The sequence below is a fragment of the Halyomorpha halys genome, unplaced genomic scaffold (assembly GCF_000696795.3).
Source record: "Halyomorpha halys isolate HHAL.00 unplaced genomic scaffold, Hhal_1.1 Scaffold442.1, whole genome shotgun sequence".
In the NCBI taxonomy this organism is placed as follows: domain Eukaryota; kingdom Metazoa; phylum Arthropoda; class Insecta; order Hemiptera; family Pentatomidae; genus Halyomorpha; species Halyomorpha halys.
In genome coordinates this window covers 773566-835602 of record NW_027108469.1, presented here as the reverse complement: position 1 = coordinate 835602, position 62037 = coordinate 773566, and the positions used below count along the sequence as shown (strand labels likewise).

At 27.6% G+C, this 62037-nt stretch overlaps 3 protein-coding genes and 1 long non-coding RNA gene across 8 annotated transcripts in view; 2 read left to right on the top strand and 2 right to left on the bottom strand.

Annotated features, from left to right (window-relative positions):
* The window catches only part of LOC106682814 (lachesin), a gene marked incomplete at its 5' end in the record, with an annotated part of 178588 nt that extends 172849 nt beyond the window's left edge, over window positions 1-5739 (top strand). For all 3 annotated transcript variants that reach the window (XM_067046820.1, XM_067046821.1, XM_067046819.1), the window contains 1 exon segment: window positions 2148-5739. In XM_067046820.1, the coding sequence (XP_066902921.1) occupies window positions 2148-2251 (104 nt within the window).
* Window positions 5740-18543: 12804 nt separating this feature from the next.
* Window positions 18544-42707, top strand: TBC1D23 (TBC1 domain family member 23). Of its 2 annotated transcripts, XM_014423868.2 has the most exons (14): window positions 18544-18702; window positions 18796-19001; window positions 20153-20254; window positions 22020-22237; window positions 22311-22435; window positions 23717-23867; window positions 26649-26791; window positions 29634-29715; window positions 29988-30201; window positions 31504-31666; window positions 32325-32491; window positions 34284-34428; window positions 42150-42338; window positions 42450-42707. In XM_014423868.2, exons 1-14 carry the CDS (start codon window positions 18674-18676, stop codon window positions 42550-42552), a joined length of 2037 nt encoding a protein of 678 aa, XP_014279354.1. In that variant the 5' UTR covers window positions 18544-18673; the 3' UTR covers window positions 42553-42707. The 2 variants fall into 2 exon arrangements, with proteins under 2 accessions (XP_014279354.1, XP_014279355.1); XM_014423869.3 differs by lacking the exons at window positions 42150-42338; window positions 42450-42707 and adding an exon at window positions 35870-36099.
* Window positions 42708-47151: 4444 nt separating this feature from the next.
* LOC136795627 (uncharacterized) lies at window positions 47152-52631 on the bottom strand. The gene is made up of 3 exons (XR_010843261.1): window positions 52461-52631; window positions 51628-51814; window positions 47152-47180 (listed from the first exon to the last, which is right to left on the bottom strand). It is a non-coding gene; the product is annotated as an uncharacterized lncRNA (long non-coding RNA).
* A 2017-nt stretch (window positions 52632-54648) lies between these two features.
* The window catches only part of LOC106682804 (NFX1-type zinc finger-containing protein 1), a 33718-nt gene continuing 26329 nt past the window's right edge, over window positions 54649-62037 (bottom strand). For both annotated transcript variants that reach the window (XM_014423862.2, XM_067046818.1), the window contains exons 11-17: window positions 61457-61694; window positions 60312-60471; window positions 59216-59327; window positions 57413-57600; window positions 56470-56598; window positions 55906-56042; window positions 54649-55432 (exon numbers count right to left, since the gene is read on the bottom strand). In XM_014423862.2, the coding sequence (XP_014279348.1) occupies window positions 54798-55432; window positions 55906-56042; window positions 56470-56598; window positions 57413-57600; window positions 59216-59327; window positions 60312-60471; window positions 61457-61694 (1599 nt within the window). In that variant the 3' untranslated portion in view covers window positions 54649-54797. The remainder of the gene's footprint in view (window positions 55433-55905; window positions 56043-56469; window positions 56599-57412; window positions 57601-59215; window positions 59328-60311; window positions 60472-61456; window positions 61695-62037) is intronic.

Here is a 62037-nt window from a genome sequence, read left to right as displayed (position 1 = left end):
GTTATTGATTAATATTATAAACAGTAGTAAAGCCAATATACCTATGTAATTTCATTATACTATCTGAAAATTTGTAAACGCTCGCCAGATAAAAATCTCACTATTTGAACCTTTTAATTATTCTTAGGGGACATATGTCCCAGAATAAAGTTATTTTTTCATTTCATTTCATTTCATTTCATTAAAAAGATGAGACGTCGAATAAAATATTAAATTTTCAATTTTAATATCTAGTTTATATGCCAATAGAAAGGTTCCAACTGACAAGAGAGACTTTAATATTACCTAAATATATATTTGAGGCGGGCCTTATACATATGTAACCTGTCTGTTGGTATTATTTGCTGGTCTCCGACACCTTTAATATTGGAGGCAAAAAGGTCCGTATGAAAAATGTATGAGGCACTTATTTCTACTGTAGATCCTTACAAGCCGTAACAATACCAAAGCCTCGAGCCACCTTTCAACTCCGCCATCTAATAACTTATCAAAGACCCTCTAAGAGTTAATATATAGTATATATAATTATACCTTTAAAAATATATAGCAAAATTATTGTACATTTTCAGTATCATACAAGTCATTTTAATTAACTGATGTAGGTATTAAATTTCGATATCAAAGAGGAGTTAAATGAAAGATTTCTAAAAGTGGACAATTAGTCGTAAGTTTTAACTAACTCTTTAATTTATTACAAATATTAATATTCTTACTTGATTAACGAATCAACGTTAATATTCCCATACTCAACAGGGACAATGTTGTAGGCATAGTTTAGCCTACTAAATTCTTAATAGAGTTCATCTTTCTTCGGGCCAAATATTCTGAGTGATATTTTACTTTCTAAAACGTTAACAGAAGAAGGCCGAAAGAGGAGTCCATCTTTCAAAAGATGGGGTTTGTTTTAAGTTTTACATGAAACAAACTAGTTTCTAAATGGATGGAGAATTATAAATTCTCCACAAGAACATTCTGGAGAGATGCGGAAACTTCACCTTCCTCACATTCAATTCGCCTGACAAACAACTGAACTCTGAATGATACGTTTGTTTCATTTCGGCGTTATAGTGAAACTTTGCTGCAAACATTTCGATTGATAATGAAGATCAATAAATAAGTAGGAATTTTTAAATTTTAGAGAAAAAAAAATACGTAAGATTTATTTATTTACCTACTTCTCATCAAGACATTATTTACAACTCTAAGCCTGTATCCGCGACTCTGCTGTCCGGTTTTGGATGCACAGAATGGACCGAGCCAAACTTGCTGAGCGCTTGCCAGCCCATCGTACCCAAGTTCTCTGACTCGATTCCGTTCGTCTGTTATCTTCCTCAGGACTTGGTCTTCGGCCATTCTCGCCAGATGTCCCGCTCACCGTTTGGACTTATTTTAAAAACGGTGACAATGTCGGCAGCTTTGTCAAAGACCATCCTATGAAGGTTTCAGCATTTAAACTAAGCAAGAGCCAGTTCCTGACTTCTAGGAAGTCTCCAGCATTCCGCACCGAAGGTCAGTATGTGTCTAATACACACTAAGATGGACACAAGGTTCCCCTGGTGTCCATCGTATCACCTATATACAGCTATTATCCGACGATGGATTCCAGAATTAATGTTGTTTCTGAAGTTTTCCTGAGTTCCAAGATAGATAAAGTCTTCACCTCCTTTTTCATGTGAACGAGGCATACAGGTTTCAGCGGAATCCCTAATTTTAGCATTCCTACAGTAGAGTTCCTCTCTTGAAACGCTGTCGTAAGCAACCTTAAAAGCTACAAATGAGTGGTGAGTGCTAATCCCGCCCTCAACAATAAATTTCTAAGAGATAACATTTAAGCGGTGGTAGACTTCCCTTGCATAAATTCTGTTTGATAGCAGCCTATTTCCTTTTGGGAAAGGGTAAAAGTCTGGAGCAGTATCCTTGAGAAGATCTTGTAGGCGGTTGAAAGCAGTGAAATCCCATGGTAGTTAAAACATTTCAGGAGAAAAGTTGTTTCGAATCTAAGTATAATCAATTCATTCAAATGTGTGTGATCACTCTGGTTAATTTTTCTTGAATATAATTGGTATCGGTGTACCCTTTGATCAAATCAACTTGTTTTAATATCTTTGATTAAGATAATGATTACATTATTTTTACTATTGTTCCAGAACTGAAGCAAGGTCGGTACGATGAGGACTTGGACAGCGGCACTTCACAGTTCAGGTGGTCCAGTACCTTCTTGGTACTTGCTACAGTACTCGCCCTCCTATGAACTGTACTTCCAGGCAGGGTCCCAGCTACAGCTTCTGTCTCCTCAAAACTTATCTGCTACTTAAATGTGTACTTAACGGGAGTACTTCAGCAGGCTTCATGTCCATTGCTTCTGAAGTTGATATAGAAGAGCGTAATAGACCTCAGAGTACGATATGTCCTGGAAGATAAGCTAGGCTATAATCTGGGTGCTGGTCTCCATGTTCCTATAATATAGATTACTCCAGAAGGTTACACCCTATCTTATTCTCCAGTGTTACGATAGTACAACATGACCTTAGTGTGATAATTTCAAGTGGAAACAAGTTAGAGTTTTCTTCAAGAGCAAGGTGTTAACATCAATTGAGGCGTGGATATGCAAAAGAAGATAAATTTAAGTTTGATAATATTTTAGGAATTTCAAAAATACACATAATTCAGGGCTTTATCCTTTTCTAAAGCTTAAACCAAACTTTTAACGTAAAATTAGATTGAATTTAGTACGTTTTGAGGGCTTAAGTTTCACTTCCAAAAAGAGTTAAATCTCTAAATTAAGTATATTTTCTGATTTCTTCAAAAATTTCCAAATATTGATTTATTCCCGATTGCATCTCCATGAATCATATCTCTTCTATGTTCATATGTTTAGTTCATCGACATTATTTTTGTCAGAATAATTAAAACGAATTGACTTTTTAAAAAAAAAAGAACATTAGAAGCTGGACAAATAAGATATGCTTATATTGAATCATATTGATTAAATATTTTATGAAAATGATTCGATTTTTTCCCCGAATTATTTTAAAGAAATCAGGAATCCATTTGCATTATAAAATTACTGTCTATGATAAAATAAAGACTAGTTTTTATTTCATTATTGCTGATGATATCCGTCATATATAGTATCACAAACTTAAAATTTAATTTTTCTTTTTTAAATATTTTTTCTATTATAAAATATATAAGTTTATTGTTGAATAGTAAACGTTTTCAATGAATATTTAAAATAATTTAAAGGTCTCTCTCTGCATAGAGGTATTTTTGTGATAAAATAATGTAAGAAATAGAACAAAGTATATCCATTATATTAAACGAAATTGACATTAAATTTACTAACATTTCGTTTTTAAATAATTAACAAACAGAATGAAAAAAAAATCATCTAAACTGCAGACAATCTTTACTCTATCCAATGCTACTTTTCGATTTTTTTATATTTTTCAAATTTAAAAATGATGTTGCACTTGAATCTTGCAGGTGCATTAGATATATATTGGTGCATTACTAACAATCCTTCAATCAATTACATGGTACAGGCTATGTTTCTGTAGATCTTAGGTTATCACAATAATCAATGAAATCATCGTAACACAATCATACTTTGGGTCGATTATGCTCTATATTATGTTATATTTTGTCCAAATATTTAGTTGGAAAATTATGTTATTCATTGTGAGGGTTCTCGGGATTAACAGTTAATGGAATTTCATCTTTTAAATATATTATCTACTGTAAAGATTAAAGTTTGAAATGTTTCTTTCATAATAAAAATAAAATACATTAAACATTTTTATTTTTTTTTTTTTATAGGACCTGTTGTAAATTTGAACAAAAAAATGTAAAATAAAAAAAAATATCAACAGGAATATTTAAAATAGCTGAAAGAATACATTTTTGTATATTAATTTCTTTAAATAATTAACAATACGGACATGTAGTGGTTTGAATTTTTTTTTCTTGGTCAAAAATGTTGTAATAATTTACATACATAAGGCTCTAACGTGACAACCCTCATTCTGAACATTTACGATCGTGAATAAAGTTAACAGAAGCCCAACTGCTGCCCGGGATATTCAAATGATGAACTCTTTACCCACTTTTAGGGTTTGGCAAAATAATACAAACCCTTGTCGTAAATTTCCCGCTCCTTGCTTGTTCCGGAGCATAAAGTGTGTTTTTGTCCAAAAAAAAAAAAATAAATAAAAACTAATAAAAAGAAAACATATTAAATAATCTCTTATATTTTGCTATTGTCATAAGATAATCCTAAAACAAAAAAAAAATTACAATAAAATAAATGATAATAAGTATGTATATATATCAAAAAAATGTAATTCTAGTCATTAAGTTTTATTATATGTAATGTGCTAAGTTATATGTGGACTGTTGCCGCTAGGGCAATCCTTCGTTACCTCAAGGTGACAAACAATATACTTATTTTAGATCAATAAAAGTAGTAAAATATTACTATTTTGCAGAACATTTATTTCTTTATTTGTAAATGTAAACATTTGTTCGTATTTTATGGGTATGATTATAATTGATTGTAATAAGCGAAAATATCTCCAATGTTGTAATAATAAATTTATTTGAAAACAAAAAATCTTAATAAAATAATAGACGGAATGTAGGTGTAAAAAAAAGTATTTGGAAAACATTTCTTGCATATATAAAATATTTAGTCATCCATAAAAACAATATTTTACCAATTTTATTCCATAATTTATGTGATATAACACATAAATTATCGAAAGAAATAGTCAACATCTTTCGTTTTTTTTTTTTCCTTTTTAAAAACTAAATTTATTGAATACCCAGTTTTATCATTTCTAACGCAACAGAAAAATCATGTCCAAAATTTTAGTTTATTAATAATATTGTCAATTTTTGGGTTGTATTTAACTTTTACAATATAGTTCCTCCTTTTTTGAGGATTTAAAATTGTATGACCTATATTTTCCTATTTAACATAATTTTTAACCGTATAATGAGAATAAATTAAAACATTATATAATCAATTAACTTTATTTTGTTTCAAAAAAATATTAAAAATGAATAAACAAGTATTTTTAAATATTAGTTTTTTAACTCCAAGGGGGAAGGCAATATTATCCCTTACTCCCGATCTCTCCAATTTAAATGATTCTTTCTCAGAAGCTTTATAATTGGAAATCTTCAAGGATATAAGGTTCCAAGAAAAGAAAAAAAAACAACGAAAGAAAGAACAAAAAAGGAGGAAAGGCCTTTCTAATAAAAATTAAAAACAGAAACTGGAGATATTTTCATTTAATTTTGAAATAAAGTAACTTCCTAAAATGCGAATTTGAAAAGATGTTTTGTATTTATTTGTATATTTAATTACAAAGGACGCTAATATTTTGTATAAAGAAGTCGAAACGGCTTTTTGTCTATTTACCTATGAGGTGATATTGTGATTTTTGTTAAAGCTTGAGCAATGCCATGATTGCGGAAAGCAATTTGTTTTTAATAGTATAATTAATTATTTTAATCAAAAAAAATTTTTTGTTCCTATATTTATTATTTCGAATACATTCCATCGATCTCCATTTCTGTCTTGTTATAAAATTGTTATAGCATAATTTTAAAATAATTTGTAAGTGTACGGCAGGCGAAATTCCTTTTATATTATGCCGCCTGTCTTCTAACTTATTCTTTAGACTGCAACACTTGTATGAAAGTTTTTGTCAGAACACTTTTGTTAATAAAATGTATTGTAAATTTGGGTTTATTTATTTTCTAACTGTTATAATTTCCCATCATCATTGTATAATGTTTATCACGGCATTAAGTACAATAATAAAAAAAAAAAAAAAGTTTTTAAATTAGTGCCCAATGCGTGAATTGACCAAAACATAAATTTTCAGTAACAAAAACAACTGATTGAAAGTCAACAACAGAGTCTATTATAGACAAAACTAGTCAATATTGCAATGGATGAATAAATATAAATTACAACATTTGATGATATTGACAGATTTTTTTTTTCTTTTGTATGAAATATATTTGAATAATGTTTATAGGTTAAATGAAAGATGTTAACAATTATCTTTTAGTTATAAACTTATCAATTACAATCTAGTACTAAAATATTGAAGCTAGAATATGTTAATTTGGTAAAATTTAACTTAGTTAAAACCTCTAAATAGTTAAAGAATTCTATGAAAAAAAAGTATTCTGAAAAAAATTTATCCTCATTTTTTGTCCTGTTCCATTTTTGTTGATTTTTTTATTTAAATTTTAATTTGAAGATAGTGAAATTATTTATGTTTTATTATTTGTTTATTGTTCTCTTTAATTTATTTTTATTGTGCTATTATTTCATTTATTTATATATGTTTTAAATATGTGTTAATGAACTCCCTTACCAAATACTCAACCCAAAATCCTACATGGTATATAATTAAACTAATATCACAGTATTGCATGTAATTTTTGATTAATTTATCTAATAAACTTTTTATAAACAATTTAATCAACGTAGAGTGTTATAACAATAGCAGGTACAACAACTAGCATTTGAGACAAGAACTATCATCTGACTAGTTCCTGAAATGTAACACAGGCAGTAGAAACTTTGGCCTGCATGTCTTAGCCTAAAAAGCTTAGAATGATTCTTATTCTATTTGAATGATAAATATTTTCAGCTTTATTTATACTAAATGTTATTATTAGTTAATTATTTGACTTTACAGCCATGGATGCTTAATAGTATTGGAAACTCTGAATTAGGAGATTCTATTCTCTTCTATAGGACCTATAATAGGTATAGTGAAATCAGAAAAATTGGACTTGATCTTCAGAACAATTATTTAGCTTATTAAAAGGCTCTAATTAGGGAGCTCTCAGTAATTATGCACAACGGGCTACATTGCAAAGAGCCACTAGCAGATAATGTTGACAGATAAATTCATTTTCCATTATGTTGTAAGTTATTACTTAGGTTCGTTTTTTGTTTCTTATTATACCAGTAACCACATTTTAAAAATAAACAAGAATTAAATAAATAATTTAAAAAATTAATATTAGTTTTTATTACAATTCTATGCTTTTTGTATTTCTATATTAGATATTAATAATGAAATTGAAGAGAGTGCAGCTGGATGTTCTACACAGTAAATAGAAACTTCCTGATCAACATAATACAAGGATCTGTGATGAGTTTCCATGGTCATATAGAAGGAAAACTAAGGAGATATTGAAACCGTAATATAACTATTAGATCAAACTTTGGTGTCAAATTGGGAAAAAAAAGCTTGTTGAAGAAAACTGTCCAAGTTGATTCAGAATTTTTTAAAGAATGAGTAACCATTGTCTTGCGAGGATGGCATATGAAGTTATGGTTTAATAATTTCAAATATTTAATATTCATTTAAGTTAATTATTTAAATTATATAACTTTATAATTAATTTGTGTTGCAGCTAGAAAGTTATATTTGTGAGTATAATGAACCTTTTTTAAGTTGCACCTTAGGATTAGAAAAAATACTCACACATATATATTAATTTATTTTAATAAATATGATACTATATATATTTTTTTATTATTAGTAACCTGTTGGAGTTTTGAGTTCTGACAATAACACAGAGAAAATTTCTTTGCTTCCAATGTATTCATATATATTTCATATATAAATTTTAGAAAAAGACTGAATAATACAAAATAAAACGTATAATTCAGCAATTAATTATGCCCTCATCAAACTTTAAAATGCATATTGTTGCTTTAGCTGTAATTCCCCATACTTCAAAAAATCAAAAATGCAATTTTTTTTATTTAAAAAAAAACTTGTCTTAATGATCATTTTGTAAGATACCTTTTGTTCTATTCTTAAACAAACAACATTTATGTATCTTTAAAGACAATGTATCCTTAAGTTGGTTGTTTAGAGATGGTAATGGAGAAAAGTGTGAATAATTAGAATTAGAATCTGACTACTAAAATAACCAGGTGAAGAACTAGGGAGTTTTAAAAGCAGCAGAATATTCATTTGTAAACCTAGGACTTATACAAATACTTTAATACAAACAAACAACAATATAATTAAATTTGATTGGCAAAGACAATTGGCCTGCTCTGAGCAGAGGAGGGATGGCGTACAATTGGCCCTCTGTGGCCGTGGTGCACTTTGTTGGCAGAAAAAAAATTAATAAATAAATTTCACTATCGAAATCCTATACACAACCATCCAACTGAGAAAATCAGATCTATTTAATCAAAAAGATAAATGTATAATAAATTATTTATGAAAAACTAGTAGAAGGGATTCACAAATAGGAAGAATGAGCCTGTTTATCTGCTAATTATATTTCCTAATTTTAACTTTTACTAAATGGAATTTGGTAATCTTGAGGGTAATATATCTATAAATAAATAATTACATGGTATGTGACCCAAATAAGGTCCACCTTAATTTAATTGTTTTTTTTTTTATAACCACTTATTATTTTACTATTTATGTTCATATTTTAAAGAATTTTATGGTTTACTGTTATGCTACATTAGTTTAACTTTCCATTTCTAAAGCTTTATGGGTTTTTAAAAATATTTATAAAAATTCATGGTGCAGGCCTTGTTAGTTACAGTATTTTTAAGTAAGCTTCATCTTTTACACACACACATATATACCCTTTGATTGAAGCTCATTATAGAATAAATTAAAATTATATTGACATTTTAAACACAAAACCATTTCCTATAGTGACTTTTAATTTTTAGTCTAACTCAAAGATTTTTTTTCAATTTATAGCTTGATCAGAATTCTAAATTAAATTATCAATTATCCAAACTAATTTTTACACCTTTCAAACTTTACTAATTTAAAGAGCCATGAATAGAACAACTAGTTTGTTATTTATGATATAAAAAAAGCGGTAAGATAGTATACATAGGGGAAAATTACAAAATATATAACTTAATCTAGACATTACATGCCTGCAGAGCCCATGAAATACATTTACCTATCACAATCCTTTGGACAGTAATAAATAAATTCATAACTACTGAAAATATTAAAATTAAAACATTTGAAAACACTAAGCAACTCAATATCAGCATTGCAAAATTGTACCCAAATGTAATTAATTTCAGATATTGTCTCTTTATTCTAATAGAATTCTGATCATAATTTATAATCACAAACATGTACAATAAGAATTAAAAATTACTGATGGGTTTTATAAGGAACCAGGTCTTATTTAGGGCACTTAACAATCATTATATAACCACGCCAAGAAAATTAAGAATAAGTATATATATGTAATTTTTGGCATATCCGATGTACTGTACATTCTCTGACCTGCTTGCATTACCATTTCAAGCAGAAGCACTTACAGCACTGTAAAGTATGAAGACTTGTCTGCTGCACTTATGAAATAAACATTCTAAATTATAATTACATCATATTTAGTTATTTACAACACAATAAACTTTTGTTGTACATAAATCATTCTTATAATTACTAAGCAACACATGAGGAAATCATAATAAATCAGCCTCCTATGTTAATGCCAATTTTCAAGTGAGTATATGTTCCCCAGTATTGTAAAAATATATTGGACAGTTCGGAGCAGGTTACCTGGTTTGTGTGATTTATTACAGGCCCATCACCATTTAATACAATGATTTTTCAGAAGCAGAAAATTTGATCTACTATATGGCTAAGATAATTTATTTTTGAAGAAAGACAGGTTTAAAGGAATCAGGTTACATTTAACAAACATTAAGAGTTAATTATTTAACAGAAGTTATATTATTTAATTAATAAATGATATTTTGGAAATGAAACATTCAAAAATACACCCAGTCAGGTATTTTTAGGGTATATGGCATGCATTTTCATTGTAATTAATAAAAATTAAATTAATTTGTTAAATTTATAAATAAAATAAAAACTTTTTATGTTAAATTATTCAACATTGGTCAAGCTAATTGTGTTCAGTTGATATTAGAATAAACTAATTTAGCATGCTAGATTTAGCAAAAGGCAAGATTTATCGGAATTACAAAAGTATCTACATTTATATATAAAATAGAGATATAGTTTTTTGTTAAATGTTTTGTATATAATCTTTCTACTATTCACCTCAAAAATAGCTGAGGATGTTTAGCTATTTCACTTATTTTCCACTGTAATTTATGTAAAGAGAAAATAAAACCTGAATAAGTTCTATAAAATTAACTAATATCTAAAATAAAAAAATTCTCTTGATAGGAAATAGATCAATTTAATACCTTACCTGCAGAAGAATTCATGAGAAATTACCTTTTAAAAGCAATGATTTTTTGTTGTTTTTTTTTTTTTTTTTAATTTGAATCTGAAAACATTGGTAAACTGGCATGGTAAAAATATTAATATTGGTAAATGTTTCCCTCATTTAAATAATTAAAATCCAAATTCAAACTAACACATCATTTTATTATATGTAGAAAGACTAATATATACAGATATATACATTATTTTTAATCTTTAATTTAAACCACACTTGTACCTATTGTTATTATCAGTAGATATGATAACCTACAAAATGTGCTTAAAAGCCATGATAAAGGATTATTTCCCAGTAGGAATTCCACTGAGTATGAATTTATGGGAACCAATTGAGCTTTTTTTTTTTAATGTGTAAAGTAAAACGTATCAGTTATTAGAAACTAGTTATGATAAGTTTAGTCTTAACTAGCAAAATTAAACACATCCTTCATTAAAGTTTTTAAACACTCTAAAATTGTATTTTTTGTTAATAATTCAACTAATTTTGAGGATTTATAATTATTTTGTCTCATAAAAATCTCTCATTAGAACTTAAAATCTTTCAAAACATTTTAAAAGTACCTAGCAAATTTCTTAGTGTTCCCATACTGACTTGTGTAGTATTTTTTACCATATCAAACATATAATATATTTAACACTAGAAAACATAGCTAAATTATAAACTTATTATAATTATTACCTTCAAATATACTATGTAATTTAACCAATGTTTTTAAGTGGTAGTAGATTAAAGATCCTAAAATATATTACAGCAATGATCTACAAAAAAAATATTTTAATGATCAGTCTATGAGACAGCTCTGATTTATCACCAGCTTTTTGAATAGGACTGATTTACATATTTGATGATTTTAACCTTAGGATGTCGCTGTTAGAGTATTTAAATACGTAACCAAAAAAACAATAATTTGGATATTTATTCAAGGATGAATTTTTTAAGCTATTTTTGGCTTTGTATGGAAAATAACCTGCATAAATCAAAGTTATCGTATTACATTAAATTATTTACTATCTAAATTACCTTTTTTTCAGCAACTAATAATGGTTTGAATTTTTATGGACATATTGTTTGTTTGAATGATAGGCAAATTTTATGACATTCTATTAACCAGTGGAAATTTATTGATGATCTCAGCATCGTAATATCTTCTAATTATTTGAGTAATCTTAAAATATGAAATGTTGAGATCAGCTGTTAGTTAAATTCACTGTGTACATTGAATTGTTAATGATTATGGGAAATTATATTTTAAAGAGATAATTTTAAATGTTGATTTATGTAGGATTTGGGTTGTAATTGTTATTCTTATTGTAATTTTATTCGTAGATGCAAATAATAATTCCTTCGAAAATAAATTATATTTTTTTAGAAAATATTTTTAATTGTTAGCTAAAATTTTCAAAAAATAAATAAATTAGATTAATGACCAACATACTCAGTCAAAATATAAAACCTTGTGATGTATTTACTTTTGATAATTCCTGGAAATGTCACAAGTATGAATTAAAGTAATCTGAGAAAAAAAATTATTGTAAGACTGCAAAAAAAACAACAATATTTTCATCAGCCCTGTAGGCTTGAAAAACATGCAGATACACAATTAGTTTTTTCACACTTTGACATCTATAATACGAGTGTATTCATAATAGTAAAACAAAATAAATAAAAATCATTTCACTATCTCTTAAGTTATCTATGTGACTATGTTATATCTTATAAGAAAATTCTACCTCATACAGTTGTCTAAATGTTGTCACTGAATAATCCTTGGTTTTCTAGTTATTATGGAAAAACTGAAATAACAAACTCCATCATTAATAATGGAAATATATAAATTTTCGTTCATAGTAAAACATATCATTTTTGAAGGTGGTTATTTCGACTTGCTTCTCCATTAGATTTAAAGTAAAAAAAATACTCAAGTAACAAGCAATACTTGTACTAAAACTAATATTAACTTTTAAAACCTATAAAAAACATTCTTACAAGAAGTTATGAACTCTTTTTATTTTTGCATCTCTCATATATATATTATTATTATTTTTATGAGCGTTTTTAGAGCTTTATTAACAGTACTGAATAGGTTTAAAGCATGTCAAACATACGAAATAAAATTTTAAATAATATGAAAATATTTACTAATGATTTTCTAACACTTAATTTCAGTTAATTAAGGATTTCAGTTAGTTTCATCCATGTAGATTACAGAAATTACCGAGCCAGACTAGAGCCAGTGGCCGAGATAGGAATAATTAAGCTCGCATTATGTATCATTTAACTGAATTTTAATTGTTAGTTTCGTAATAGTTTTTTTCCTTAAATTATAGCTCCCGAACTGGGTGCCACAGCACACTAGAGTGCCGGAAGCGTATGCCAGGAATAATATTCAATTTTCAAAATGGTTTTGCAGTTTATAAGTAGAATCAATTTACATAAAACTTTTTTTCTTTTTAGAGTACTACTTTTAACTCACTTTTGTTTTAACATTGATACGAAAATATTTTAGACCTACAAGGATACCGCGAAAATGTTTTAACCCAACAAGAGTACCAACGCACCATAGAGGCAAAAACAACACACCTATTTTACAATTTTTTATAATTTACATTCAAATGGAGCGGAAAATTGAAAAAAATCGTTTGAGAATACGATCATTCACCTAAAGCTTACCCATTTAATGGATATAAGAAAAATTATGGTAAATAAATTATTTTATTTTTTTTTCATATCGGTGCCCAAGAAATATATTTTTAGACGTTCTACTCCTAATTAGAAATTCAACTGTACTAATATTTAATAAGTTAAGAAACGATAATGATGACTAATGTATAATCATTAGTATTTGAAGGTAACAAATATCGGTTCGAATTAAATTTTGCTCGGTAAAAGAAAATTTAGAAAAAAAATAAGTCTAGGAATTCCTTCGAGCTACTTTGCATGACATATACATGACATGACCCTGTATACAAATGTTTGTGAAGATCGGCTCTTTTTTAAAATTTATAAAGAAGCCTATTTTCTTCATATGAAATCAAATATCAACAAATGACAAAGTAATGAAGATAGTTTATTGACAAAAGCAATGGTGTAGAGAGTATGCAAACCTGAAGTCATCAGATCGCCTGAAGCAAAACCCAAAAACTTTTAGTAAAAGAGCCCAAGAGGAGATAAAAGGCAGTTATCTCACCTCAATTTTTGATTACTTTAATGAAAACTATGTATACTTAATAGTCAAAATTGATGAGTCTGCCAAGTATAGGTAGGGGGAATAAAAAAAGGCGGCTGTTTCAATCCGATAAAAAAAACTAATTTTTCATTATTAATCTATATCTCAAAAAGTAAGAACAACACAAGAAAACCTAAGAGAACGTCATTTAAAGAAGAGCATTTTGGTAAAATATAAGCCCTAATAGAGTTATTTACGTTAAATGGTTTTCGATATAGCTTTTAAAAGAGCAACATTTCATAAAAATGTTGTATGGGACGTACTGAAAGATCAGTAGTTAGAGAATTTATTTTGAAAAATTTATATATCAAAAACCATTTGACGTACAGATGTCTATTAGCACTCAAATTAAAGCTAGTTTAATGAGCTATAAAGTATTTTATGATGTTTATGTTATCTTTGTATGAGTAATAGTTTACATAAAATTTGCTAAAATAAATTTATTCATAGTTGTTCGAACAAACTTTCATTTGCCAAATTTATATTCATATGTGAATATCATAAAAACCACTACTTCTACGAAGATAAGTGTCATAAACTACTTTATAGAAAGTTAAATTTCCTTTATTTTAAGTGTTGGCAGGCATATGTGCGTCTTATGGATCTAGAGATATATTTTCTAAAAATCCAATATTTTATACGATCAACTATTAATTAACATTTTGTGAGTTTATTTTGTCAAATATCATAAAAACTACTTCTCCTACAAAGATAAACATAATTAACTCTTTTGTAGTAAATTTAACTAGCTTTAATTTAAGCACTGGCAAACATCTGTACATCCGATGGTTTCTGAAATGAAGTTTTTCATAAATTAAAGTTATGGATCTAGAGATATATTTTTTCAAAAATCCAACATTTTATACGTACAACTAGAAATTAACATTTTGTGAAATATCATAAACACTACTACTCTTACAAAGATAAACACTATTAATTATTTTATAGTATATTTAACTAGCTTTAATTTGAGTGCTGGCTGATATCTGTACGTTCAATAGTTTCTGAAATAAGTTTTTCATAAATCTAACTTATTATCCGAACAACTATAAATCAATTTATTTTAGCAAATATCATGAAAACTACTATTCCTACGATGGTAAAGGTCATAAATTTATTTATAGTCCATTAAACTAGTTTTAATTTGAGTGCTAATAGACATCTGTACGTATCAGAGTTCCTGAGATATAGATTTCTCAAAATAAATTAGCTAAGTACTATGCTTTCAGAAGATTTTTAAAAACTTTTGCTTTTTAAAAAGCTATATCTCGAAAACTATTGGACGTAAATAGTTCTTTTAGGGATAATACTTCAGCAAATTTACTCTTCTTTAAATAATGTTCTCTTAGATTTTCTAGTGTTGTTAGTAGTTTTTAAGATATAGAGCTCCGAATGAAAAATTAATGTTCTTTTAAGGTTTTGAAACAGCCGCGATTTTGTTTTTCCATATCTATACATGGCACTCATCAATTTGAGTAGTGAAAATTGGGCTTTTTCTCTTCCTGGCTCTTGTACTATTTGATGGTGTCGTGACGTACATATTTAAAATAAAATTCTAAGAAAGGAAGAGTACAGATTTCACACTCCATTAATGAAAATTAAATTTTTCCTAAAATTTGAAGCATATTAATTAAATATTGAGTGTGAGGAGACCTGCTGTATTATCACTCAGGTCAGCTGATTGTGGCCCAACTTAAAAGTCCCTATCCTTCGACTTTTAAATAGAACATATTTTCATACACAACAGTGGCGTAGCGTAATGAGTGTAGAGTGGAGGGGGGGGGGGGAGAGTGAGCGGCACGCCCTGGGTGGAACTTTTATGGATCTATAAAATTTCACAATATATAATATCTTGTTAAAATGCGAACCATTTCATTGCTTGACTTTCGTATTTGTAACTTGTAAAATATACGATAAATGTGATTATTTCTCTAAATGTTCTTTCCAATTGCTCTATATTTTAGTCTGAAATACATATATTTTTATATGTAGTATATATTGTATATGTAGTATATATAGTATTTATGTAGTATATATGTATATAGTCGAGCGTGATTCTGACCAAATCACCTCCTTGCACAACCGTTGGTCAAATAACAGTACTTCTTTACAAAGTACTGAACCCCTGACCCTTCATGGATTGTAGCGGTACAGATTTAAATATGTATATAGTATATTTTAAACTGATATACATAAAAAAGAGGGCGGCGAAATTTTCTTCCGCTGACACCCATGTTACGCCACTGATGCACATAACCAGTTCAGCTCAACAATAAAGGCCATCATCATATTGCGTAACTCTAACGTGTTAGGATCTTGTTAAAGATGTTTAAATCTTGTTAAGGATGTTTAAATTTTGCTCCAAGTGGGGACTGCTTCAGAGGATTCATGGCACAAACTGAAAATTAGAGATTTAGGTATAGGGCGTGGAACGTAAGAAGTTTGAATTCTACTGTCAGGTTAAAATCGGTTGCAAACGAGCTTAACGTTTATAATTTAAATATCGAAGTGCTGCAAGAAGTTCGCTGACCAGGGGAGGACTCGTTAAAGGAAGGAAAATACACTGCTTGCTACGGAGGGGGGGGGGGCAGTAATTATTTGTTAGGTATTGGGTTTTTTATTAGGAATAAATTGCTTTGCGCAGGATTAGGATATCGGTGACAATATTTCAGGGAGGTTGGTTTAAAATCGCTCTGATAAACATTTATTCTCCGACTGAGGACAGTTATGAAGATTTTAAATGCGAATTCTTTGATAAATTAGTGGGAATTTACGATAAATTACCGCGAAGCTGTATGAAAATAATATTAGGAAATACAAATGCAAAGATTGGAAGAGAAAAAGTATATTATCCAACGGACGGCAAATAAAGTTTGCTTGAATATAGTAACGATAATGGAGTACGACTAATAAACTTTGCCATACCGAAAAACCTAATAATCAAAAGTACTGCGTTTAAACGTAAGGCAATTCACAAATATTCTTGGATGTCACCGGATTCGCAAACGCGTAATCAAATCGATTATGTCTAATGTTAATAAACACTGAACCAGCGGGTAGTAGGAGGAGTGCGTTAAAACTGATTTGGTAGATTTGAGTTTGGGGGGCGCCACTGGAAGGATGTATGTAGAGAACGATTGGTGACATCGGCATCGATTTTCGGGTTTGTTAGGCCTTTATTATTATATTGAAATTTTGAATACATGTTATAAATTCTTTACACTTTGTCATTAATATCTTCATCGTATTCATTTATCTCTTTCTTTCTTAATATGTAATACACTATAAATTAAATGTGTAGTATTTAGTAATATCATAGATTTATTATATGATTTCACATCTTATTTAAACTGATACTTTTATAAGATTTGTGGCCTGGTCCATTTAATTTCATTAACTTTATATTTTTAGAAGATGTAAAGTCCTGTTTAATAACTGTTTCTTCAAAAAGTATCAGCAAAGTGTTTTGATAAAGTAAATAATGTGTTATTGAGCGATGTTTTGAACTAGATACAGCAGACTCATGACTGAACTAGATACATTCTGTTCTTTGTTAGTAGTTAAATCAGCTAAAAGTTTCGAGTTGCTAAGTTTGGCACACCAGAGATAGTGAAAGAGACGAAATAAATAGAATGGGAAAAGTACACCTTACGAATGGAAGGTGCAAAGTTCAGCTAAAAAATAATACTAGGTTTTTATGTTTTTTTTCTTTCTCCTCCTGATATTCTCTATTCAACAACATTTTTCAATCTTTTCGAAGTAAAAAAGTATTATTATAAAGTTGTTAAAACTCTATTTGTGGGCAAGAAGCAAATATCAGTTTTAATTATTATTATTATTATGTTTTACTTAATCGAAAATTTGAAGGCGGATAACTTTGTGCAGGAAATCGGGGATACTTTGCTTCCACAAACCTGTCCTAAAAGAGTGGATGCATGTGGCAGATATCTGTCGTGCAAGTTCCTCACGTATAGGCAGTAGTAGATAGTGCTTGGAGCTACTGAGCAAATCCTTATAGTACGACACAAATGTCAGTTTATGCCTGCGACTCTGTTGTCACTTTCATCAGGACCGTGGAATCTTTGCTTTAGTTTCCCGATGTTTACGTTTATCATCTAATAGTTTATAAGTCTCAACATCTTTTAACTCATCAGTAATTAATGATTTTATTTTTTTTTAATTTCGGTCGCGAGGTAGTAAAATATATTTATAATTTCGAATTATTTTATTCTAAATTATTATTGAATAATAACTTCTATATTCGTATATTTTTTACTCTATTCTTGTTTCAAAAGAAAGAGTATATCGAGTTTTAAAGAAGAAACATCGGTCTTCTTCAAACTTAAGTAAACTTTTTTCACTCGAATATGTTTTTTTGTGACAATTTACTTCGATGATGACAGTGTTAAATTGCAATCAACTCTCAATTAATTATAATGAGCCTACGTACCCATATAGGCTTTGTTCCAATTAAAAAAAATTAAAAACACAGATATCAAAATTTGTGTACTAGTTAGTGTTTTTTCATTAATTTATATTCTAAGGAAGCAGAGGAATAAATTTCGGACTTTTCTGTCTCTTTTAATTGGATAAAAAAACTCAGAATATTAAAAAAAGTTCAAAATCTGTCCTAAGTTATAGATATCCTATACTTTTACTGCAGATTAAATGTAAATGGCGCATCATTTATTTCTTTAGCAGATATTAATATTTTTATAATTTTTGAAAATACCCATTACAGTGAAGAAAACGTCATTAGAGTCAATTTACTACACTACTTATCATTTTGGTAAACATGGATTATGTACATAGATATTGAGGCGCGTCAATTTTTAGATAAGACTGGAAAAATTTCGAAAATTTAAAATTTTTGAAGAATATTTTTTTGTATCCGACTTTTTGGAACGTTATTAACTGGTCTTTACATAATAAAAGTTTCATATTTTTAAAAAACAAACATATTTTACCAGTGATAAGAAACAATCAGCTAGCGCTCCTTTGGGAAGAATGAGTAAACTATGTTGATAATCAAATCAGATCAGAGGTGTGTACAATAAACCTGCAACGTCAGATGTTTGTAGAGAATATGTCGTATTTTCTTATGTTATCTACCTTGGAGGATTTTAGTTTTTAATCCAAAAATGGAAAATGGCAGACAATTGCAATGATCAATCCTGGTAAGCTTCTCCTTTATTATATATTTTAATTAAGTGTTAAAATTCCCTATTGATTTTATGAGTTTAGTGTCTATTTTTGATTTTATTTTTTAGGATTGCAGAGCTTGAATCTGCTCTGAAAGAAGATGGAAGTGTTGATATAGATGGTGTAAATGAAGATCCTTTTATACCAGATGCTCTTCGCCCTGAAATATGGAAATCCTGTTTATTTTTCAACCACCATAAACCTCCTTATTTTGATGAGATATTTGATCTCCCAGAGCAGAAAATAATTAGAGAAGATTGCCAAAATTTTGTTGGTGAGCATAATTCCACAAATATACCAGTATTAATATTAGTAGTAACAAACGCCATCTATCACCCTTCTAATCTATACTCACTTGTGCTGTATAAATCAGTTCCATGATTGGTATTTTTAACTCTATAAATGCATAGTAATTTCAGAATCCTGCTGCTAAGATTATATTTTGTAATCCTGTGATTCGATTAAGACTTAATCCTATAATAATACTATTATAGTCTCAGTATTGATTCTTAAATTATCTAGTTTTTGTTTATCTATATTCCTTTTGACATTAATTGTATCCTAATTTAAGGTGATGTATGTATGTTAAAAAATTCATCAAGGTTTATGTAATCATAATACTGTATGGCTTGAGATCTTGAGGTCATAAAATAAAAATGCTGTTATTCCTATTGGTAGTATTTTGTCTTTGTTATTGTTTGTTTGTTTCTTGTTAAAGCTGGCCTTATTCACTTTTTCAAATTTTATTTGAAAAGTTACATATTTTTAAAAATATATATTTGTATGATAGTTCATTGTAATTTAATGAATTTTTCTTATGTTTTTATTTTTAATATCGGTAAACGTATAAGTGTTACTTTATCTTATTTACTGATATGATGGTTTAGAATTTAACCTTCTACTTGTTTGGTTTTCCTTTTATGAATTGAAACTTTATTATATTTATAAACAACTTTTATCAAGGATGAATAAGAGTAACCTCAGAGGTTTTACATTTTCATAATAATAACGTTATCCTCAAATTATTATTGTTTTGATTCTCAGTGTTTGGCTATCGTGGTTGTCCTGCAAGTAATTTTTATCATACAATTCTACATTCAATAAAGTAAACATATCTCTATTATATCACATTATTTCTTATTCTTTTAAATTTACGTTGAATTTAGTAGTTAAAGATGATGATTATTTCTTCAAGGTTTTTAGGTTGATTCACCTCTTAAACATTATTTATTCGCATTAATTTTACTTGATAATCTAATTATAAATTTATTAGGTGGTTATGTAACTTGATTTTTTATGTATATTATAAATTATTAATTTGGTTTGATCAGAAATATAAAGAAACTCATCATCAACTGTTATAAAATTGAGACCACATTGTTTATTAGTTATGGCCCTCTGAGAATTATTGTTTTTGTTTTTCAGACAAACTTGGTAATGCCGAAGAAGAGAAACTGTGTGTGATTTCTGATGTCGAATGCCTGGTTTCAACTTATTGTCGAAATTCAGGAATATCATATACTCGAGGTAAGCCAATTTGTTCATTATTTTTTAACTAAAGTTGAAGAAATTTTCAAGTTGTTTATTGAATATAAATTGTATTTCGTTAATATTCATGGCACTTATAAGATATATTTTATTGCACATTTATTTTTTTGAATAGTGTTGATTTACAGTGATTAAGTAATTAAAATTTTTGAATGACTTTTAAAATCATTCCTTAATTTCAAAAGTAATGAATTATAAATTTTAGAAAATGATTATACTTTAGAATGACTCCTTATCCTTTTTACACCTTTTCTTGGCAGAATAATTTGGTCCAGATTTATTCTGTTTGTTGTATTAGTACAAAACATATTTTGAGGTTTGAAATCATAAGCCCTTTTATTTTTTCTTTTATTTTATTTTATGCTTACAGTATTCCAGAGGGATACTCAAACACACACACCGCTATGGTTCCAAAATATTATCCTTTTTCATTTTTTATCACATATCAATGTTTAATTGTATGTGATATGTTATGTATATTACCATAACCATGAATGATGCCATATTTCACCCCAATTTATATGTTTTTTTAGTTAAATACAATTCTGAGAAATGACTTGTGCTGAAAATTTAGAAAGTCTCTTTATAAAAAATTTAAATTCAGAGAAACTATTAGATATTGTTTTCCTGTAAGATTTTGGTATTTAAGATAGCTGCAAGTTTCAATCTATAGTGCCTTTATCAGTCTAATTTGGAAATTAGACTATGTAATATCCTTCCAGGTCGTGCAGCGAGGAAGACAAACAGGAATCCAGTTTGAGTAATTAGGAAAAAATGCTCTTAAAAGATTATTTCTATAATATTAGACAAAATTATAAACTGTTTGTTTAAATTCATTTGATGAAAATTTTTTTTGTTTACACGAACTTGTTTGTTCATATGAATTTGCAAAAAAAAACTAATTGTGCTGAAGTTTTCTGACTAAGCATGCATGATTGGTTTTGATTTAATGAAGTTAATTCAAAGTGTTTTAATGGAATGTGCTATGCATCTCTGTCCTTAAATATTTCTTTTTTTTAATGATTCAGAACTAGCCTTTATTTACCAAAAAGGATTTATCAAGAACCATTCTTTTAATTAGAACTAGAACTAGAGGTTGACAATAATGAGAACAGAAAAATCATGTTTTATTTATAAACATTTCATTTTAATAGAAATTATTATATAAATCCACAAAATACACATTGTCTTTATCTACCTTTGATCCACCTCTCACTATTAAGATGGTATGTTTTAAATAATTTAATTTCGTCCAATTTTTTTTAAGAACTTTCGTTTTTGAAAAATGAAAGCATTTTACAGATGGGTATTTAAGAATATTGCCCCATTGAAAGAATTTTATTTTTTTGTACCGTCTTATTCACAGAGGGCAAGTAAATTTGTTGCAAATATTGAAGCCATGAATACAGAATGGTAATTTGTATGGAGTTATGAGGGCTATGAATAAACAAATTATAAAAGCAATTTAATGAAAGATTTTTTTGCAAAGGAATCTCCAAGGTATGAACTGTTGAGGATTTCGATTTTTACCTTAACCCTCTTCTTAGCAACCAGTTATCAAACTAAATCAATTTTGTCCTGTTATTTTTATCCTTATTCCAGGTAAAAGAAATAGTATTATTTTAGACTAATTTTTATAGATTTTATTGATAGCCATTCCCTCTTGTGAAGTTCTAAACTATAACTATAATGCTTTATTTGTTTTTAATAGCAATTATTAAATTTTGGTGTATTTTAAACTTAGGCAATGGTTGGTTGGACCTCCTCGCACCCCTCCTTGCCTTAGGGCTTCACACAGAAGATACATATTCCCTCTTTGAGGGTTTAAGATCTCGCTATGTGCCTAGAAGTTATGGAGAGTTATGGGCACTGTTCAGGCTCCTCCTCTTATACCATGATCCAAACCTTTGCTCATTCCTCGATACCAAGAAGATAAGTCCTGAAGGCTATTCGGCATCATGGGTATTTTTACAGCTATATGATGTATTTAGTTCTTGTATTCCGATGCAACCATGGTATATAAGATTTTGTTTAGTTTCAGACACTGTTTGCTGCACCGTGTTCGTTACCTGTTGTCACAAAGATATGGGATCTTTATTTTCAACAAGCAGATCCATTCTTCATGCTTTTCCTTGGTCTTGTCATCATTATTAATGCAAAGTACTTTTCATTTTTATATGTTATTTTTTTGTTTTATTTACTTTTTTGTTCTTTGAGTATATTTAATACTTTTTATTATGTTAGTTATTTGGTTGTATGGATGTAGTTAAAATTATTTGCTTGCTATGTTTTTATTATTAGTTTATTAAGATGAATTTAATTTTTAATGATATCTTCCATTTTTCTGTACCTATAATACCACTTAAATAATTTTTTTGATAAATTAATTGATATAGGAACAAACCATTTTCATTCAATCTGTTGAGTAAAGGATTTTTTTCACTATTTATTACTTAATTAATTTTCTAACTAATTGTGGATTGGAAGATTTAAATACTGAAAAGAAAAACAAGAGGCCTGAAAGTAAAAATAATTCATCAATTGTAATATGCCTCTTTCGTCAAATCCTTTGTTGCTAGGAAGGCAAGGAAGGGAAAAGAGAAAAAAAAAACAGTTGATGAATAATATTCATCATTCAATGAACTTTGCTTTTTGTAATATGAAGATTTTAAAAGTGCAGCTAATGTTTTCCAAACTATGGAAAAGTCGTGCCAGCACAAGCATGTAGATGGTTTACTGGAATACATCATTGTGTTGATGAATAATTTTGGGTTGTAAATTTAAATATTTCAATATTAGAATAATTTTGTTAAGAGACCATTACAGTGCAGCCCAAATAGATCAAACACTACTCACCCTGTACTTATAATTGACAATATATTAAGGCTGTGAAAACTGTTATTTTACATCTACAATGTGGATTAAGTTTTTGAATGCTTAAAAATAATCAGTAATTATTTTTTAACATATAAAACAGTAAGTGACTATTATTAAAAAAAAAAAGACTTTTATTATTTTTAATTATAAGAGATAGTTGACCGTGGATGACATACGAGGAGAAGATGGTTTGGGGGTGCGGTCAAAGAGAAACACAAATAAGTTGGCACAACCCACTTTATTGTGCCAACATGCCCACTTAATTGTACCAACGCCATTAGGCGTTTGATTTTCAAGCTAACAGCCCTGAAGAAGGCTAGAAACTCTAGCCGAAATGTTTTCACAATAAAGTGGGTTGCGTCAACTTATTTGTGTTTCTCTTTGACCGCACCCCCAACCATCTTCCCCTTTTATTTTTATTTTAACTGATAATAGTAACTATAATACATAAATAAAATTAATAAAAGAAAAAGTACATTACAATATATCAAATACAATAAATTTGTAAAATATTTTCTATATATTTTGCTTTTTTAATTACAGTTTTTTTTATAAATATTACAGAGATCACTTATTGTCCTTAAAAGAGTCATCTAAAGAGGCAGTATGCGAAGCAGTAGCTTCTATTCCTTCTGGGCTCCAAGAGTCTGATATTGAGGATCTTTTTGCTTTGGCCCAAGAATATGCTAGCAGAACTCCTGGTTCATTTAGGCAGGTATGATTTATATATTAGTTTTAAGATTTGGTTACAATTATTAAGATAATAATAATAAGTTATTTTTATTGTATTTGGCTTTTTAATTATTAAAAAAAAAAGATACAAATTATTATGAATTCAAATGCTTTCTCTGAGTTGTGGTAAATAGTTAGTACCATTGCTTATGAACTGGAAGATTATAGGTTCACTTCCTAGCATTATTTTAGATTTGTCTATTCAGCTTCGTCTCTAATACATCTACTCAGCCTGATTAGGTTAAATAAGGATCTATTTTAATGGAAAAAAGACATCAAGAGTCAGCAGTAATCTAAAAAGAGTATAATATCAATGAAGGAAGGACACTCTTTGTTTGGATCGCCGGTAGAGATTTAGCCTTTAGTGGTGAAAGGATTAACCAAATTATTTTGATACTGTTACCACAAAGTAGTTAATAGAGATCTTCTCAATTCTCTCTAATCCAAATTATCATTTTCATCACCCTTTTGTTGCAACATATAATAAAAAAATCATGGTCATTTAAATTTATCTTATCATTTCTTCTACATTTTTTTCCCCCTTTTGTAAATGGGCACTATATTTTGTTCTGTATTTGTTTATGCTTTAAAAATTTATATAATGCTCTGTAAAGTGCTGAAAAAAAAAAATATATATGGATTCTGGGTCACCTAACAGAGATGTCTGAAATTATTACTACATTTTTTTATTTTGTCTTGCAATCTCTTATTGATAGATATAAGTTACACGCTATTCAAATGCTCTATTGATAAGAGATAACCTAATTCCTTTGTCATCAGCTCTCCTCCCCACTCTAATAAGGAAAAGGAAATCTAAATGATGAAAGAAAGGCTCTGACCTTATTACTCTGTGTAATATTCAGTAAGAATAGGGAGTTCTCTTGATACTTGTGGTGCCTTAATAATTTAGTTAAAACTGAGAATTTTTCTTCCTGTTAACTTGAAATAATTCGAAGCGTTTACTTTTTTACAATCATTATCCATTCCACTACTAAGCTTATTGTTAACAAAATGAGGTACTGCATGTAGTACTTTAAGTACTATAGTATTGAATATATTCAATAAGCTGTTAAATATGGTCTGGCTCTGGGACCAATTTCCTCTTTAAAAGTTGAATCTATTGTTTTGAAATCTCATGCTGCTGATTCATAGAAAATTGTGTTTAAGCTGTTTGTAGGATTTTTGCATTAATCATGAAATTTCCCACCGAACAGTGAATAAATTAAAAACTGAATTTTATTCATTCATATTCAAAAAATGTGACAAACTATGGATTTCTCATAAATATTATTCTGTTTCATTTTTTTCTTTCTTTCTAATTTGAAGTGTTAAGATTTTCTGTTAAACAAATGTACTTTTTTCTTTTTCTATCCCCTACCTAACCCTGAGGATTGGCTTTAGATCTTTCTAATCTATTCTACCTAGATGGGAAAGATCGAATTTCATTCCATGGATCCGCCATGAAATAAATTTCAAACCGTCATCGCTTCTGACTCGAGGTTGGTGAGGTGATTCTCTAACACTCTCGGCCACCATAACCATAAAAAAAATGTACTATGATAATTTACATTACCTGTATGTATTTTTGAATAGAAACTTGTTGATAGAGTAATTCGGTATAAAACGCAGCAGAGTAAATTTGCTTCAAATGTGAAAAACATCTTCTCAATAACTAAAATAATATAAAATATTGCTTAAATAAGATAAGTAATAAAAGATATATTTTATTTAAATAAGAGAGATTTCCCTCAATCTAATTCCAATTAATAAATCTGAAATAATACAATTTTTAACGAATGCTAGAACTGTAGAAGTTTCACTTTTAACACTAAGATTCTTATTTACATGTATTTTTAAAATTAAAACCAGGATTTCTCCCTTATTTAGGACAGGTAGGAGTTTAAATTATTGAATGGTTCGGAATTAGCCAGTTTGCATTATGTTTCGATTAGAGTTTCACTTAGGCATTCTTTTTTTTAACTGTGCCCCTCCCCCTCCATTAATCTCGATAAGATAACCAAATAACAAACTAGAAACTTAATTAATTAATTATGAACAACTTTATTATTGTAGTTTCTTTTTTTAGTAGGCTTCATTTTTAAAATTATTAATTATCAATGAGAATGATTGAGGAAAAATATTCTTAGGACCTCATTAAACCCATATTGTAAAAATTAAAACTATATAAAGATAACATTTTTATAAATTTATTTGCAACAAAATCATTTTATATGTATGTCTATTCTATAAATTTTGTTAATTACCAAAAAATCTAAAATATATGTATGAAGTATAATTATTTGTAAATAAAATAATTAAAAAATGTTATTGTTATATTGTTTTATTTTTAAAAATGTAGGTTTAATGAAGTTTTTAGAATATTTTTCTTCAATCATTCTCATTAATAATTAATAATTTTAATTAAGTAAGCTTGAGAAATTAATGTGATTTACATCTTTTAACTGACATTATATATCTCTTTGTACCACATGGCAAAAGATGATTTGATAGCTTTAGGCTCTTATTATTATTATTTTTTTTTTTTTTTTAAATTTTATTATTTTTATTATCTATCTAAGGAATTACACCTTGGCTTAGGGTTTATTATTGATAATTTAACTTTTTTTTTTTAATTTAAAATTTTATTAATCTATAAAATTATAAACTAAAAAAAAATCAACTTTGATGTTCATATTGCTATTATATTTTTTTGTTTAATATGTTCAAAAGAAATATTTATATTATCAGACTATTTATGTTTTAGGATTTAGAGAGGTGTGTATTCGAAGATGATGAAATAGCCGAAGGTACAGAAAAAATCAGCCAGGCACTGTGTTTGCCCGTTTCAGTTTCTGAGTTGGTAGAGAATATTCATTTGCCTCCAGCCATAGGTGAAGATTCACTCAGGTATTGCTCTACATTATCTATTAAGGATATGAGTATTAAAAATAAATATTAATATATTTTTTAATTATATTGACACATTTTAACATATTTAAACTAATTAATCAGCATTTAAAAAAATGTGAAATTTTTGTGCTTCAAATAGCTGTTTATTTATCACTCTTATTCATTTATTTTTGAAACTAGGGTATTTAGGGTGAATAATTGATAAATATTATTATTTTTCTGATTAATTATGAGAGATAGTTGACCGTGGATGACTTATCCGAGGAGAAGATGGTTGGGGGTGCGGTCAAAAGAGAACACAAATAAGTTGATGTAGCTTATTTACTCATGCCAATGGTAATAAATGGTGAACATAACTAATAACATGGGTAAGGAAAATTGAGAAAAGAAGGGGTGGTAAAATAAAGATAGGAAAAAAATAGAATAAATAAGAGTGATAAATTTTCCCTATCTTTACTTTACCACCCCTTCTTTTCTCAATTTTCCTTACCCACGTTATTAGTTATGTTCACCATTTATTATTATTATTGTTGTTTTCAAATTTTTTTTTTTATTCATTTCTTTTGTTAAACTTTACTTATATTTTTCCTCTTTATCAATTATTATGGTTACATATATTTTCTTTCCATATTTTAATTTTTAAATTATTAATAACTAATATATTCCTATTTCTTTGCATTATATAACTTCATTTTTATTTTATACCTTAATTATGTTATTTTACCTACTTATTCAATTACCTATGTATACATTTTATTTTCCACTTCTCTCATCACTTTATTTTATCAATTCCATTCTGTAAAATTATTTACTTTATGTCATTCAGTTTATATTTTATTTGTTATTTTCTATATTCATTGGTTGTTATCTTGTTCTGTTCTTAGCCCTGATGAAGGCTATAAATTCTAGCCGAAACGTTGGCATGAGTAAATAAGTTACATCAACTTATTTGTGTTCTATTTTGACCGCACCCCCAACTATCATCTCCTTGTATATTATTTTTCTGATGTTATAACCCGCATAGTCGTAATCTAACAATCAAAAAGATAGCAAAAGCTTTGTATTAATTTTTTTAAATCTGGTTTTCTTTTAAGCACTGAATAATTTCCTTAAATAAGTTTCATAAATGTTTGCTGTTAGCATTTTTTTTTTTTGGGACATACTGGATTGACCGTGTGTAAAGATGAATGTTGGCTCGAAACGTTAAACGTTGGCTCAATAAAATAGTATAATTCTACTATTTGAGTTTTTTTGACCGCACCCGGACCATATTCCTTTCATTTTTTTTTTTATTTATATTTTATGAATCGGAATTTCTTTTGTTAAAAATGACCCTGAGAATTTTCATTGAACCAGTTTTAGGGGAAATATTAATGTTTAGAGATAATTTTCATGATACCTTAAATGATAATGAAAAAAACAAAACATGTTTTTTTTAATTTTTGGAAAATGCTAATTTATTTTTCATTAGTTTTAATATGTATATACATATTTTTTTTCCTTGTGAATCTTATGAAGCATATGGAATTAATTGATAGAAAACTAATTTTTTTAATTAATAAAGATTAATGAGAATAATCCATTGAGTCCTTAAAAACTTTTAGAATTGGATTTCTTTTCAAGAGACTTGTTTTTTGTTTATCCATTAGTTAATGAACTGTATTAAAATTAATTTTTATTTTTTATTGTGTATTATTATAGAAGTGTGTGTCAGGTGATGGCACAACTGAACATTGATTGTACATTCATTAAAATTAATTATAATAGTAATATATTTATAATTTACTATGTAGTTAGTTTTTATGGGTACCAGCACTACCAAAGTTAAGAATTTATTTATGGAATAACTTAAATATAAATGATTGAGATAGATAATATCGATCAGTAATGATATATAGTGTTTAACATTATTTATGTGTTTACTAATCTCTTGTACAATGAAATTTTCTTAGCTGGGGTATTCTTATTCTGTCTCCTTGATACAAGTTTTTTTGTATCGGCCCTTAAATCTCTTATCTGTTTGGTCCCTTTTGTCTCGGCAATCAAGCTTCTGCAGTAGCCAAGGAAGTAAATTTTCCAGAATCAGTAAAGGAAGAAGAATGGAGGAGTTCACTCACTGTTCCTCTTGTTTATCTTATTTTATCCTATATCTTTTTCTAATATTCCTTTTAATACTTTCCTGAGCAAGAATTGCTGATAAGGCTCCTCCCCCCTGTCTGCTATCACTTCTCTTGTCAGGCAAATTCCCCAAAATTACTTCTACTAGTCCTAAGAGGACGAACTATCCTTCTGTACTAAATAAGGGAGTGATATTTAGTCTACCTCAAATATTCTTGAAGTATATTTCAAGAGTTTACTGTTTCTCTACTACTTTTTGTATTTACCAACTGAAATAAGCCTTTTGTGTCAATATTCGTTACAGAGGGTCACCCTTTTTCTGCATCAAGAACCATTCACATCTAAGAATAGTTGATATATTTGATACATAGGTAGTACAACTTAAAAAAAAAATTAAAAACTGCTTATCTGTGGTAATATATTGGCTAGAGATTAACCATTAACCACCAAAACTTCCACGGTTTATCTACATACCAAAACAAAAAAAAGTGTTATTTAATCTAATTTACTCAAGTTACCAAGTCACCGTTATACAATGGGTAGTAGTACTTGACTGTATTTTTACCCATGAAAACTTTTTCTCAGAACTTCGCTTTCTTCATGTTTCTGAACTTTTTGATACTGCTTGCCAAGTTTCATCAAAAGCTCCTGTATTTCCTGTAATTATAGGAAATTATTGTTTAAAACATTTATTTAAATAAAGTTTTAATTTTTATTTTAGGTTTTTTCTAGTCGACTGTCGGCCAGCTGATCAGTATAATGCTGGCCACTTGCCCACTGCATTCCACTTAGATCCAACTTTGGTAAGAAATGTTTAATATATTTATTATTTATCACTCACCTTATGATTTTCATGATCTAGTTTAGGTAATTTTATTGTTTCCAAGGATTTCACTAACAAACATTTTTTGTGAGCCTAATGCAAAAATAATTTTAACTGGTTATTTTTGTGTGTTATTGAAACATTGTTATTTCTGAGATGTGTTCCAATCCAATACCTACAGTTAATTTAATGATTTATCATGTTTCTGAATACTTTATTTGTCATTTATTGTGCTTTATAAAACCTTTTCAGATGCTGCAGGGAAGTAGTGTGTACAAGATGGCCGTTCAAGGACTTCTTTCTGCCCAGCAACAAGCTTTAGATGCAGGTTCCTCTGCTGGTGGAGAACATCTCTGCTTTATAGGCTGTGGAGCTCTCCATGAAGATCAATACACTCACATGGTTGTTGCTGGGTTTTTGAGAGATTATCGTCCCTATGTTTCTATTCTCTCTGGAGGATACCATGGTAGGTATCTTTTGATAACTTTTTTTTTTCATTTCATAGATTTTACTACTCTATTACTTGAAAAACATACGATATTATTTGAAAGATTCCCTCTAAAGCAGTTTCAAATACAAAATTTAACAAAATGATTTTTCCGCATAAAGCTTCTTTCTCATCTTGTATGACCGATGAATCCCTGGCACCAAAACTGAAAATATGTTAATGATATGTTTATTGTTCTATGTGAGGAAAAGATGGTCGGGGTGTGACCAGTAGAATAATAATAAACAAGTATATGAAACTTATTTTATTTGTGCGGAAGTTTCGGCTTAAATTTCATGCCTTAATCAAGGCTGAAAACAAAAAACGAGATAAAAACCATAACACAGTGAAGAAACAAGAAATTAAGAAGATAACAAATGATACAAACAAAAGATAAAATATAATATTGTGGAGGTAAGAATTTATACAAAAAGGTAAACGTTGAAAATATTAGAAAAATAAAAAAGAATTAAAATCAAACAATGATCTTTGTCAATAATGAAAAATTGAAATAAATGTAATTTCTCATTCGCTTGGCTCGATGTAGCTTTTCTGCTTAGAGTATCAGTTCGGCAGCATCAGTGTGCTGGTATGAAAAGTATGTTAGAGTCCAGAGGAAATTGGTTTTTGATAACATACGTATAAGTGTAAATGTGCATTAAAATTAAATAAATAAGTTATAAAATGAATGAAATAACTTAAACAAAGAGTCAAACTATAGATTTAAAAAGAACGTAAGTAATGGTTAAAATTTATTTAGAGGTTAAATAAGTAATGGTGAAGACAAAAATATGAAAAAATTACTAAGGTAACATATTTTCACATTAAATATTAAATTTTAGTTGATTTAGTATAAATGTAGATAATGTCAGTTTTATAATTTTGCTGTGATTAGTATAAGGAGTATAAGTCACATCAATTTTTTTTTTTTTTCATGTTTACTAGATAATATGTAATTTGACTACTATTTAAAAAGTTCAATGTTGAACTGTTTGAAATAAATAACGAGCACCAATCTGTACTGTAATTACAATGTTCAAATGATAGACATGAACTCAAGAATGAAGTAATTAAATCAAGATTATGTAACTTATAGTCTTTGTACTTATCAAGATAGAATTATATATTTTAACTTTTCAATAATAGATTATTTCGAATGAAATTTTTTTTACTGTCCCACAAAATTTGACTTTTTTGACAGGTTTTTCCAATTGAAAGCCCAATTTATTGAAATATGTTAATTTTACATTATTCATTAATAAGAATTATAATTTTCCTTAGCACTTCACAACTATTTTGGAGACAATGTTGAAGAAACAATGTCTGACCATAACCACGAGTCCTGTCGGGTGTGCTTGGAAATTGGATCTCAGGCTGGGAATCAAAATGTTGGTACAAATGGCAGCAGTACTTCACCATCAAAAGATTTATTTGGAAAAATAGGGTAAGAATTTATTTTATTTATTTTTTTTTTTTTTTATAGTATTTTTTCAAAAGAGGAATAATACTGGGATGAGTAACCTTTTTGTGGGTGGGTGTCATGTTGGATACAAACTGTTTAGGCTTTCTAGCATAATATTCATTTATTGTTTTTTGTTTTTTTTCACACAAACTTCACATGTTTGTTTAAAATTGGACGCTCTAATATGAAATCATCATTACATAATATAATAATGATATTGAAAAATATATCTGTTTTTAAGCTATTATATCATCTTGAGGGCTAAAACCTGAGTTAAAGATGAAAGAAAGAATAAAAATAAAGTCAATACCTTTCAATTTTATTCAAAAATATAAATATATATATATATATATATATATATACACATATATTAGATAAATCAAAATAATCACTACATTAACTCACATGAAATTCATTTGTTTATTTTTATATTATTTCCATTTACTAACCTTATAATTTTTTAAATCATATTAAGATTATGTTTTTTTTATCTTCGATCTTTTTCTTCATATTATTGTAATATATCCCAAATAAAAACCATTAAAGAAATATTTTGAAAGCTTAAGGCCTGAAGTGGATTTCAATAAAAAAAAAATTGTGTAACATATTCATTTTTTATTTAGTTGAGTAAATTTTTCAGGGCAGTAGTTAAATCAAAATCTGCTGAGGTAAAAGATAAACTTCTAGAATATATAGTTAATCCTACTGGAGGAAATGTCAATGAACGACATGTGAGCCCAAATGATAGGCGAGGAAAAAGGTATAGAGGTGGCTCTGCTGTATTTACTATCGATGACAGCCCTACAGGTATAAAAAAAAATTATTTTAAAATACAGTAGAACCTCGCCAATCCAACCACAATGGGACCAAAAATAGCTCAGATTAACCAGAAACGAAAAAATTGTGTTTTAAATAAAAACAATTTTTTCCCTTCACAATATAGGTATAGTGTGTTTGCAATAAAATTTACATTTTCCATGAAAAAAGTCTATGGAATTTATCAAACAATTGTTTTCATAAATTCAGGGATAAATAAAATAAATAGGCCATGTAATAATTTGTCATATTAAGCAATTTTTTTTTTTTTACATTTTTATAATTCTATAAATGTGTGCATTTATAGAATCAAAATGATAAACATATGAATTTTAAATTTAAAAAAATTAAATATAAAAAAAAACATTATTTTATTTACAATATTATCCTGGTTCCCGGGCTCATAGTGATTTGTTTCGTCATCTATTAAGTATTAAGATATCACCAGTTGAACATAGTTTCATTTGCGGAAGAGTAAATTGTTCTAATTTTCTAAAGGTTCCACCTTCCTATTATTTTAGACAATTAGATAGAAGACGGGTTCAATTAAGTAAACATTTTGGAAAAAATATTTGTGTGACTCCCCAGTCCTGTGTTCCACTTGTGAAACATTTACGGTTAGGGTCAGATTAGTGAGGTTCTACTGTATTGCAATTTCCCATTTATTAGGAATAAGTAATAATATCTGATTCATATTTATGCTATACAAACAAAATACTGAAAATAACTAGGTTTTAAGTACATCTATCTGCAATAATTTTTTATGGTTATTAATAAAATATAATCATAGATTCACTTCTATTTTATTAATTTAATAAGAGAAAAATTAATGAACAAAAATAAGCAAAACTTATTTTTATTGGGTTATGACGTTTCGGCTTAAATTTTAGACCTTTATCAGGACTAAGTAATAACAAAGACAACAACCATGATAGAATAAAAAGTCTCTTCATCACTTCTTATTACTTTCAGTTTTACTATTTACCCCCTTTGGCTTATTTTCCCACAGGAGTTAGCTTATGTGTATGCCTAATGGGCATTAACGCTCTCCAGTTGTCCAAGTCCAGTACACAGCACACATTACATAACAGAAATACTCCATACACAACACTGACACTAAGGTCATATACAGAACTCGTCTCACGACAACATTTCCTGAGATGAGGTACGGTCAGGAACTTTCCTGGCCACTCTTCCTCCTGAGGGGATTTCAGTATTCGAGAGGTCAGTAATCCCGAGGTTACAGGGCCTATTTTGTTAGGCTAATCATCCGCAAAGTAGATTAAATGATTTAGAAAACAGTAAATGGGCTCGGACAAGAGAGGAAAGTGGCTGGAGTCCATGAAAGCATTGGCAAGTGACCGGTATGGTTAACATGCTTGGACAGTGGCACCACCACACTGAAAGGCACAAAGGAGGAAGGAGTAAAAGGCTTATGTAGCTTAATATTTTACCTCTTTATTTTGTTATTTTTACATATATATTTTTATTATTTACATTATTTCTTGTATATCATATAATTTTTTTATATTTTTATAAGTTAATTTTTTTAGTCTTTTATTATTTACTAGTTCGATTTGTAATATTTTTTTTCATTTCTATATTTGTTCTTCACTTTAAAGACTGCTCCCCAACCATCTTCTCCTTATCTCAAGATCTACAGTCAACAATCAACTCATCATTATTAATCTAATATACTTTTAAAATAATTAAGTATTTTATTAACTGCTCAGTAAGTTTTATTTGATGATAATAATTATAAAATTTATTTTTCTTCTTTTAGTTCCTTATGCCTACATGGGAGGAGATGAAGAAGAAGAGGATTCTCAATATGAAACTGTATCTCTGTCAGCGTGGAAAACTAGACCTGACTTGATCGCTTCTTTCGAATGTCAAGAAGTGAAAATGAATGGGCAGACATATGAAAGGTATTTTCTAATTTTATTTTCAGTTAATTGTTGATGAAACAATTATCATTTTACCCAATAGTACAGGTATTGTTAGTAGAAGTAGTTTCTTATTCAATTCTCACATGATAAAGTTTTTTGTGCACTACAAATTTGTTTCGAACATTGAATTCGGATATAAAATAGCCATAATCCGTTTTACCATTCGGTTCGATATTATGTGCTGACAAACTTCTGCCTCAGTTCAGCTCGATTTCCAGAAATTATTAACTATAAAAGTTTTGTGAAGTTCTTTAAAGTTTGTTAGTTCATCATTGAGCTTAGAAATCAGAATGGTTAGACTTATACTTGATGAGTTGACAGTTGGAATTTCACACTTCCTTACGATTTAAAAAACATTTAAAGTCAGAAACTGACCTTAAAAGATGTTCTAATTCTTGAAGATCCATCTGTACATCCTGGAGATTTTGAATTATAAAAGAGATTTTGAATTGGTGTGTATGATGAATTATAAAAAAGTTTATATTAAGTATCAATTCAGATAGTCATTGAGAGCCATGAGAGAATGAATAGAAAATAGTTTAAGACAGTTAAAAATTCGAATATTTATGTGCTTTGAACTGATATCAAAGAAATCAAATTGAGACTGCAGGATTTCCAACTTAATTACTGAAAGGTATCACAATACAGGACAGTATTTGCTGCTCTAAATTGTTTGTATGAAAGTGGTAGTTATATTCAAAGCCGATCCCTCAACCAAACATTAACAATATTTGGATTTAGGAATTAAATAAGCTAATTTGTGAATTCAATGTAGAAGGAAAAAAAATATCCATGAAACTTTCTCGCAAGCTAAAAGTGAAACTTCTTAGGTTCTAGTATTTGTTGATAATTTCAGGATTAGGAAATGAAATTTGATTGAGGGAAGTATTTCTAAATTAATCTATTTTATTAATTAATTTCCACTAATTCTTACTCTAATAAAGAAATTATAGGTTCATGATTGCCGAAGTATGATATTAATAATCTAGAATATAAATTTTCTAAATAACGATAGAATACTCCTAGTTCCTAGATATAGTAGGTATTTAGCACATGTGCTAGGAGAAGTATCACACTTTTCGTCTGATCCAGGTCAATTCGCTCTACTACACCTAAAGAAGTTTCACTTCAATAACTTGAGTGTTTTGCAGCCTTTTTTTTACCTTAAATCTTTGATAAATTCTGTTAGAGACCTAAGAAAACAATATGTGTAAATATAATTATAAATAGATTAATTTCAAATAAAAAATATTGTAAACATTTTAATAATTAATCTTTTTTTTGTTAATAATTCATATCTTTGCAAACATCTTTAGCCTACAGATTTACAATTATTCATCCTACATCTGCGGCATTATTCGTGTTGTTAATACTTGTGTTGCCGTGACTAAATAATATGAAATACAATTTTTTTGTCCAGGCGACGGTTGTTCAAAAAACTCTTACCATTCAAAGGAAAATCATAATTCATCTTCCGTCTTGTCCATTTAACTGCATATTCACTGGCCTTTGGAGAAGGACGTCAGCATTCAGTGTTCTGTGGTAGTAGGTGATCATTGGACAACTTCATGTTGTTAATATATATTTAATATTAAATAACTTTTACCTACTCAACTTTGTATTTTTAATAACATGATTATTTGTCTTATATTTTACATTTATTTGCATCCTTTATTTCTTCCGAAACTTTATTAAAACCTAAAAATACTATTATTGACAACCTACCTTCAAATCGAAACAAATGTATATTAGTTTAAGTTAGTTGCTGTACTTTAGTTACACAATGCTAACTTTGAGCTAAAATTTTCTGCATAATGTTCAAGTAAGTATAACCTCCTATTTAACTTAAATTAATAGTTATTTTTCTAATAGTGTGGAAGTTAACCTTTCTTCATGAATCTCCATTCGGCTATTAAAATGCATTGCGATTGCTCAAACCATTTTTAATGTAACATGAAATTTCATTTTAATTTTAAAATAACGGTTTTAAACATTAAACTTTTCTATGTTTGGTCTCAATTTTTTGTATGTCACCATAAAATATGCTTTTTGATTTTAATTCTTAAATAAAATTTGATTTTAAGTCAGTTATTGTTTGTATTAATGAATTAATACAATATCTCTATAAGTAAACTGTAAATATTAGTGCATTTTTGGTTTTTATTAATATTATCAGAAAGTAATAAAGATATGAACGTATAAAGGTTTTGTATAAACCTAGATTTCTTATAATTTTAATTATATAAAGTCTATTCCTGATTAATTAAACTCTAATTAACAGAAAATTTTCCTCAAACCTTCGGTAATACTTTTACTCCTTCAAATCATTGGATCAGACTGCTCAAACAATTTTATGCAAGCCAAAATTATTTCTAAAAATTACTTCTATAAGCTAAAGAAATATTTAGGTTGCTTAAAGTTACTGCAGATATAACTGCAAGCTTGACAAGCATGCTTGATCACTATTATTGTTCGAGTAAGTAAGAATTTTCATTTGACACCATATATTATAAGTTTGTTTAAACAAGCACCAGATTTAACTTGGTTTAGCTTTATACAACTACTATGTGACATAGTAATCTATCGGTGTGATTATTGTGTTATATTAGCTACATTATCAATGAATGAATGAAGAAAGTCATATGAACTTTTTTTTCTTATAATTACCTAAATTAAGAAGAAAGAGATGATAATGATGACACCTCTAAATCGTACTCACTGCTGATATTTTATTGTACAAGCCTTTGGCACATCACTGGTGGCAAAATGATGTGCTGATGCCAAATCATATTTGTACCAAATGATTTATTCTGCATTCTTGTCAAGCATGCAGTTACATATCTTGCTACCATATTCCCAGCTCACAGTAGTTCTCTATATTTATATGACATGTGTTCAAAAGTTAACTAGAATTGATTTTTTCTCCTGAAGTTTGAGCTATTAAGAATTTATTGTACCACTGAATAAGTTTCAAGATTGAAATTAAATTTGTTACTACAATTTACAACTTTCTGTAAAATTTATCCTTTTATACTTCAAAACGATTGGTGCTGTTTTCAATAAATCAATAAAATTAATGATTTATTTTTAAGTAATGATATGATGGTAATTGCTGATGATTTTTACCTATTTAATTATTTTTTTAAGATCATTCAAAAATGTATCAGATTCGTTTCTGGCTGTTAGGACAAATGTTAAGAGCTGGCACTAGAAATTTCTTTTAAAAATATAAAATTCTATATAATTCATTGCAAATCTATAATAGTAGGAATCTGCACTTCTAGGTGGGGAAAATTGTGCCCATTTGATGTGGAGGACATCTTGTCAGTGCAGTAGTATAACTGAGTATTAGAGAAATTTCTTTGGTCTCCTCTAGCGTTTTCAGAACTACCTTCACAAAGGCTTCTGTGTGATACTCTATTTTCCAAAATATTGTTAATTTTGAAACATGGATTGTACCAAAAAAAGGACTGACAGCAATGGAGGTTCTATCAATCAAAAACAGTATTTGCTACTTCAAGATCATGGGAATATTAAATTAAAGCGTCAATAATATAAGGATGAATGATCCTATTATACCTTGGAATGATTGTCATAAGGTTTATAGAAATTAAAGTTGTAGAAGACATATGACGGCTTGGAAAACTGCGGGTTCAAGAAAACAGAAACTCACTCGGGACCAAGTTGGGTGGTAAAAGCTGTTACTGGAATCAGGACTAAATTAGATGCATTGATTATTTTATTTTATTTTTTTTTGGTAAAAATTGTTTGTTAAAACTTATAAAAGGTTTTATTATATAAATAATTTGTACTGAATTTGAGAATAAATATTAAAAAAAAAAAAAACTAAGATGATTTTTATTATATTCCACACTTTTTAAGTATTATATTACACACTATCAGTATTATTAACATAGAAACCTATTGTTATTCAGCAACATTGTGTAATTAGTTGGAATATTGTGAATAATTTATGTTTCCTAAAATTTATTTATTTTCTGAAAGTAAGAAAATAACTTTCAAAATCCTTAAGTGTATATACTTTTAAGATCATTTTAATATGAAAATTAAATAATTTTGTAAAAAAGACATAAAAAGTGTTGGTCATATGATGAAACAGATTTATAAAAATTTTAATGCTCTAATATGATCAGAGTGATGTCTGTTGTATAGCATTCTCTATTTGTCATGTATATTTTCACTATGAAAACAAAATATCTTTTATAAATTTATTTTAAATGGCTCCTTTATTACCCATAATGATAGTTGTTATGTATCCTATTATAAGCTTTTATTTAGTCTGTATAAATGGAAAGTAGGTTCATATTTGTATTTGAACTCGTGCAGAAATTTGAATAATGTTTGTGCAAGTTGAGATACATGAAGATATTGGAGTTATAGAAGAGATAAGATGGCTGAGAAAACTAATTGTTCAAGAAAAGAGAAACTTAATTAAGACCAAGGTGGATTGTGAAAGTTGTAGGACTATATTATATGCAAATGTAATATGTAAAATCTGACTTATTGAAAAACTAGAAATATTAAATTACAAGTGCTCTTAGAGTTATAAAAATAAAAGCTTTAATGTTCAAAATTAGCAAATGGCTAACTGAACGCCATTATTATTTATCATAGCACTAAGCTTATACTTGTTTGGTTGGGAAATTTATGGATCTATTTAAATCATTGTTCGGCACCGATCAAGAGATTAATCAGCAGTCAGAAAATGATCATAACCATATGTCTTCCAAGAATAATATACAATAAAAAAAACAGACTCTTCTACTACCATTAGCTAGTCCTTTAAAGGATTTCTTGAAGAATATATTCATTGCATTAGCATATCAAGTTGAGTTGAACCACTGTGGCAGTCAGGACATTAGAATCTGAAATCAAGTAAAAACCATATCTAAAATTTATCAAACCAAGTGAGAAATGTTTTGGAATATATGTTTATAAATTAATAAATAGTTGTATTGGTTGTTTTTTATTAACATTACCTCTAACTCAAGCGTTTTATGAAACAATTGGCTAAAATCCTTTAAAAAAAATTGGATAATATTTCCAACCACAGTTAAAAATTACCATCTACTGTTACTGCTCAACGTTTTTATAAAAAATTAATGAGTTTATTTATAACCTCTGTTCCTTAAATTATTATATCCCAGAAAATCATATCTGAGAATTAATAAGCCACAATAAAAATAAAAACAATTTTTAAATATTGCATGATTTGATTTTTGAAAATTATTTGTCAGATTTTTTTAATGTACACCATATAAATGTCTAAATATGCTGAATTTAAAGATGAAAATTACTTATGGAGATGCTGTACATCTTTAATTTAAGTCTCAAATATTGTATTTAACTATTTTTTTCTTATAATAATGTTGTGATACCTATTTTATCATGGTTACAAGATCTAAAATCTTGTCATTTTTTTCACTTTATAAGTACTATTATGTTTCAGTACTGTGATAAATTTCCGCTACTCTTTGAAGTGTGATATATAGTTTATAAATCTAGCTATGGGTTATGAAATTTCTAAACTTTCTTATGTCTTTTGATTAGTTTATTCATATACTTCAGTAACATACACAGTTTATCAGATATTTTTCAATTTTAAATAATTATACCAATTAATTCATAGTTAAGTTTACCTTTTTTTAATGTGTCACTGCTTCGTTATAACCTGTATCCTAGGGAAACCTTGAGGAAACTTTGATAGCAAAAAATGACAAAATTCCCTAAAAACAAGTTGTTTAATATTTAAGACCAAAAGGAGTTTAAATGAAAGATTCAGCTACTGTTGACAATGCACAACTAATTTTGAACACTTGATCAAACAGGATACATTTCAACCAACAGCTCCTTATTTAAAACCAAAATAATATTTTTTTTCTTGTGTCCCTTGAGCAAGTTTTTAGTTGATCTGTTAATTATAAACAATGAGTAAAAAACAAATAATAACAATTCATATTCCAGCTCTATATGTATATAAACATTTAAGTCAGTTGTTTATATGTTTTCTTCATTTACATACCTGAATAAAAAATTTAGTTAAAATAATAATTGGCTTGGTAACCAAGCTTTATGGGATTTGACATTATTGATTAATTTTATCAGTCTTTGAAAGTTTATCTGTTGATATTAATTCATACTAATATAGATTTTATTTGTATTTTTTATTTTATTCAAAAAGAATCGAACTTTTCAAAACTTATCTTAAAATAAACAAAACTTACCTTATTGATAGTTGGTAATAAATGAACCATAAGTACTTAGTTACAGACATCTAAATCTCAACAATTGCTGTATTGTACTTAAGAGGCTAAATGTACCTCATTCAAGGAATAATCCTTTAAAAAATTCTTCTAGAAACTTGCAGAACTTGAGGTCATGGCCCCATAAATGAAGTTGAGATAGATGGTTATTTCCATTTTTTTTTTTTAAATCTTGTTTTGTTTAACCCCTACTTGGCCATTTCTGACTTAGGAAAAGGAGTTATCCTACAGGTTACCAGCCTATTCTAACCAGAGTCTGAAGGTCGAGTTTTCATTCATTTGGGCTAACACAAAATAAAAGTCAATGAACATTGTGGGAGTTGAGGCATAATATTAGCAGCCTCATAACTACAATGGTGCTGGTTCAATTCCAGCCTAGATAGGTTTATTTCATGGTGGTTCCATAGAATGAAAATTCAATCTTCTCACTCTAGTTAGAAGAGATTGGTTACATCTATAATAACCCACTCTGCTCCTCGGCTACAATAGCCAAGAGGGATGGTTTCTGTACCATCAGGTATCATTATAAAACCATCAATATTAATTAGCGTTCTTGTACAATAAACAATTAATAAATCATTTTCTAAGATTTTCTGATTCTTGATAGCTTGAGAAAGAATGTGAACAGTCATTAATTTTTCATTAGAAGGTTGATTCTACCCCAAAAGTGTCTATGAAACAATCTTATAATAATTTTCTGCTAGGAGAAATTTTATATCAGATTTTTAACAAGATTTGTTGTTACCTATTCGTTGAGCAGGATAGTAGAAAAGCAAAATGTTCCATCTAATACTGTAACATTCAAAATTAAAGTTTCTGTTAAAAAAGTAAATTATAGCTAATGGTTTTATTATGCTGATACCTTTTTAAAAAAAATCCTCCTTAAATCCCTCTGCAAAATTTGAGTATTTATGTTATGATGTGAGATTATAAGATAAGATTATAAGTGTAGATTTTAATAATCAATTAAAAAAATCTGTCTCTTCGCCATACATGACTTTTCTCCATTTCCATTGGGCCAATGTTTGATAGAGTTAGCAACAAAATCACAGTTGACTTCGAGGTGATCATGTAAGCTTAACATTGCTGTCCAACATTTTGTTTTAAAATGCTGGCGGATTAGAGGTTTAATACACCCGTATATTAGCCATTTATGAAGTTATGCAATGTCAGGAAACTATATTAAAGCCTAAAAGAGGCGTACATAAAAAAAAAAGAAATTTTTTTTTTTAAGCTTTGTTTAGGGATTCCAAAACACTTTTTATTATTTCTTCTATTTTCTACCGGAAATATTTAAATTAAATAATAAATTATTGTGTATTTTTTTGCAGCATTTTTGAAATGTGCTCTTGTACTGTACGTTGTTGATATTTTTCATTCAGAATTGAAATTTAATAAATCAAATTTTATTTTCAGTGAACTGTTTGTAAGTGATAGTCACGTTTATGTGGTGAGAAAAGGTAGTCGTGGTAAAGGAGAGCTTGTTGTCAAAAAGCCATTATCTGCAATTGCAAAAATAACCTCTAAAAAGAGATCGCCTGAAATTATAACTTTTAAGTACGGATCCTCTCATGGTGATTCAATCATCATAAGTGATATGGACAGGTAGTGTATATTTATAACTTTATTATAACCTTAGCATTTATTAATAGATCAACATTAATTAATGAATTAGTTAGGTTTGTATGCTTATCACCATTATTTTGACTCTTTCAGATTTGTTATTCCTCGGGCAAATGAGGCAACATCACTTATTTCCGAACTTATTGTAAAAATTTTGGAAAAGAAAGAAGAAGAAAGCAACCAGCCTGCATTATAATCAGTATTTTAGTTATTTAGCAAAAACTGTTTTACGAATTTTCTCCTTTTATCATTATTTAAAGATGTACTTAGTTTTTCTTTTATTGTGATTATTTAATGTTATTAATAATGAATAGTAATATAATGAATAAAATTATATCTCTGTATACTATATTTTGAATTAAGGTTTAGTAATGGAAGAAGAACTTACATTTTGTAATGGGCATGTACTGATTTTTTTTTTATACTTCACAACGAAAAAATTGTAATTATCTTTTTAAAGAATTTATATTAAGTGTTGAGTGATAATTTGTATGTATTTATTTATTTATCATTCTGTAATGATAATTTTTAGAATTATTTTCAGAATCAAAGTATCTTTGGCAGGTTATTAGTAGAATATTAAATCATAAATATTTTAATAACATGATTTCAAAAAATCCATAATGATTAGTTAGTAAAATAAAACTAATTATAAATTATATTTGAAATTGTATAATAGGAATTTAAAAAAAAAAATTCTGTACTTTAATTTATAATTGGAAAGGAAAATATCAATTTTACAGACGTGAAGTTACTGTGAAAGAATTTTATACAGTTTATGAAGTTTTAATTATCCATGCTCTAGAAAAGGGGTTCGCAAACCTTTTAACACCATCCATGGTTTCATTTATGGTATTGTTTAACAATTTTTAAAATTGTTATAAATGTCATCGAGGTTTTAATAGAGATCCTATAATGCTATAATTATTTACAGTACAATTATTATTCCTTAAATTTTTACCTTAAATCAAGGTATTTATCAATTTTGAGTTTAAAACTATTTACTAACTTCAATAATTGCAGTATATTATCTAATTCAATTAAATATGAGTTATTGAAAATTAACTAACTTACCTACAATCAATAAAAAAATCCATAACCATAATTTTATTAAAGGCTTAAAGCAACTTTCTGTTATAAATTGTTTAATTTTTTAAACCCTATCATTCCAAGTTTTATTTTTTGCGCATTAAAAAAATTCCTTTAGATTTATCAATATATTAGACATAGCTGTATTTAACTAGACTTTTTATCTTCTTTCAATAAAGCTACAACTCATTTATTTATATCCTGTATAGAAGAACACATGAGAAGTTTTTTGAAAGACAATTGTGGATAATCACTTTTCGGCTATTAAGGTTCACGATCCCTGCTCTAGAATATTTTAGATAAAACTGGTTAAAAGCCTCCAGTTGTTTTTTTTTAAATTTAATGACTTTACTTTTTTTTAAACACTAAAGATGGTAGTCCACTGGTCGGTATTTTTGACAATTTGTGGCAGAGAAGTTCAAAATTTGTGGCACAGAGAAGTGCAAAATTTGTGGAAAAGCCATTTGTCTTATTCCTTTGAACTGTTATTTCTCCAAAATTATGTGGGTTGCTCCTCAGTTCATTTTTCAGGTCCAAGAATATCTTTTTGAACTGATTGAATTGTGCTCAATTAAGAAAAAAAATTGTTTAGAAATTATTTCCATTCTGATAGAAAAACCCAGAAGTTAAAACTTTATAATTTTGTTCTTCTCCAGCCCACTTTTTTCCACCATACTGAATTAGTGGATCACTGCCTCAACATTTCAACATAAATTTAGTATCAATAAATTTTTTATATTATTCTACAATGCTTAATCAAAACCCATGAATTGTTATTGTCTGTTCATTATTTCATTTTATAAAGTTTTGAAATTATTTGAAGCCAAATTATTTTGACTACTAATTATGTCAAGACATAGATTCGAACGGATTTATTTCCTGATGTTTTATTCTTAGTGAACATAAACTATGAATGTTTTAAAGTAATTATATTGTAAACCAAAATGTATATATGTATTTTCTGTTTTAATAAAATTATAAAAGAAAAAACTGAATTTTATCAGCTTTGTTAGAGAATAAAAGCCAAATTTTTTATACTTTCTTTGATGCAGTATGCTTACTAATCAGACACATTAGAGTCACAATAGTACTGTGTATAAAAGAGAACATGCAACATGCAAATGGAAAAGATCTGATGTGTTTATACGTTATCAACCATCCTATACTTATCAATTTTAATTTTATTTGACAAAAGATTTGAATAGATAAAACTCAAAACAGGTCAATTAATTAATCGTGTATTTTTTCATAGTTTTGCAAAACTTTCCAGGAATTAACACCATTTCATGCAATAAATCTTGGGAGGTAAATGGTTTTTACACACAATTTTTTTTTACTGATATCCATTAATTTTTTTTTTCTAAATAATGGTAAAAAGATACATCTAAAAAAATGTTTCTTCTTGAGGTTTTTAGCAATTCTAATAAGTAATAATAGTAATAAGGAAGAATTTAAAATTTCTATTTTTAAATATGAGCTAATTAAAAGCATGGGAATTACCTAACTTTTTTTAGATTAAACTTTATAATTTTTGTGAGTGCTAGATTATTGAAAATAACATATTACTGAAAAAATTGAGTGGTAAGAAACATATAAAAGATAATAAAAAGTATGTACAGAAAATGAATGAAAAAATAAAATTAACTTTTGCAGTACTATAATAAATATTTATATTTAATATTAACCTGAGTGATAAATACTAATAATATATTATTAGTCTGAGTGATAAAAACTTTTATTTTCCCTCTTTCTTAAGTTTTTCTGAAGAAACTTCAATAACAACAATATGAACTGTTTCATACTTTCTATTTGTTAATGGTGATGTTGAAAAAATGCCTATAAATCTCTCTGATTATTTCAACATCATAATTCATTAAAATGAGAGAAATTTTTTAAAGTGTTTTTTATTTTAATTGAAAATTTTCTTGAAAGTAAATTTGAATTTCATTTAAAAATGAAAATTTTGTTCCAACATTGTCTCTTTTAAATGTTTTAAACATAACAGGCCTGAATTTACTGTATTATTAATTCATCTGTTATATCACTTTCCCATTCTACACCCTGGGTTAAGGATGGAGTCACCAGACCTTTTCCAGTCAATATTCAAAGATGATTTAACTTTTTTGTTTAGGAAGTCTTAAACTAAATATTTTTTCTTTTATACATGTTAATAGGCCAAAAAAGTATCCACTCGGGCTCTGGTTTTCAATAAGTAGTAATATCTTCACAATATTTTAGAATAAATTACAAACCCCTTTTGAAACAAATTGACAGTATAATCAAAACTATAAATTAAAAAAAATTAAGTGAAGATGAAAAATTCTTTTGTTCTAATGGCTCAAATTTGACGTGATAGTCATTTTTTAAATGAATTCCTAAGGGATATTTTTATACTCTTATGTATCAGAATGAGCTTAATTTACCAAGGGATTCAGTTTAATTTTTTAATGCCACCTAAACTATTATGTTCAATGTATAAGTTTAAGAGCTCCCTCTAAATAAAATATTTCAGGGAAAAGGACAAATAATCTTCCCTTTGACCAAATTAATAACAAATAATCTTCCCTTTGAGCAAAATAGCCTTTGATAAGGATTGAGGACTCATATCTACAATGCTAGAAACAGACTTATTTGGACACAATGAAGCTTTTTATAATATAAAAATCATTTTATTTAATTTGATAGACTAGACATAATAGATAGATATAAACTTTTTTATAGAGAGCACTTTTGTTAATAATATTCAGACAACATAATGAAAACTCCAAACATGATTGAAGCATTTTCTAGGGATACAGACCAACGGTGGCTTTTTTTTTAGTATTTTAGCTTAGCATGAAAAAAAATATATATAAACAATATTAATCTGTTTATTTGTAACCCGATCTGAAACATTTTTAATACTGATAGTTCAAATCATGGGATTCAATCAGGAAAAATGAACTCTTCTTCTTTTTTTTCTTTTTTTTTATAAACTTATTTATTTTGTTTTGATTAATTATGAATACCAATAATAAAGTTAGCTTATTTGTTTTATTTAAACAATGAAGTTTTTTTAATGAAGGAGGTGAATTGGCTTATTTGATTGCTTCTTCAAAAACAGTCATTCCTGTTTTTCGAAGCCTTACTGTTTTCTGAAATTCACCAGCTTTGAATTGATATTTTCATTGCCAATACATGCTTCGAGTGTGGCCCTAAAAAACAAATGTCATATTTATTAGCTTATGGACTCGGTAGTATAAAAAAACAGGAAATGAATCAATGAAAACAGTTTTTATTAGGCAATTTCTTAATTCACAGTTTAATTTTTTAGTTATAAGTTTTTTGGTCTACCTACAGCAAACCCAGAAATTTTTTATTTACTTGCATGGATTTGAACTAGTAATTCTCAGTGCAGGAAACTAGCCCTGTACCAACTAATAGTAAATAATAAATATTCATTTTAGATAAAATAGTTGAAAGTAATTATAGAAGTTACCTTTTAGTTTTCAGCCCAAGGATTTATACGACCTACGATTCACCATGTTGTCAGAGCATTTGTATGGTAACATGATACCTGCAAGAAGTAGGTCTGATAACGATTTGAGCCCTGGGATACAGGGAGTTAGTACACTGACAATAATATACGGCCAAATGCAAAATGTCGCTACCCACCAAGAAAGAAAAATAAGCAGTAGGAACCAAAATATTCCATTAAAAATATCTGCTGCTGCCATGCTGATTATGTACTAGAACCTGAAAGAAGAAAATGAATTAAAACATTTATCTTATTTATATTTCATTAAGGACTTGGGAAAACAAGCCACTTAGGAGGTATTGTCATCAGAAAGTTGAATAAAACCACTTCAGCATGATGCACAAACAAGAGACATAAGAGTGCTTGGGAGACCAGCATATGAATTTTATGAAGTAATTCAAAAGTCTCTTCAGTCTTATCTCTATTCCAGCAGATAGCCCCCATAAACCAAACCATCATAGTTGAAGTGGTAATTAAGAATAAGAAGATACAAAGAGTTGACGGATATTTTAATGAATGGAATCATGGAATTTCAAGGACAGCTATAGTGTGATTTATTACGTATATATTACGAAATTATATTCCAAAGAAAATGACTCACCACTTTTTTTATAGTTGAGTGAAAATGAGAGGCCATTGTCACTGAGTGTGTCAAAGTATTATCTTAGCAACCTCAAGTCTGCTGCAGTACTTGATTTTATTCTAGCCTGGACAAGTCATCTCTAATTTTGGAATAAAAACTCAACCTTCTGACAGTGGTTAGACAGGTTGCTATGCTGTATGTTTAACATCCCAGATGGCAAAAATGGTGAGTTAGAAGGTAAAAAAAAAATTAGTGAAAATTAATTGGTCGATGATTGAGGTAAACTATGTTAGAAATTAAGGAGTTGCTTGTAATAGATTTTTTTTTTTCAAAACTAGCCTCAATTGAATTGTTTATTATAAGGCCATAAACACCAAAAATAGATTTTGTCTAATCAAGAAAAAAATATCCCAACATTGAATGAATAAATAATTTTGGACTCATGACCTTTCACAAATAAATGATTCAGCTCATTTTTTCCTACCCATGTGTTTGTACCAATTTCTTGTAGTGACTTTTGAATTACCTCAAGCCTATTTGTAGGGTAGCAAGACAGGGAAATTTAGAGGTTATCAGTATATAACTGATATTGTGAATGGTAAACGGAATCAGAATGCTTGTTAATGTAGATAAAGAAAAAGATTCAATGTGAGAGAGAGAGAGCTCTCAAAGAGGAGAGGAAGGAGGTTTATAGAAAATGGTCACTGTTTGTACACTAACTATTCTAATTTTTTTTCTTAACCCACTATACAATACTAATATATTTATTCTTCTCATTTATATTATCATCTCTAAGGAAATGAAGCTATATAGCTACCACTCTTTGTACCAGCATATGAATATGCAATGAAAATCATAAGTTAGTCATAGGAAGACTATCATATGCTGGTACTCTAAACTAAAAATACTGATACCTGTACTGTACTGAGACTATTAGTGATAGAGTAAGGTGATTGACATTCTTGTTATTTGGTATAACACTGATCAAATTCTTGTTAAGTTATTAAAAGAACATTTTCTTAAGATATTCATCCAGTCGTTCTCCTGTCATTATATATCAGCATATCACTGACTTTTTTTTCTGACATTAAAAAATTAAAACATTTTTATAATCAATTCAGCACACACTGCTCACTAAAATAACTATTTTGGATTTTCAATAGTATGTTGCCACAGAAGAAACTAATTATAGATCACTTATCGTCATTTTTGAGATTATAATGATAATGGAACAATGTTCAGTAGTCGTATACACTTTACCGGCAACAATACCAGTCCTAAGACGAAATAATTCCTTCACCATAAATTGAAATTAAATCTCACTACCTTTTTTGTTTCAGTCATTCTTCATTATTCTTTAATTATAAAATTTAACTTTAAACAACTAACTGCTTATCATTAAATAATCTATCATAACATATGACATTTTTTATGGGAAAATATAAAATTATATAAAATATACGAGATACACATGTAGATAGGGTAAATAAAATTTACAATGTATGTAAAATCTACTAAGTGAGTAAAAATCTTTATTGTTTTTATTTTATTTTTTCTATCTACATACATATTTCTTCAATTGTTTCCAATATGTATTCAGAACTTGCAATTGAATTTTTCTCTGACTTTGTATTTAGTGAAATAGAATCTTGCTCTAAAACCTTGTAATATTTTTAATGATTAAAATTAGCCTTCTATGTAACTTATTCAATTTGAAATTCTGTAAAGTAACAAAACTTTTTATTTTCAAAAAAGTTATGCTATGTATAAGGGAGTTAAATTCGGGTTGGTGAAATACATCAATCTTCAATTTGAGAAATATTTGGTTTCACTAGAATTATTGTGAAAAATGTTCAGGTTTCAACTTTTAGTGGGGACTAATTGAATGACAAGTTTGATTAAAGGCGATTGTTAAGTAAAATGTCCAAATTTAATTTTTGATATATTTTATACATCTAAAAATGACTTGAACTATTTTGCAAATAAATATAAATAATTTCTGGGGTTGATAAAATAATTAAAAAGACTAATAAATAACTTTTCCTTTTAGTTTAGCCCTTCTGTATAGTATTTCTATATTTATATCAACATTTTTGAAACTTTATCTCACACTACTATAAATTTAACCCCCTTTCATGAAACTATTTTCTTTGAACTGTATGAAATTCTTATAATGAAGAAAGAAACAGTTTATAGCCTACAAATGAGGCAATCATTTGATCATTGGTATAGCAGAAATCATGTCGAATATTGATGTCAAAGGATCTTCAAAAATTTGTTTCACTATCATGAGGAAGATGTCAAAGCTTGTTCGATATGTTACTTTCACCTTTTTACTTTCACTTTAACTTTTTACTTTCACCAGCCTCAGGATGGAGGCTTATTATTGAATACTAGCCTTAATAAGACCTTTTAAAAAATCTAGATATCATCCACTGAAAGCATGCTTCATTATATTTTTTGTCTTCAATTTTTCCTATATCCTATATTCTTTTTAGTCAAATGTTTTCTTTTTAAATTTTTAGAATTTTTTTTTATTTAAATAAAAAACTACATTTATTATTATATATAAGAAGATGGTCAGGGTTGCGTTCAAAGGAGAAACAAAAATAGTTTACAGAAAAATAGTTTAGTTTGTTTCTCCTTTGACCGCAACCCTGACCATCTTCTTATATATCAATTTTTACAGTCAATTATATATACATATATACATTTACTATTGTTTGGTAAGGTGGAAACAATTGAGAACATATTTCAGTTCATAAAAAATATATTTTAATTGAATGACACAGCTAAACTATGTACACTACAAAGGAAAACACAAAGGAGACAGTCATACTCAAATGTGACAAGACAAAACATAAATAATATAGAAATACAATACATTTTATATAATTACAATATTAATATTTATTTAATATAAATTTTATCATTCCACAACAATTATTACCATTTATATATACATAAAGTAACAGAATCTGCCCTGACATAAGCTCATGTAATAAATGACAAAATACTTCATATTACACTCATATCAAAGTAAAAGACAACTAATTTTGAGGAAAAAGGTTTTCTTTTACACTGATATATTGACGCCATATTAAAAATAAAATATTTAAACTTTTGATATTTTTATAGTGATTGTACTTTGTTTTATTTAGATAAAATGTTATTTTGGGGCTGTGTTTAATAAAATATGGTTTAGTAAAATTACTCATCAGGGTGTGAATATGGACAATGGAGAATCCATACTAACGAGGAGTTGCTACTGATGTATGGGAACCGGATTGGGTTTTAATTGCAAGAGTGACCCAGATGAGAAGGCTAGGTCTTGTGGCATATATGCCCAGGGATAGTAGAGAGAAGAGGAAGGTTATAAGATAGTCTCAGGCTCCTGCAGGACTATAGCGCCAATAATAGATAAATAAATAAAATTACTCATATGAGTACGTAAAATTACTACTTATTCTTATAATATTATTAGAATAAAAATTACATTTTCAGAACAAAATATTTATATACACACTTAAATACACCTATTTAAATGTTAAATTATTTGATTTAAACAATTGACCAACTAAGTATGTTTATAATTATAAATAATTTGAAATTTCTAGTAATTTTGTTTATTAAATTTATTAGAAAAAATTTCAGAAATTTTATATCTCTATAACTCGTCTAGGTAGTAATCAAAATTTATTAGTATTAATTAATACAAACGAGAAACAAAATATTTATTAAAATTCAATATTAACATGACTATTCACTGTTTGAATTACATATGACTTCTATTTTTGTTGTTTTGTTTTTTAAACTATAAATGATATAATGAATGGAAAAAAATTTGCATGTATACTCACTAATAATATGGTCCTGTCATATATTAATAAAGAAGTAGTAAATACAATTTTAAATAATTATTTAATAAATGTATATTTAAACAATATTCAGCAATGTCTGTTATATATAAAGCATGACATAAAATAATCAGGCATTACCTACATTTGATAATACAATTGGTAAATTGACATGTAGTAAATACCTTGAATGATTTAACTTTTAAAAAACAGTCAATTACTTACCTTTAATTCTTAAAACGAAGCAGATTTAAATAAAAAGGGATCAACACATGAAGAAGTTTACAGTTTCACAAGTTGTCTGTTATATAACAGGTAGCCTCCAGGGTGAGCCCACTAAGTTATACTGTTTACATTTTTTGTATCTATCATTGGTTTGGGTTCTATAATCCTCTTATGTTATCTATGTTCTCTTATAATGATTAAATAAAGCTTTTATTTTTAAAATTATTTTGTTATACATTTTTATTTATTTATTAATTTACAATTATTTTATTTTTTAAATATATTTCTCTTGGCATAAATCAGAAGGCAACTTATTTACTTTACATATTTTATGTTTGTATTTTTATTACAAGTGATGTCTTTCTAGTTTATTTTTTATAGAGGTGTTTTTAACTTTTAATGATGCAAATGATTTTAAATAAAGATCTAATTTAACAAAAATTAAATTTATATATTTAACAAAAAGTTGAGAGTATATATTTATTTATGATTTTAATGATTGGATTCGTGAATGGAGAGTTGTTTCAAATAAGTTAACAAACTTGTAACAAGTTTGAAGGGTGTGACTTTCCAAAAGTTACTGTATTAATAATTTTATTTTGAAATTTTAAACTCTCTTACCAATGAATCTTAAATCGATATAATCATGAATTATGCAGCAATTATTTAAGCTGTATGGTAATTTACCAATGTCTATAATGTGTATACAAGATAACATTTTCATTTCTGAATGGCATTAATATATCAAATAAAATATTATATAATAAATCTTTAATATATTAAATTACTGACTTGAAAAAATTTACTTTCTATTAAATGTAACATTTATTTACCATTATTTAGACCTTGACTTCCTAGTAGTGAACACCTTAATATAGAAAATTTATAACTACTATGGTATTAAATTTGAATTATATTAATAACAATCCACTGAAATAGTGATAATAAGTTTTTAGAGGTTACAAAACACTGATATAGAAGCGCTAAAACACTGTGCTAGTTTAATGATACTGGATATTGATAAGATTAAGTATAAATATTTATCTAATCATATGTGTTTGTTGACATTTTTAATCTTACTTCATTAATAACAATTTTAAGATAATCAAAAAATACCTCTGCTCAGAAATAATATTTAATTTAAAAATGCATTATTATACATAATTACTTAAATATAGTACATGATAATATGTATAGGTGGATTTCATCAACCTGCTAAAATTATTTTAAAAGTTCCAAATTATGAATAAATGTTAAAATAAATGTATTTACTGTTGTTTTGATTTTAAGTTAATGAAACAAAAACTACCTCTCATGATGAATATTTATATACATCAATGTAAAACAGGAAAGGAAAATAAACATTTCTAAATCTTCATACACTAGAATTATTTATGAGTTTCTTAAGTGTATAAACTTACTGTTGGCTTCATACTTAAGTTTCCACTTAATAAATTAACTTTAAATAAATTCTGACTTTTAAGGTGATAAGATAATTTAGGTAATATAAGATTAAATTTATTGATAAGAAAAAATTTATAATAAATAATTATTCACTGCAATAATTTATTATATCTGATGAAATAAAAATTAATTGCATATATGTAATTAAACTAGTTTCTTTCCCATCCCAGTATCTTCAATACATAAAATAATTAATAAAACATATGCTTCTTGGCTTTAATTTCCTTAGTAAACTTTTTTTTATTTTATTTTTCAATTTATCCTACATGAAACTTTTGGAGTTCAAAAGAAATAAATGTCTATAAAACATTCTGAATCATGTCACTATTTAATGCAGATTTTAACATTCAGCTTTTTAGAAGAAATTTGGAAGTTTTGAAGAGTTTACAGACTTTGATTACATACAGTATTACAAAACTTTAAATATAAAAGAATGGGTGTTTTACAGTTATTATTGAAATAGATATCAATTATTGATCTTGAAGGCACAAGTTAAACTTATATTTCAAATTTTGTTCTAATCACAAATAAATCACCATGGTATTTATTATTGAACTCCAAAATCAACCTTTCATGTGATAAGGACCAGATAAATATAAAAATCATGATGTCTTAATATAATTTCTTTTAAAAGTTACAAGAAATAAATGAAAATATGAATGGATGAAGGTGCTATGCGACATTTTAGGAAAAATTGGGTTTATTATATTTATTTGAATAATATTTTAAATAATTGCTTTTACATGGCACAATGTTTAATATTTCTAAACCTTTAACTGGGATAATTTTCTTAAGTTAAAAATTGAGTTTTCCAGACTAAAATAGAAATAAAAATTAAATAAAATTGTTTTCATATTAATAATGTAATGTAACAACTTCATCCACTCATTTCTTCAAATAAATAATATGTAATTTAAAAAAAATTTAAACATCTATAAAGTGTAATAGGATTTATAAAATAAAATTAAACAACAAAATATGATATAAATATCTTTAATCACAAAATATTTGTCTGACATTTTCATGAGTAAAAAAACTGATTAAAAAAAATATCTTAATTCTTATGATTAAAAGACATAAAATAGATTTACATAAGGCATAATTTATGTGATGCACGATGTGCACAAATCTTTCAGTTATTCCTAAGCTTCTGCAAAAGTAAGCATCATAAAATTTTTTAGTATTCCACCTTATATGCATAATAAAATATTAAAAGGTGCGGATACCTAAAATTGAATATTACACGGTCACATGTAAAATAAAATATTACACTATGATCATATGTAAAATAAAACTAGAATAGACAATGAAATGATAGCAATTACTAAAAAAAAAAATATTTCTTATTAGTGGTCGTATATTCTACCCTTTTTTTTTTATTATTATATTCTTCACAACATTATTTGGTGAAAAATTTCTTAAATACATATTATTTACTAAATAAAACATATTTAGGAAATATTTCAAAAAAGAATGTTATTAAGAATATAATAAAAAGATAGAATACATGACCACTAATTAGAAGTCATGTCTGTAAAACAATTGTGTAATTTGATATTTTTATCTAGTTTATTGCATATAAATTAACATAATTTAAATAATACTTCAAAACAAATTTTTTTAGATGAAGTCATAAATAATATTCATAACATTAAATAAATTTTGAGTATACAATTATTTACATAAGACTTCCTATGAAAAAAATACTAAAATAAGAAATCTCTTTTACTGTCTATACAAGTAGGACATTTAGATTCAGATAGGGCCTTGTCAAGAGAGTAGAATATATGACCTTTTTTGTTACATTTCATCCAACTCTCATTATGAAGAGTAAGAGAATAATAATTTTCAAAAACTGATAAAAACTTATTTGAGAATACCTTTGAACTTATTTCAAAAGTGGAATCTGTTTGTTTTATTAACGAAACAATATTTTTTTGTTTATCATCGCTAAAAACTTCTATCCCACAGGCTGACTGCCATGCTTCATCAAGATACACATTTTCAGCATTATTTTTTCTGTTCTCTTTAATTTCTTTGAGTTTACAAATAACTATTAATCTGTAGAGCTCATCTTTGAATTGATACATCTGTTCTCTGCTTATACCGGTTTCCCACTTCTTTAAATGTGATGATAGATAATTTAATCTAGAAAGATGATGGAAATCATTTGCTTGATTGCTCTGTTGAAGCAAGTGAAATGCCTCACTGATGAAGAAAGAAACAAAGAGTAATGATCTTAAGCTTTCAATACAGTTCTCCTTGTTTTGTTTTAGTAATATTGTCTTTAAAGATTCAATTATGCCATTTAACAGCAGTTTCAGCTCTCCAAAATCATAAACTGAAAAGAGAAAATATTATTTACTTATTTGACATAGTGGATAATTATAAGTAAAAAGTTAAAATGAGGAAAAAAAAAGAAATTGGACTGAGAGGTAATTGAAGACTTGAGTGGATTAAGGTGTATTATGTACAATTGCTTAATGGTTAAACCTTAAATAGTGGTGATTTTCAGAAGTTGAAATTTGAATTTTCCAGCCTAAAATAAGAAGAAAATGGACATTAAATTCCATTATTTTCTGATTCACGTATTCGTAACATAACACCTTCATTCACTCATTTTTTAAATTTTATTCATATACTTATTCTAATATAACATGCCTACTTCAGTAAGGAGACAATTTAAACAATAGAAACTCATCAGCAAAGCTAATACCACGAGCCTTATGCACTGTCAGAATCGATACAAAATTATATACGCTTCAGGAAACTATCACATGCAGTCATAATGTTAAAAATAAATATATTACTTACACTTGTATTTTAGGAGTTTGTGAATTCTCCCTAATGAAGATTTTGTGTCAGTGATTAAACCTCTTACATTATTATATTTGTTCAGGAGTTTTTTTCTAATTAAGGGCAATACTATAAACCATTTCCTTGTATAATATCTGCAAAAATTCAACAATTCTTATCAGAAACCTTATATTTGGAATGATGATTATATACAAATCTGGACCACTGGGTTATGGTTTAAATATAAAAAGATATTTTGATAAAAATGATTCTTAATTTTTATATACTTCAAGAATAAATACTATAACTAAAAAGAACCAACACAAAAAGTTCTAAATTTATTTTTCACAATGAATTTTTGTTCTGGGCTTATTTCTTAGAAAAAAAAGATAATTAATCATGAACTCTCTTAGACATTTTAGATAATAATGTTAAACTCTAGACACAAAAACAACTTCTGAAAAAATAAAACCAGTTTTGAAATTTTATTGGTTAAATTGATACACGAGATGGCTAATACATCATGAAAGAAAATTAAAATATGCTTATCTTAAGCAATCATTATTATAAAAAATATTATACCTAATATAATGAGATGATGTTTGAGGTTTTTGGCATCTTGGGCAAAGAAACAACCCGATAGTTGTTGATATTAAAGCTGAAAATTCATTTTTACAAATAGAATGACCACAGTCTTCCAATAATATATATCTGTAAAGAAAAAATAAAAACAATATATTTGTCTACTTTTTTATTTTATTTGGAATAGGTGAATAATCAACTGCATTCATAGTTAATTATAAAATTGTCATAACATATTGAAGAACAAAATGATTCTGTACAACCACAGAAATGTTGAAAATTTTAATTACAAATGTCTAACTAGCATATTGATGATTAATACATAAATAATGATCCAAAGAAAATTAAATATTAAATAAACTGTTAAAATAAGCCAATTGAACAGTACTAGGTTCTCAATTTTGTTTATTTCCACCTTACCCTGCCTTTTGGGCAATACAGAAGTTTGCAGTTTGATGTAACACATATATGCATAATATCAAAGTGCTGCAAATATAAAAATATAAAATTTTAAATTTAGTTAGCTTCTTTTTAATTTAAGATTATGTTTCTATCTCTTTTTGATTCTCTCTTATCTATTCTTCAGCTCCTTCTCCTTCCTCTGTCTCGTGGTCTGCTAGGATCCGGTCCTCTTCGCCCTAGGTTGAAGTGGCCTGGACAAATGTTGACTTACAAACATCCAGTAAATTCATTTTTGAGCCCACCAATACGATAATGTTCACAGTTATATCATTATTCTTCTGGACCAGCAACATGATTTTTGTTTTTTATTTTTTAAAGTATGAACAATTTTAACTTCTAACCTAATCTTATTTTTGTTCTATATCTTCTGATGGGATACCATATGACAAATAATTGCACTAAAAGTAATAATATTGAGCAAGTCACTAATATGTTTAACTTGGAAACACTTTAAACAACTGTTTAACTTAGAAATACTTACTTTGATTCAAAAGTAGGCTGAGGAGTACAAGTAATACAGACTGGAGGACATGGTTCTCCACAAAACCCGCTACAAACGTGTCCACATGGCAACAGTTTTTTGCAAGAAGCTTCACAAATAGGTCTATTACAATGTTCCCAGCAGAGCTTAGAGCATTGAAAATGTTCACATTGCCACTCACATTTTTGCTATAAAATACAATTAATAAAATACAAACCAAATAATTTTTTTAACAAATTGTTATGTTAAGCTTAATTATGAAAACTATTTAAATTATTATATTATATAAGTTTTATTTAATTTTTTTTTATATTTTATAATTTTTAAGTTCATATGACTACAAGATTTTCAATGTTAATTGAAGGGGTAATTGGATGAAGGGGTTATGTTAATAGTAAATTTTAAGAAAACAAGGTTCAATTTTTTTTGTAGGAGGTTATATTTTGAAGTGTACAGCCCCCTTAACCCTTATATATCTAGATATCTCAGTTATTAATTGGATTTTGAGGTTAAAGTACATCATACTAGGTAGATAAGCACCTACTACCTTCATCCACACTAAAGATTCAAAAAAGCAAAAATGTTACATAGCTCCTCCAAGCAGTAGGGTAAAGCGAGAATCAATCTTCCTTCTTTAATTATTAATATTTTAAAAATTAATCATAAGTCAAAACGTTTGACAGAGGCCATTACCCCATCTTCAGATACAGTATCCCAGTTGCCTTCTAAGCATATTATTGTTACAATGGGATCTCTTTCTACTAGTCCAAAATAAAGTTATAATGGTAAGCATTGCTGTCTAACAAATAGTGAACACTAAAAAATAAGGGTGGACCATATTTGTCTCCATTGTCACATGAACTCTTTTTATGTAACAATGGAGGCAAATATTATCAACAAACAATTAGACAATAAACAAAACAATGAGACTTGAAGAAACCATTTGGATAGTCGGAGAAAACCTTGGAAGAACAGGTTTATTGGTGCAAAATATCCTTAATTTCTGATGCTGAGCAATCAGCATTTACAGAAATTTTGACTAAAAAAGAGACCAATAATTAGAAGTGATGCTTGCTTCTTAATCACAGATAGAATTTGAACCACTTTATGATTATCCTTACATTTATACATTGAGAAGAAGTAATTAAGCAGCAAACATGTTATTGTTTAGTAGAAAATAACAGGAAAAAAATAATAGCAATAGAAAACCCATGATTATTTCTTAACAGAAATTTACAACCTCCAATCAGAAAGTAAATTTTGCCTCTTTACCTCCCACTCATTTTTCTTAAGGTTCGGGTTTACAAATCAGTAATTGTGCAGAGGAATTATACCTATTGAACTAAAGTTTTTTTTTTAGAAGTAAAACATAACAGATGGCATATTTTAACAGAAAAAAAAAATAAAGCAGTTCCTGCCAATGCTATCTTTACAATATCAATCCTAACTCTTTTGCACCTACCACTGCTGTGCCAAAATGTGCAACACAAAACTTTTATCATTAATGGAGTAATAATATTTCTTAATGAGCAGAGTCACCCTTCTATGTCACTTTATTAGATGTACTATCAATCTCTAAGGCTATTGAAATGTGTTGTGGTATCACTATTTCATTTAATTTACCAATTTAGACCTGACACAGTTAGAAAATAGGGACTATTGTCAGGGTGTTATTGCAATGATCACATCTGCCATCAGAGACAGTTAATACATAATTAAATAAAGGGTTAGTCAAAATTAACAATATATTTATAAATATTATTACGAATAAGAATTATTAAGATATAATACCATTGTACTAACCTTGCACTTTTGACAAGACTGGCTGCATTTATTTTTACAAGCTTGATGTTTACAAATATTTAAGCATTTTTTATCACACAAGTGAATACCTAAACTGCATTTATCGGAACATCTGTAAAAAAAAAATAATAATAAAATAGGATGCTCAATTTTGAACTATAACTGATTGTAGAATCATTTTTTACTTAATTATAATCCTTGGAGAAATATATGAAAAATAGATAAAATAAAAATCATGTTTTTTTTTGTTAAATAAAAATTATGATTTTTCTGTTAAATAAAATCAGTTTAAAAAAAAAATAAGTACTTGTTAGTTATAAAGTATAGGAATTATTAATAATAAAAAATGAGCTTGTAATTTTATGTAATATATTTTAAATTTATTTATTTTTAGATTTAACATTTTGTATGAATCAATTTCATCATATGAAAAAAAAATTTAACAAGATTTTGTCTCTTATCCAAAACTTGCCACTCCAACACTTCTACTAGTCCAACGCACATATAGGAACATGCCATGGAAGAGAAGAGAGGACTAGGCTAAAAAATTTAATGCTCAAATATTCAAGATGTAGCAATAAGTGATGTTTTTAAACAAAATAAATGATCACTTCAAACATTAAAGTTTCCTTCTTGAGATTTATGTTTGAAGTTATTTCATTTCTTATTTGAAGTCCTTAAAGTTTTGTTATAGTACAATGCAATTTATATAAAAATATAGACTGCTACTATAACTCCTTTGTAGTCTGGACACTCTAAATTTAGACAGGAGTCTAGTCCCATAGCTTTTCTGAAATTTAATCAGTTAAACCTTGTCCTTTTATATAGGAAAATTTGCGATTTATTTATTTCAAATGAAAAAATCACATGAATACATTTTCAAAGATTGATATGAACAATAAAGAAAACCCATTAGGAAATTTATTTTAATCAAAAAATCTAGATTTTTCTTGTATTAGTGTGTGTGAATGCAAACAGATCCAAGTAAATTTATAAGTTTATAAAATAACAGATAAAGTACTGAACTTTTTTATTTAAAAATAATAAAAAAATAAAATAAATGAAAATAGTTATAGTATGAAGATAGATCACTTACTCATGCCCACATAATAATACTGCTCCACACACAGCAGTACAAGCTTTATGAACGCGACCTTGCATACAAGTTCCACACGTTCCTTCACACTCATGACCACATTTCAAAATAGACTTGCAAAGGGTTTCACAGTTTAAGCTACCAAGACTTGTTTCTATATCTAATAAAAAATAATATATTGATACATAATTTTAAGCATGGATGATAGTAACAAAAATAAAGGAACAGTTAACAAAATATACATTTTAATAAAAATTAAACTACAATTTTTAATGAAAACAAAAAACATAAATAAAGCTTGAATGCCTAAATCTAAAAAGTGATGTAACATATAAACAATAAACACTGCAACAGAAAGTAGGTATAATTTTTATAGCTAAATTTTGCTTTATACAAAAATATTTTTTTAAATTATGAAGTGATTAAAACATTACTGCATCAAAACAACTAAGCTCTTTGCAATAAGCCAACTTTTTACAATTATCTTAAAAACATTATATATATATAGAAGTGGACATCTATATAAAAACCGGAGCTCAGCATAAATTAAATTTGGGGAAAAAGTTAAATTGACTGTAATGTAAAAATGATTTGAGAATTTTTTTCGTTTTTAACCCTCTTTTGGTCACAATATATATAAAGGGTGGTCTTCGTGATTTTTTTCACATTTTTTACCGATTATCTTAACGTACCCATTTGATTTTAGTATATTCTCTCATCATGTTGGCAGAGTTGTGACAACTCCGATATAATAATGAGTTTATTATTTTAAACATATATTATGCATACATATGATGTTTAAAATAATAAAATTGATAGAAGAGAAAGAAAAAAAAAGAAAGCGGAGTTGTGAATCTGATAAGTAGAACCCACCCATCTCCAATTATTTTTTGGCAACATTAACTTAAACAAACGTGGAATACTATTGTTATTATGTACTAATTACTACCTCTACTTTACTAATTCAAACTTCTATATTTAACCCATCTGTCTGATAAGATACATATAATAAATTAATTAGGACTCAAAAAGAATATATTTATTCTATTCTTTTTTTTAATTTATTGATTTTTTAGTTTAATAAAAAAAATACCATGGCTACATTATGAAAATTTGTATATTGGATTGCAATGCTGATCATTTACTTTTGCCTGATGTTTCCTTATCTGCAATAACTGCACATGGAGAAAGTCCTTTATGACCACATACTTGATCTGTTTCAACCATCTCTTGACATTCTGGACATGGTTGTCCACACAAACCACTGCAATTATGGCCACATGGCTTTATTAAGCTGCAAGGATGTTGACATAGATTTTTGCCAGATGTCATATAGCACATTACTTCCACCATATGACCACATTTTTTAATAATCTTATTAACCTGAAATTAATTCAAAATACAAAGTAAGTACTTGCAAAGTCAAGACTGCCCATAGAAATGCCATGTCACCAACAGGTTTAATTAAAGCTTCCAAATTTCTATGCTTCAGTTGTGTACCGACATTGGTTATTTCAAAAGTTTTAACAATCAGAATTATGAATTAATTATTTCACCAACTCGGATCAAGGGTTTGTTTTACTCATAAAAAGAAATACTTCAAAATTGTGATTATGATTGTGATTAGCCCTCTTACTGCCAGGCCCCAAAAGTTATCGGACTATTAGGTGTGTTATAATAAATTCTTGACTTGTGACCAATTGGATTTGTAATAAGGGAAAAAATA

Excerpts from the sequence above, each read along its gene's own strand:
- TBC1D23 (XM_014423868.2), top strand. The coding sequence starts at position 18,674 with ATGGCAGACAATTGCAATGATCAATCCTG. Across the intron at positions 23,868-26,648 it reads CTCCTGGTTCATTTAGGCAG|GATTTAGAGAGGTGTGTATT; the intron begins GTATGATTTATA and ends TTTATGTTTTAG. Across the intron at positions 26,792-29,633 it reads ATAGGTGAAGATTCACTCAG|GTTTTTTCTAGTCGACTGTC; the intron begins GTATTGCTCTAC and ends TTTTTATTTTAG.